Source organism: Elaeis guineensis, chromosome 16, assembly GCF_000442705.2.
Source record: "Elaeis guineensis isolate ETL-2024a chromosome 16, EG11, whole genome shotgun sequence".
Classification (NCBI taxonomy): Eukaryota; Viridiplantae; Streptophyta; class Magnoliopsida; order Arecales; family Arecaceae; genus Elaeis; species Elaeis guineensis.
The window spans coordinates 32069076-32141164 of NC_026008.2; the positions used below are offsets into that span (position 1 = coordinate 32069076).

Here is a 72089-nt window from a genome sequence, read left to right on the forward strand (position 1 = left end):
TAATATTATATAATAATAGTTTTAGAAATTATCACAAAAGGTTTGTAACATTGCAGTAGTTATACACAAATATTACTAAATACTCTTTTATTACATTGGTACATTATAATCATAACAGAAGATGATAATTTATAGCAATAGTTTTAAAAAAAATAAAACAATAAATTTATAATTCATGGTTATTTGAAAATATTATTAAAAGTTGTTATAAGCATGGATATCTCATTCTACTGATGAAATACTATATTATATCTGGCAATATATTTTAAAATAAATACTATATATATATATATTGTAGAAATCAAAATTACTACCAAAAATAGAGAAAATCAATATTCAGAAAATAATATATAATTTGCACTATCATGAAGGAAGAATCTATAATCTATTAATTAAATCAACCATATTTTATATAGTAATCTATTAAATTTAAGATTTTTTTTGTATGCGAGTGGTGCTGATAATCCATCAGAATCTCCATCATTATATGATAGGAATGGTTTCCGGGTGCACCAAAGGCATTTGATGTTTTATAGGTTAGGAGGCTGGGGGCGATGGATGTCAGAAGGTATTGAATGATAGCCTGGAGAACGTGGCCTAGTCATTCATATCCAAGGGCAAGATGCAAAAGGTTTTAATTTCTATACTCTTTGGATGGTCATGTCTTCGTATTCTGGGTTTGACAAATTCTTATTCCCTGTCTTTGTTATAGCCCAAAACCCAGCAGATCCAAAGCCCAAAACAGAAAAAAAAAAAAAAAAAAAAAAAAAAAAAAAAAAAAAAAAAAAAAAAAAAAAAAAAAAAATCGAGAAGAAAACTCTCGTTCTTCTCCAGCAAGACCAAAGCCTATTAGGAGTCCTAGGACCCCTCGAAAATCTTAGGACCCTCTATAAGAAGGTCTCCCCTCTTCTTAAAATCGATCCATCGGCCTCTTCTCCCTCGCTTTCTTTCTGATTTTCCGAAGTAGAGCCGCGGACACCGTTGTGAATCCCATTGCGATTGCCCGCCGACGAGGTCCCAGGAGGCCGAGGTAAGTCCTTCTCTTTTTCCCCTCTTCCTTCCCTTTCCTTCCATGCCCTTGTGCGTGGTGGCCGGCGACGAACGTCGTCAATTTTTGGTCGGGAAAGACCCCTGTTTTTGGGCTTATTTTTCGTGAATTTCCGGCGCCGGCGATCAAAATTGACCGCCGGCCATGTTTCCTCCGTGATCGGGGACTGGCCCCATCGGCCGCCGGCCTCCGCCGTGGCGGCCGCGGCCCAAACGGCCGATCAAGGCCGGAGGACCAAGAGTCCTCTGTTCCGGCGCGGGAAGAAGAAGAAGAAGAAAAAGAAGAAAAGGAAAAGAAAAAAAAAGAAAGAGAAGAAAAGGAAAAGAAAAAAAAGAAGAAAAGAAGAAAAGAAAAAGAAAAAGAAGAAAAAAAAAGGGACGGAGAGAGAAACTCTCTCTCTCTAGATTTTAAGATTTATGAAATTAATTAATTAATTTAAAAAAAATTAAAAAATTAATTAAATTAGCAATAAAAATAAAAAATAAATAAATATAATTAGGGTATCCATGGATTAGTTCGAAAATCCTGGATGCTGTCGACGAATTGATCCTCGTGGGAACATTAGATTTTAATAATTTAGTTATTTTTAATTCGATAAAATTTTGATTTAAAATATGATATTTGACGTATCAGGTTCAGAGAAGGATTTTCGAGATCCCTAGAATTTTTAGTTTGGATTTTCTTTTGAGGTAAGTAGTGTTTTTTTTTACTGAATTTATCTGATAAATTATGAATTAAATAAATTTATGCATGCTTGTGATTGAAATTATTTATTGAAATAATTATTGGAATTATTTATGATGAAAGTTAATTGTAGAAATTATTTATGATTGAAGTTATTTGCTGAGCAATTATTATGATGATATATGATCTCAAAGAATGTTATAATTGATTTGACTTGAATATCAAATAATTTTATTATTTTGAAAATAATAAGTGAATTGGAAGACAATATGAAATTGACAACCTGACTGTGTTGAGGACCCCGCCAACGGGGGCATATACGTTGGCAATTGACTGTCCTGAGGATTTATGTCGTCAGTAAGACCAGCGACATGTCGCCAGATAGACCAGCGACAAAACCGCCAGTTAGACCAGCGGTTCCAAAGGACTTTACTGCCAGATGATTCGCAGCCCACCGCAAGCAGATATGCGGTATTATGACCCTGCCACAGGGATAATGTGGTCATAGTCATGGTTGGTAAGAAGAATTTAAGAAATTGATGAAATTAAGAAGAAAAGCATAATTGGAAATTATGATGAATTGACTTTTATATATGATTGACAGTATGAATATGATTTTATGAAATTACATATTGATTTGTTATGCATAGTATTATTTGCCTGATTTATTCAGTTAAAGGTATACACTGCTTACTGAGCTATTTAGCTCATGATAAGTTTTATATTTTTCTTACAGATCCAAAAAATTAGCATGATGCGGGATTTCGGTTGGGAGAGCGATTAGAGATGAAGTTAACTCATTGATTTAGGATTTTTTCTCAGAATTGATTCAAGACTTTTAGTTTTATTTTTAGTGCTGACTTTGTCAGACAGTTATTTTCTTTTGAACACTGAGTTTTGATTTGTTATTTGAACTAAGGTTTGATTATTAAATATTGAAAAAATTATTTAACTAATTGTGAAGATATCATGATGAGATGCCTTGCATGCTTATGAAAAAAGTATTCTATAAGTATGCGGCGGTTGCCATGACCCTCGATTCAAATCTCGGGTCGGGAGCGTGACAATTAATATGGTATCAGAGCATAAGTAGATAGATAGAGACATGTAGAATAAAATGAGCGAGTGATGGGTAGACATTAGGAAATTGAAAGGTTAGTCATGATGATTATGATTTGACTTGTCACAAGTTATAACCTTATTAAGGATAAGTTATTACCTCAAATCTAACATAGGTCAATATGCCTCTACGACGAGCGAGGAATACTCAAGGAGCGGTAGGAGGGACATCAAATCCACTTGGCGATAATACTCCCCAATTAAACAGCGGCACAACTCAGCAGGAGGGAATCCATGATCCTACCGGAAATACTCCGACAGTACAGGAGGAGCCGAACATGACTCAACTAATGCAAACTCTGATCGGAGTAGTTCAAACACAGCAACAGTTACTTCAACAACAACATGCACAGCCACGTCAGCAATTTTCACCAATACCTGGACATGGAGAACATCCGATGCAGAGAAACAATATCGTCGAATTTAAGAAGCTAGCTCCTCCAGCTTTCGAAGGGACCATCGAGCCACTAGAAGCAGATAACTGGATTATGGAAATGGAGAAGGCCTTCGCCGTGCAAGAATGCCACGATGAAAAGAAGATCCGCTATACAGAATATCTGCTACAAGGCGAGGCTTACAACTGGTGGCGTATACTGGAATAAAAATATGAGCACGATGGGATTCCACTCACTTGGGAGAGATTTCGAGATGAATTCTTTGACAAGTATTTCCCCCGAAGTGTCAGAATACAGAAAGAACAGGAGTTCATTCACCTGAGACAGGGTAACAGATCCATTGCAGAATATGAAGCCAAATTCACGGAGTTAGCCAAGTTTGTTCCGAGACTAGTTGAGATTGAGCAAGACAAGGTACATAAATTTGAAATGGGACTGAAGACAGAAATCAGAAAACAGATTGTACCCTATGAGCTAACTACCTATGCCTCAGTTGTGAACAAAGCTCTAATAATTGAGAGAGAAGTTAATGAAGCTCATGCGGAGCGTGAACGGAATCAGAAGAAGAGAAATAGATTTAGTGGAACTCAAGGACGAAATCAGAACAATAAGGTTCCAGCAAAGAAGCCAGCAACTGATAAGAATCGTGAGAATGAGACAGCTAAATGTTCGAGATGTGGCCGAAGAGAGCATGAGACTTCTAATTGCCCATGGAATACTGGTTCGTGTTTTAGATGTGGCCAGAAAAGATACAAGATTGCAGATTGCCCGCAGATGGACGAAAATAGACCAACACAAGCAAAGGACGGAGGTCAAAGGCCGAAAACTCAAGGAAGAATCTATGCACTCACACAACAGGATGCTCAGGCCTCCAATGCTGTGGTGACAGGTACCATTCCTGTATCTGGTATTCATGCTTCAGTTTTATTTGATTCTGGTGCTACACACTCCTTTATATCCACTACTTTTATTAGACAGCATGATATAGGTTGTGAACCCATGAAAATCAAATTATATGTTGAGACACCAGTAGGTGGTATTTTGAGTACTGAAAGTGTATGCAAGTTCTGTAGTATCAAGATAGGAGAAAGATAATTACCGACAGATTTGGTGGTCCTGGATATGCATGATTTCGATGTCATTCTAAGAATGGATTGGCTGGCTACTTATCATGCCTCTGTGGATTGCCATGGAAAGAGAGTGAACTTTCACATATCGGAAGAATTAACTTTTAGTTTTGATGGAAGTACAGGAACCACCCCTCCACGTATTATTTCACTTGTACAAGCTAGACAGATGATAAGAAAGGGATGTAGAGGTTACCTAGTATCAATAAAGAATAAAGAACATGATGAATTGAAGTTACAGGATATTCCTATCGTAAATGAATTTTCAGATGTATTCATTGATGATTTAGTCGGACTACCACCAGATAGAGAAATTGAATTTACTATTGAGTTGGCACCCAATACCAATCCGATTTCTAAAGCTCCTTACAGAATAGCCCCTATGGAGTTAAAGGAGTTAAAAGATCAATTACAGGATTTATTGGATAAAGGTTTTATAAGGCCTAGTGTATCTCCTTGGGGAGCTCCAGTCTTATTTGTGAAGAAGAAAGATGGTAGTATGAGACTCTGTATCGACTATAGAGAGTTGAATAAAAATACTATCAGAAATAAGTATCCTCTACCTCGAATTGATGATTTGTTTGATCAGCTACAAGGTGCACAAGTCTTTTCTAAAATTGATCTTCGTTCAGGGTATCATCAGTTAAAAATTAAAACAGAGGACATACCAAAGACGGCATTTAGAACTCGTTATGGACATTATGAATTTTTAGTGATGCCTTTTGGGTTAACCAATGCTCCAGCAGCCTTTATGGATTTAATGAACAGAATATTCAGATCTTATCTTGATAAATTTGTTGTCGTATTTATTGACGATATCTTGATATATTCAAGAAGTAAATTGGAGCATGAAGAACATTTACGGTGTGTACTACAAATATTGAGGAAAGAAAAACTTTATGCCAAATTTAAGAAGTGTGAATTTTGGTTGGACAAAATAGCCTTTTTAGGACACATCGTATCTAAGGATGGAATTTCTGTGGATCCAGCAAAAGTGGAAGCTGTGATGCAGTGGAACAGACCTACAAATATTTCTGAGATTCAAAGTTTTCTGGGAATGGCAGGATATTACAGACGATTTGTAGAAGGATTTTCCCGCATAGCTGCACCTTTGACTCGTCTTACTCAAAAAGGGGTTAAATTCCAGTGGTCTGAAGATTGTGAACAGAGTTTCCAAGAGTTAAAACAACGATTAGTGTCAGCCCCTATCCTTACTATACCAATAGGAGATGAAGGTTTCACAATATATAGTGATGCATCTAAAAAGGGACTCGGATGTGTATTGATGCAACATGGTAAGGTTGTAGCCTATCCCTCAAGACAATTGAAACCATATGAACAAAATTATCCGACACATGATTTGGAATTAACTGCAGTAATTTTTGCTCTAAAAATTTGGAGACATCACTTATACGATGCGCAGTGTAAAGTGTTTACAGATCATAAGAGTTTGAAGTACATTTTTACACAGAAAGAATTAAACATGAGACAGAGAAGGTGGTTAGAACTATTAAAGGATTATGATTTAACAATCCATTATCATCCGGGAAAAGCTAATGTTGTTGCTGATGCCCTTAGTAGGAAATCTGTGAGAAATTTAGCGGTTTTAATCACACACCAAAGTCAATTATTAAAGGATATAAAAAAATTAGAATTAGACATCCGAATATATGACTCAACAGTACGGTTAGCCAACATGAGATTCAGCCAACACTCATTGAAAGAATTTCAGTTGCCCAGAATGATGATCCACAACTAATAAAAATAAGAAATTCAGTGGAAGCTGGTGTTCAATCTGAATTCAAGATACATGAAGATGGTTCGTTAAGATTCGAAAATAGAATTTGCGTACCCAATGATTCAGCACTCAAGCATGAAATACTTCAGGAGGCACATCAGACCGGTTATACAGTTCATCCGAGAGGTACTAAGATGTATAGAGACTTAAAAGAAATGTACTGGTGGAATAATATGAAGAGAGAGATCGCTCAATTCGTGGCTCAATGTTTGGTGTGTCAACAAGTTAAAGCTGAACATCAGAGACCGGCAGGACTACTTCAATCTCTTGATATTCCAGTTTGAAAGTGGGAACATATCACTATGGATTTTGTAACTAGACTACCGAAGACTCCCAGTAAAAATGATGCAGCCTGGGTGATTGTGGACCGATTGACAAAGTCTGCACACTTTCTTCCAATTAGAGTTGGATTTACCTTGGAAAGACTAGCAAAGTTATATATGAAAGAAATTATAAGATTACATGAAATTCCAGTGACCATCGTATCGGATCGAGACACCAGATTTGTATCACAGTTTTGGAAGAGCTTACACAAGGCATTAGGAACAAAATTGAACTTCAGTACAGCTTTTCATCCACAGACTGATGGTCAGTCAGAGAGAACTATTCAGATCTTAGAAGATATGTTGAGAACCTGTATTTTGGATATGAAGAGTTCATGGGATGAGCATTTACCTTTGATTGAGTTCGCTTACAATAACAGTTATCAAGCTAGCATTGGTATGGCACCTTACGAAGCTTTATATGGTAGGAGATGTCGATCACCGATTCACTAGGATGATGTTGGTGAGCGAAGAATATTGGGTCTCGAACTTGTTCAACAAGCAGTCGAGAAGATTCAATTAATTAAAGAACGACTTCGGACAGCACAAAGCAGACAGAAAAGTTATGCAGATAACAGGAGACGAAAATTAGAATTTCAAGTCGGTGACCATGTGTTTCTCAAAGTACCTCCTTCAAAAAGGAATCTCAAGATTTGGCATTCGTGGCAAATTGAATCCTAGATATGTGGATCCGTTTGAGATTTTGGAAAGAATTGGTGAGGTGGCTTATCGACTTGCCTTACCTCCTTCACTCGCAGGAGTACATAATGTTTTTCATGTTTCTATATTAAAGAAATATTTACCAGATCAAGTCACATCGTGGAACTTGAACCAGTACAAGCCAGAAAAGATCTATCATATGAAGAATATCCTATACGGATTGTAGACCGTAAAGAACAGGTGCTGAGACGTCGCAACATTTTTTATGTCAAGGTACAGTGGAGTCGACATTCAGAAAGAGAAGCTACTTGGGAACTAGAGGAAGAAATGAAGCAAAAATATCCCCAGCTCTTCGAGACTACAGGTATGAAAAATTTTGAGGATGAAATTTATTTTTAGGAGTGGAGAATGTTATAGCCCAAAATCCAGCAGACCCAAAGCCCAAAACAGAAAAAAAAAAAAAAAAAAAAAAAAAAACAGAGTAAAACCGGGAAGAAGACTCCCGGTAGGAGTCTTCTTCTCCGACGAGACCAAAGCCTATTAGGAGTCCTAGGACCCCTCGAAAATCTTAGGACCCTCTATAAGAAGGTCTCCCCTCTTCTTAAAATCGATCCATCGGCCTTTTCTCCCTCACTTTCTCTCTGATTTTCCGAAGTAGAGCCGCGGACACCGTTGTGAATCCCGTCGCGATTGCCTGCCGACGAGATCCCAGGAGGCCGAGGTAAGTCCTTCTCTTTTTCCCCTCTTCCTTCCCTTTCCTTCCATGCCCTTGTGCGTGGTGGCCGGCGACGAGCGTCGTCGATTTTTGGTCGGGAAAGACCCCTATTTTTGGGCTTATTTTTCGTGAATTTTCGGCGCCGGCGATCAAAATTGACCGCCGGCCATGTTTCCTCCGTGACCGGGGGAGTGGCCCCGTTAGCCGCCGGCCTCCGCCGTGGCGGCCACGGCCCGAACGACCGATCAAGGCCGGAGGACCAAGAGTCCTCTGTTCCAGCGCGGGAAGAAGAAGAAGAAGAAAAAGAAGAAAAGGAAAAGAAAAAAAAAGAAGAAAAAGAAGAAAAGGAAAAGAAAAAAAAAGAAGAAAAAGAAGAAAAGGAAAAGAAAAAGAAGAAAAAAAAAGGGGCAGAGAGAGAAACTCTCTCTCTCTCTCTAGATTTTAGGATTTATGAAATTAATTAATTAATTTAAAAAAAAATAAAAAATTAATTAAATTAGCAATAAAAATAAAAAATAAATAAATATAATTAGGGTATCCATGGATTAGTTCGAAAACCCTGGATGCTGTCGACGAATTGATCCTCGTGGGGACATTAGATTTTAATAATTTAGTTATTTTTAATTCGATGAATTTTGGATTTAAAATATGATATTTGACGTATCAGGTTTAGAGAAGGGTTTTCGAGATCCCTAGAATTTTTAGTTTGGACTTTCTTTTGAGGTAAGTAGTGTTTTCTTTTACTGAATTTATCTGATAAATTATGAATTAAATAAATTTATGCATGCTTGTGATTGAAATTATTTATTGAAATAATTGTTGAAATTATTTATGATGAAAGTTAATTGTAGAAAATTATTTATGATTGAAGTTATTTGCTGAGCAATTATTATGATGATATATGATCTCAAAGAACGTTATAATTGATTTGACTTGAATATCAAATAATTTTATTATTTTGAAAATAATAAGTGAATTGGAAGACAATATGAAATTGACAACCTGACTGTATTGAGGACCCCGCCAAGGGGGGTATATACGTTGGCAATTGACTGTCCTGAGGATTTATATCGTCAGTAAGACCAGCGACATGTCGTCAGATAGACCAGTGACAAAACCGTCAGTTAGACCAGCGGTTCCAAAGGACTTTGCTGCCAGATGATTCGCAGCCCACCGCAAGCAGATACGCGGTATTATGACCCTGCCACAGGGATAATGTGGTCATAGTCATGGTTGGTAAGAAGAATTTAAGAAATTGATGAAATTAAGAAGAAAAGCATAATTGGAAATTATGATGAATTGACTTTTATATATGATTGACAGTATGAATATGATTTTATGAAATTACATATTGATTTGTTATGCATAGTATTATTTGCCTGATTTATTCAGTTAAAGGTATACATTGCTTACTGGACTATTTAGCTCATGATAAGTTTTATGTTTTTCTTACAGATCCAAAAAATTAGCATGATGCGGGATTTTGGTTGGGAGAGCGATTAGAGATGGAGTTAACTCATTGATTTAGGATTTTTTCTCAGAATTGATTCAAGACTTTTTGTTTTATTTTTAGTGCTGACTTTGTCAGACAGTTATTTTCTTTTGAACACTGAGTTTTGATTTGTTATTTGAACTAAGGTTTGATTATTAAATATTGAAAAAATTATTTAACTAATTGTGAAGATATCATGATGAGATGCCTTGCATGCTTATGGAAAAAGTATTCTATAAGTATGCGGCGGTTGCCATGACCCTCGATTCAAATCTTGGGTCGGGGGCGTGACAGTCTTTTTGCAGCGTGAAATGATTCAGGATTTGAACAACTCTAAATTCAAATCCCAGGTGCAGAGCTATCAAGTAAGAAGAATCTTTGCTTTTTGCTTGTGCCTTCTTCATATAAGCAATACTTTTAGCCTTATATAAATTGAACTTGTTCTAGATCATCACCATGTCAATTTTTAGTTTTGCAATCATCATTTCTTGTTTTGAGGAAAAGGAAGTAAATATTGCAGAATCCCTTGTACATCTACTGCCAACATGATACTTTATGAGTTATCAAAGATACTATAATGTAAATGAAAGAAGAATAGAAGCATCCCATGATTGACAGATCTGTTTTTAAATCTTATACTGATGAGTGCAAAAAATACTTAATTAGTTTAGACTTAGTATTTCATGTCCATTATAGAGATTGATTTAGGATTTGTTATTGTTAGGATAAACCGACTGACCTCCGCACACCGATCAATCTCCGACACAGTCCAACCGACACTCGACTCTGGCCTACTAAACAGAGACAACTCCGAAAGCGACTACTGATCGAGTATCGACTAAATAGGCCGATGCTACCCTCAACCGACCAACCGAACATCCCTCACCGACTCCAGATCGGTAAGTAGCCGATGTTCGTATTCTACAGATAACAGACTACTTCGACCGTCCGTATTTCAAAGTTACTAATCGACGGTCGACCCCCGACGCATAGTCGGCCAACTCATTCAAATATATCATAACCGTCATGGACGGTTACTCCACTGATATCGCAGCGTAATCCGTAGGGATTAATAACCCACTACGAGATTACCACCCTGTGATTCTACGCCACCAAATGCGAGACCATACCCGATGGTTACGACCATCTACTCTATAAAAAGGGGTAAGGCAACAGCTTCGGTAAGCCACTTTTACGCTGTGCTCTGCCACCATGTTCATTCTAGTTGCTGTTGCCCAGTCTCTCTCTCTGACTTAAACATCAGAGGGTCCCTGCCGGAGATAACTCTGGTCAGCATGGACTTCATTTTGCAGATGCTCGTTTTCGATGACAGGCGATGAGGAAGTTGACCGCAACAGATTGGCGGGCCAGGTATGGGAGAAAGACAACTCGCAATGATGAAATCAGAGCTCAACGATCAACAGCGATCGAATCAGCGAAACACTCTTTCTGTCGAGAAGAGGCTCCTCCCCTCTCTCTGGTAGCAGAGCCCAGTTCTCCATGTCCCGTGGTCACCACGGATATCCAGATTACTGCGATAATGCAGCAAATGAACGTTCTCACGGAGGCGGTCAGAAACCTCCAGCAGCAGCAGACCTAGCCACCACAGCCGCCGGCAGAGCAATCGGTGGCGCATTCAGTGCCATCCAGGCACAATCACCACCATCCGCGGTGATCTCTGTCTCCTTCACCAGAGTGACCGTCTCGACTCTCTCATCGGGACGAGCAGCGGCATTCGCGGCGTTCTCGATGCACCACCTACCATTCACGGTGCCCCTCTCCTTCCCAATTGGATCAGGCCAGGAAAGAAAAATGACCACGAACACCGTTTGCCTCTCCCTCTAATTTATCGAGAGGTTCAACCCCTAGAGTCTCCCACCACCAGCGGCTCGATGACTACAAACGTAAGTTCGAGAAAATCGACTGCCGACTCACCCAGCTTCAGATGGATGGTCAAAAGTCTTCGAATGACTTCAACTTCCATACCACCCAACCTCTCTCCCGACTTATCTTGGATGAACCGATCCCGAGTCGGTTCAAGATGCCGCACGTGGAGCCCTACGATGGTTCCACCGACCCAATTGACCATCTTGAGAGCTACAAGGCTCTGATGACAATCCAGGAGGCAACCGATGCCCTCCTATGCATCGGCTTCCCGGCCACACTTCGAAAAGCTGCTCGGGTCTGGTACTCCGAACTTCGCTCGGGAAGCATCACTCCTTCGGACAGCTGGAGCATTCTTTCGTGGCCCATTTCAGCACCAGTCGGAGGCCCCCATGAATCTCGGATAGTCTCTTCTCTATCAAACAAGGAGAGACCGAAACACTTCGAGATTTCATGGCCCAATTCAATGCGGCCACACTTGAGATCAGGGACCTCAATGAAGACATGTCCATATCGATCATGAAAAGAAGTCTGAGGAGGTCTCGATTCTTGTATTCACTAGACAAGACTCTCTCTCGAACATATGCAAAACTTCTAGAGCGTGCATACAAATATATGCACACAGACAAAGGAGCTTCTGACTGACGCCAGACAGAAGGCAAAAGTCAAAAACAGAAGAAACAGAAGAAAGAAGAAGCTTTGACTGAATTAAGTCGATCACCTACCGATGAATGAGCTTTGCCTCGACGACGGAGTCTGAGGCCGAATTATGACAGGTATGACTTCTACACTCCTCTCTCTACTCTCCGTGTGCAGATCTTTATGGAGATCGAAGGGGCAGAATATCTACGGCACCCTCCATCGATGAAAATGAGGAACCACGATCGAAGAAAGTATTGTTGGTTTCACCGTAACCACGGCCACGATACCAAACAATACATCCAGCTCAGTGATGAAATAGAGGTCTTGATACGATGAGGCTACCTCAAAAAATATCAGAGGGATCCGCTGACTCAATCTCCAGCCGACTGAGAAAACTGTAAATAATCAACCGACTGTGGGAGTCATCAATATGATCTCCGGATGATTGAACTAAGGGATAACCCCCAAAGAAGAGTCGACGAAACGACAACAACTCAATGTAATAACTTTTCAGGAAGAAGATGTTCGGAGAATTCAAACTCCTCACGACGATGCTGTTGTTGTTTCGATAATTAGCTAATAAAAGCATGACGGATGTTTTATTCTACTCGACTTCCTTCCGAATGCAACTACTCGAAGAATCAACTACTTTAGTGTCGACTATATTTTGGTCCTCTTGTAAAAACTTACATCCCGACTGTGATTTTAAAGCGACATCAAGTATGCAAGCAAAATGTAAAAGCCAGAGGATCGACTATCTCGACATCGAATATACTTCGGCTTTCACTGTAAAAGTCAGAAGATCGATCATTTGGACATCGAATATACTTCAGCTTTTACTGTAAAGTCAGAGGATCGACTATCTCAACACCGACTACATTCTGGTTCTCTTGCAGAACCGACTTATCGACTTCAACTAGAGGCCAGTGCCGGCGATGCAGACTTTCTCTACAAAAGCCGTGCTGCCCTCATAGTCAGCTCTCCATTAAAGCAGTTGGCTAATTTGCCGACTAAGTGTCAACTAAGAAAGGCAAAATGCCAAAACGACTAAGATCGGATTGAAATCATACCGACATGGCCACGGTCAGTCGAGGGGTATTCGGCTTGCCACTGTTTATTAGACAACGCGACGTATAAGTCCGACCAAGATTCGGATGATGGATATTTGACTTACCATCATTATCCTAACTAAATACATCGGACATCGCTCAACTAGCAGATCCTATGAAGTCTGCATAATAGTCGGGTCAATGAGCTACATCCAGAGATCGTTCTACAAACAACACGGTGTATAAGCCCGATCAAGGACTGGACAATGGATATTCGACTCACCATCGTTATCCTAACTAAATACGTCGAATGCCACATGACTAGCGGGTTCTGCAGAATCTATGAAAGTCGGGTCTGCAATCTACATTCGGAGAATGCTCACAAAGCAGACACTACAAATTCGACGACATAGAAAAGCATTTCAGAAAAAAGTACTTTCATTATCAAAATGAAGGATTACAAAATTAGACTGAAGTTTGATTGAACATCTTTTTTTATAAAAAAAAAAAATCAAAAGCACCGACTAATCTTCATCACCGCCCTTTGTTCCACTGAAGAATCAACAGGCCCACCTTGGATCAACTTCTCCAACAAACTACACCTTCCAGCTCGGAGATTATATGACTCAAGTTAGGCCGCGAAGATGATTGACCGATCACATTGTCCGACCAATCCCATCAACAGCTTGATCCACTTCTACAAGATCGCACCCTCCTCATTGGAGCCCGATCGACAACTGTACCCTCCTCGTCGAAGCCCGGGCGACGACTGCATATTCCTCGAAAGAGGAGCTAGGGGCGGGCTTCAGATTTTCATCCATCGATGAAGATGACCTTGATCGCGCAGCTATGACGAGGATGCAGGATACACGATAACAGGTCGTTGACCCCACCATCAGCACCAGAAGTGAAAAGCTGACATCGGCTCGAAGCACGATACTGCTTCCAAAACCGACCAAGGGACGGACCCAATAACGAAAAACTTTCAGGCCTGATAGGGAGTCATTGGCCGGAATCTCTGACCAACCACCCCCTACAAGAACCTCATCCATCAAGAAAACTATTCAAGGACTCGAGACTAAGAAGCAACAAGGGATAGTTTTCGCATGAGGGCAGCTCTCTGACAGAGTTCTCCCACCAGAAAAGATAATGAGAGATGGATACCTGGTTGACAGCGGCCTCTTTATATAGAGGAATGCTTGACGGCCTAGATGAAAGCGATCAGATCGAGACCACGTCGGATGACGACATGTGGAAGCATCTGGATCCATCATCGATCCGACGGTTCGATGCACTTGCACCAGATTGAACCACATCACCTCCATCCGTGTGAACAACTCCGATCCAATGACGTCCCGACACGTGGCAAAAATCTACAAGCCAGAGTTAAATCGATGATGCCGGCTCATCTTCCGCAAACGATGCCTGACACTAGATCTTCCTGCTGATATGACAGCTCAAAGATAATAAAATGGTTGATCGGCCGTACTCCAAAGAATGTGGCGACAGAGTCAGGATTCGACATGACACATAACAACTTCTTTCGTCCAAAGCAACTGACCACGTGGCTACGCACGCAGCAACTCACCATTAGACTCAGGAGTGGGGGGTAAACTGTTGGGATAAACCGACTGACCTCCGTACACCGACCAATCTCCGGTGCAGTCAACCGACACCCAACTCTGGTCTACTAAACAGAGACGATCCTGAAAGCGACTACCGATCGAGTATCGACTAAATAGGCTGATGCTACCCTAAATCGATCAATCGAACACTCCTCACTGACTCCAGATCGGCAAGTGGTCGATGTTCGGACTCTACAGACAGCAGACTACTTCGACCGTCGGTATTTCAGAGTTACTAACAGACAGTCAACCCCTGACGCATAATCGGCTGACTCATTCAAATATATCATAACCATTATGGACAATTACTCCACTGATATCACAACGTAATCCATGGAGATTAATAATCCATTACGAGATTACTGCCCTATGATTCTACGCCACCAAATGTGGGACCATACCCGATGATTACGACCATCTACTCTATAAAAAGGGGGTAAGGCAACAGCTTCGGTAAGCTACTTTTACGCTGTGCTCTGCCACCATTTTCATTCTAGTTGCTGCTGCCCAGTCTCTCTCTTTGACTTAAGCATCGGAGGATCTCCATCGGAGACAACTTCGATCAGCATGAATTTTATTTTGTAGGTGCTTGTTCCTGGCGACGGGCAACGAAGGAGTTGGCCACAACAGTTATTGTATGGTCTGAAGGATAACAAGTTTTGTTTACTTGATGGACTTCCATAGGCTAAAAACATGGAATGACAAAGGAAATATTGAGGCTAAGACTATAGTTAATAAAAATGTATTCAATATTACTATCAACTCTTTAAATAATATCTGCAAAGGATTCTCCATTCTGTTCTATGCCACTGTTAACCGCTTCCCATCTCTTTCCTTTCTTCCTTAGGGCTGACTCGAATGTCAGCTGCTGGAATTCTTTGGAAGAGTGACGGAACAGCATTGGGGTTTCACACAAGGTCAATACCCCTAGCGAGTTTGGACTTTCATTGCAAATATCTTTCAGTATTTCAGATTTTGAATGATGCCCGATTCCAACCACGTCAATACTCAATCAGAATCTTGCGGCAATAGTATTGATAGGCACAAATGCCCACAGCCTTTTATCATCAGACTTAACTTCATTTTTTGGATTTTTTTTCTTCCCGTCGAAGCATTCAGAGGCCATCATATCAGCCATTACTTAGGTTTTTAATAATAGTCTGGAGAATGTGACACATCTATGTCCCAGGGGGAGATGCAAAAGGTTTTGATTTTTGTGCTTTTCGGGTGGTGTTGGGATAATTCAATCTGCTTCTCTGATTCATAGTCGGTCAATCGAATATCTGTCGATTATAAATGATAAACCATCAAAGCTACATCTCAGAAAGAGTTCCACCTCAATTACAACACATCATCCGATTTTCAATCGGTCTGATGGCACAGACCACCGACTATCAATCAGTAAGCCGACCAACAGTCAACTATTCTCAACTTCTCTGACAAATACAATTCAACCATGACAATTTAATCAACTTTATGATCGATGACCATCGACATATTAGAATTACCAATCGATGGTCATTCGGATTTCTACAGTTGTCGATATATAGTCGACACACTCAGGCTACCGATATAGAGTCGATATATCAGAAACTGCCAGCACAGAAAGTGCATAATGAGCACATATCATGATCAGTAATGGGTATAACAATCTATCCCACGATCACATAGTGCCGAAATAAGTGGAACCCACGTGTCTAACCGTTACAAATGGTTACCAACAACTCATCTATAAAAAGAAGATAAATGAACAACATTGATAAGATACTTCTGAGCTAATATTCTGTCTCTCTGAAAACTTATCTGTTATTCATCACTTCTCACTGATTTAAGTATCGGAGGGTCCCCACCAGACACAATTTCGATCAATGTGGATTTTTTTTGCAGGTGTTCTTTTTCAATAACAGGTGCAACAGAGGATTGATCGCAACAGATGGTAATATCTTCATGTTATGGATTTGGCAAATTCTTATTCAATTTTAGGTTGATTATCTTTTTGTAGAGTGAAATTCTTATCCGAGGTGGAGAACTCTCGAGTAGGAAGAACCTTTACTTTTTGGCTTGTACTTTCTCAAATAAGCAATATTTTTATGTTTATATAAATTAAATCTATTCTAGATCGTTATCATATCAATTTTGAGTTTCACAATCATCATTTTTTTTTTGAGAAAAAGTAAGCAAATATTGCAGAACCCTTTATGTTATGGTTCTAATAATATGGAGGACACCAATAGTTCCACATCGGTTGTGAGTCAAAGAAGACTCGTGCTTATAAGGAGAAAAAAATCTTTCCCATGTGAGGCATCTTTTAATAGGCAAAACTGTGAGGCCCATAGATCAGAACGGACAATACCTCACGTGACGGACCGAGTCCTTATCCGCAACAATGACGCGCCACGTAGGGATCGATGTCCGTCTCGATTTTTTGGGACTGAGGTCCGCCTCGGCTGACTGTGGGACTCCTCGGACTATACACAACGGAGTTTTCCTTGACTGGAGGGCTCTATTGTGGTTCTAATAATGTGTAGGGTATCAATAATCCCACATCGGTTGTGAGTCAAAGAAAATTCGCACTTATAAGGAGAGAAAAATTCTTCTCACGTGAGGCATCTTTTAAAAGATAAAATCATGAGGCCCATAAATTAGAACGGACAATACCTCACGTGATGGATTGAGTCTTTGTGTGTGAGACTTTATATATCTACTACCTAAATGACACTCTACCGGTTATCAGCAATGTTATAATGTAAATAAAAGAAGAATGGAAGCATCAGGTGATTGATAGCTCTATTTTAAGTCATATATTGATGAGTGCAAGCAACACATGACTAGTTTCACTACAAGCAATACAGGAACTAGCGATGCATTTTTAACAGTGGATACAAAAACTTGCTATTGTAAAGCTCTATAGCTAGCGGTCAGTTCAAACCGTTGGGAAAATCTATATTATTCCAATAGTTTATGTAATCTACTGAGATAAGTCCATGTTATGTCAGTGATTTTCCAAGTCTACTTGTAAAGCCATATTTTTTCTATGGTCAGGTCAAACCATTGGGAAAGATCTATGTTATTCATTCTAATTCATGTTATCCCAATGATTTTCTAAAATCTGCTGAGAAAAGTCCATATTATTCACTTCAGCCTTATTTTTCCCAATGGTCAGGTCAAGACTGTTGGAAAGATGGTGGCTTAAGTCCATATTATCCCAACCATTTTGCTAATGCACCGAAAAAAGTCTTATTTTCGCTGAAGTCAGATGAAACCGTTGGGGTCCATGTTATTCCAAGTAAAAGTTCTATTTTTTCTCAACAGCCAGATCAAACCACTGGGAAAAGGGGACGTTTTTCCAGCAATATTTCAAATTTGCTACGAATCCACCTAAAATGATTTAATGCTCACTAGTAAACCTATCTGGCTCCCCCCATCTCCCTCGTAATCTGGCACCGAAGACTCGCGCACCACCCCCACCCCGGGGCATTATAAAAAATTAGAGAATTAGCAGCATATTTTTACTAGCGGATAATGCTGCTATAAGATACGTTAAGCAGCATTTGTACAAAAGCACTGGGGTTGTATGCTAGTCTTTATATTTTATCCATTGGTCAGTTCAGATTGCTTAGAAAGTTCTAGTTACACCAGCAATTTTCTTAATACGCTGGGAAAAGCAGTAGATTTTCACCAGCAGATGTAAAAAATACTACTATAAGACACAGTTTGGAGTATTTGTATAAAAGCGTGGGTAGTATATTAGTGCAGTCAGATCAAACCGCTAGAAAAAGCCCATGTTATTCCAACAGTTTACTAATCCGCTGGGGCAAGTCATGTTATTGCAATGATTCTTCTAATCCGTAGGGAAAAGTATTATTTTTCTCAGTAGTCGGATCAAATTGCTGGAGAAAGTCCATATTTTTTTAGTAATTTTGCTAATCTGCTGGTGATTTGATCTGGAAGAAGGATTATTCTAGTAAATATAAGGATAAATTATAAAAATACATCCTTAACTTTCGTTTAATTTCACTTACATCTCTTGTACTTTGAAAAATATCAAACTGATCTTTCTAGTTATCTATATGTTCTAATATAGTCCTATCATTCACTTATTAGCAAACAGCATGTTATTTCAGTAGATGAAAATGCCCCTAACTCATATAAGAAGAGGATGAGGAGAAAGAGATGAAGAGGAAGAGGAGGGAGAAGAAGGGGTTGTCAGCGAAGAAGGAGGGAGCCGTCATGGAGGGGGAGGATAGGATTGCAGATGTCGATATAGAGGGGGAGGGTAGGATTGCAGATGTCGATATGGAGGGGGATGGCGATATCAAAGGCCTTATGGGAGGAATTGGAGGAGAGAGGATAAGGAGGAAAATGATGTAGAGTTGCCAATGAGAAAGGGGCGGAGTTGGAGAGAGCCATCGTAGAGAGGGAGGGTGGGGTCGTAGAGGTCGGTAAGGAGAGGATGGTTGTATCGAAGATCTTATGGGTGAGATTAAAATTTAGCCCTTGCAAGTTTGTTAGTAAAATGAAATGGACATAAACCAAACCTCCCAAAAAAGAGGGAAAAATAAGAAAGAACATGAGTTGCTTTGCTTCTATTTAACATATATCAGCGAATCAAAGTGTTACCTGGACAACAGCCTCAGTTCGAGACAGCGAGAACTTTTTTATTTTCTATGAGTTTAATTTGAAGGTGGGAGCTAAAATAATAATCCATTTCCCACTAGGTTTCATTTATAGAGTATGGTGACAGAATGTTAAGAGAAAATTTTACCTGTCATTGGATAGAAAAATCAGTATCATCATTTACACTTGAAAATATAAATTTTATCAGCAAAATAAGTTCTTAAAGATTAAGACAGCACAACAGTTTAAATCCAATCCATTATTTACACTACAAAGGCAAGCCTCAGATATGCCAAAATTATGGTAACGTATATGGTATATTGCTTTTTTAGTGCTAACCAACTTTCTGTGTTGTTAACCTAGGTCCGATACTCTCACGTAATCTACAGAAACAATTTTAACAAAAAAGATGCATACCACGTTGACATGAACTTGAGCAGATCATTGGTGCAAATCAACAACTTATTAAGAGAACAAATATATTGTCTTTGGACAGCACTACTTCTTTGCACACCTGCCTACACTTGGCCAACCTCCCTGAAGCATGAGCCTTGATCATATCACGACATATTTCATATGTGGGCATAAACTCAGCATCTTTTAATCTCGAAAAATATCGTACAACCCTTGCAAAATCATTTAAAGCAATCCAATTCCTCCATTTCATATGTGGGCGCGAACCCAGCCTCTTTTAATCTCGAAAAGTAACGTACAATCCTTGCAAAATCATTTTAAAGCAATTCAATTCCTCCATTTCCCAAACCAAAGTCAATGCTTCCTTGTACTTTTTATCGCAATATGCTTCCTTGTACTTTTTATCGCAATACCGGCTAATGGATCACTGTGGTCTATATTACCACGATGGGACTTTTTTTTTTTTATTTGAGGGGGGGGCATGCCTTCATTATTTCAATCCATACAACCCCTCCAATATACTCAGCTATGAAAAAGACTATCCAATCGATCATTCTATTAGTCTCATGATAGACATATCTGATCTCGATCGAAGAGCATCCCCAAATAAGATATCAAGTATCACTGAAGAGGAGATGGGCAGCATCGATCCTCTACTACTTCTGCAGCCAATTAATAACTATAGTTGAATCATCATCTACAACCAGCCTCTCTGTCTGTAGCTGAATCATCCTTTACAACCAGCCTCTCCATCTGTTGCTGAATCATCTTCTACAATTAGCCTTTTCATCTGTAGCCGCATCCTCACAAATGATATATCAGTCCAAGCAGCTCGCAACTCCACTGCAGGGATGGTGCTATTAAAAAGGTGACACCCACCGGCTATCACTAGTCTAAAATCTGGATCACGAATGACGAAGCCCATATCATCTCTAGAGCCTCTTACACTGCCTTCAAAGATTGAAGAAGATATGTTTTTTTCCTCTCTATCCTTCCTTTTGCTTCTTGTCCGAACTTGATTAAGATACCTTCTCAATTAAGATGAAGATTTGAACCCCAAATCTTTTGATAACCTACCTGAAACATTAACTGATAATCTGTGGTTGACATTTTTTAAATCTTATATATAAATAACCAACCCAAAACCAGCCATTGTCTAAGCTTTCCTATTCGGCCGTTTGGAGTCTCCCACTCGATTGAGATTGGAAAAAATAGAGGAAAAATCAAGAAAACCATAGGAAAATCAAGAAAAATGAAAAAAAAGGGGGAAAATGTTGAAAGGTAAGATATTTTTGAAGGATGTCGCATATCCAAGACATGCATGCAGAAATTAGAGTATTTAGATCTTTAACCTTTAAAAATCATAAATGCAGTGGAATAAAATCTGATCTAGATTAAATCTTTTAATCTATCTAACATGCATAATGTAGATCTAATCTACATGCAACAGGATCAATCACATATTTTTAAGATATTGAAAAATCATATTTAAATAAAAATAGAAAAATCGAAGATCCGATCTCTATACTTTCGTGCGGGTCGATGATCTCCATGGTTGATGATTGTAGTAATCTGATGAGGTCCTCGATGAGCTACATACTTGTCCGATCTCTACAGATATCCACACAAAGTCTTTAATTTGATCAGAGATCTGTTTGCTTCATCGGGGTGCAATGCCCTTGCAGAAGCCACCTTTTGATGGTTGATGATGTTGATCTCCATCATGTTTCTTCAGACTCTCTCAGAGAAGATGGAGTAGAGGAGGAAGAGAAAGAAAAGAAGAAGCTCTTTCTTTATTTTTCTCTCTTCCTGAAACAACCCATGGCTGGAACTGCAGCTCCATCCTATGGAACCTATGCCATAACGTGACAAACCCTAGAGATATATCCCCTAGAGGAGATACCTCTCCGCTATCTCATGCCACAAAAGACCCAACACCCCATATAATTTTTTCCACCAGATTTCATGGTGAAATCTGATTTCTTATCTCTTATCACATGCATAAAATCCTCCTTAAGATGGCATTTAAATAGGGCTAGGGATAAGAGCTTGGATCGCATTGAAAGTTTCCTTTTTAGATAGAGTCTTGGGGGCGTCCAACTCTTGGATGCCTTCCTCCCTTTTTTGTGCATGTAATAGAGATGGGGTGGCCTATTTTGCATGAACTCCTTCATGCAAATAAGAGGAGCGCGCGTGAGAAGGGTTGGCGTGTATATGGGTGGTGGTTAGAGAGAAAAGGGATTGTTAATCTAATCCTAACTAATTTTTGATCCCAATTCTAACTAACTTAAGAATTAGTTATAACCAATTAACTAATTAGGTCTGAATTCAATTAGATCCTAATTCAATTAAAAAATTAATTGAATCAAGTCCTTATCAAACTAGAGATTGATTTCTTAGATATAAGATTATCTCATAATCCAATAGGACTTGATCCAATCAAAATCAAATTAAATCAAATTGAATCCAATTCAATTAGATTTAATTCTAACTCTATTGCTTAATTAAATTGAGTCAAATTGTAATCCTATTGCAAATTTATCTTCCTATTAATTACGTTATCTCATAACCCAATTTGGGTTTGATCAAATCGAACCCAAACCAGTCCTAATTGAATCTAATTCAATTAGACTTGATCCTAGCCTCAATGCTTAATCAAATTGAGCCAATTAGAAATTTAATTACTAATTAATTCTCCTACAACTTACTAACTCTTAGCGAATTGCTTTATTGTAACTCTTGGACTGGATTAATCATCAATCACATTGATGATTAGATCCAAAAGCGATTTATAATCACCAATCAACTATTTGATCGGACAAAAATCTTTTTTGTGTATGATCTCATATATTCTATTCTACTTGATAGTGAGATATACTATCATCTCTATCATAATATCATCGAAACTCTTTTCAATAGGTTGAAATGATTCTAATTTTGCCCATCAAATGCCATCGATCATTAAGACGACACTTGACGAGTCTCACAATCCATCAGAGATACCCAGCAGTATGTAGTGGCAACCCAGCAGAACACACTATAATAAAAATAAATTTTTGTGATAAATTTATTTGCGACAGAAATATTTTCATCATCAATAAGGATATTTATGATGAAAAATTATTTTTATCATTAATAATAAAATATTTATGATAAAAATTATTTTTCATCGTAAAAATCTCCATATTTATGATGAAAAAATTTTTATCATAAATACCTATTATTTATGATAAAAATAATCATCATAAATAATAAAATATTTATTTTAATTTTATATTTTTAAATATTCATGATGAAAATATTTTCATCATAAATAATGTTAGTATTTGCGATGAAAACTAATTTTCTATCATAAATAAATATTATTTATGATGAAAAATTTTCATCACTAATATTTAAAAAAAATAAAAAATTTAAAAATTATATTATTTATGATAAAAATATTACATCGTAAATAATGAGTATTAGCAATGAAAACTAAACTTCCATCATAAATACCAGATTATTTATGATGAATAATTTTCATCACTAATATTTAAAAAAAATAAAAAAAATTTAAAAATTTAAAAATTATAGATTATTTGTAATGAAGATATTACATCGTCAAAACCCGAGTATTTGTGACAAACAAAAATTTTTCATCATAAATACTAAATTATTTATGATGAAAATATTTTATTGCTAATATATAAAAAAAATTAAAATATATTCAAAATTCAAAAATTATACATTATTAATAATTAAAATATTACATCATAAAAATATGATTATTTATGATGCAAAAGTATTTTTCATCATCAATAATCTAATATTTACGATGAAAAATTTTCGTCACTAATATTTAAAAGAAAATAAAAACTTTAAAAATTATAGATTAATTACGATGAAGATATTATGTCACAAATACTTGAGTATTTATGATGAAAAAAAAAATTATCATAAATATCAAATTATTTATAATAAAAATATTTCATCGCTAATGCATGAAAAAAATCGAAACATATTCAAAATTCAAAAACTGTACATTATTAGCGACAAAAATATTACGTCACAAAAACTTGATTATTTGCGATGCAAAAGCATTTTTGTTGCCAATAATCCAATATTTATGATGAAAAAATTTTATCACTAATATTTGAAAGAAAATAAAAAATTAAAAAAATTAAAAATTATAGATTATTTACGATGAAGATATTACGTCATAAATACTTGAGTATTTACGATAAAAAAAAAACTTTTCATCGTAAATACTAAATTATTTATGATAAAAATATTTCATCCCTAATACTTAAAAAGATCGAAATATATTCAAAATTCAAAAATCATAGATAATTAGTGACTAAAATATTACATTACAAAAAATTGATTATTTGCGACGCAAAAGCATTTCCGTCGTCAATAATCCAATATTTACAACGAAAAAGTTTTGTTGCTAATATTTGAAAGAAAATAAAAATTTAAAAGTTATAAATTATTTATGACTAAGATATTATGTCGCAAATACTTGAGTATTTATGATGAAAAAAAATTTTTCATCGTAAATATCAAATTATTTATGATGAAAATATTTCATCCCTAGTACATAAAAAATCGATACATATTAAAAATTTAAAAACTACAGATTATTAGCAACTAAAATATTATGTCATAAAAATTTTACTATTTGTGATGCAAAGGTATTTTCATGGCTAATATTTGAAAGAAAATAAAAAATTTAAAAATTATGAATTATTTGTGATAAAAATATTATGTCACAAATACTTGAGTATTGACGATGAAAAATGACTTGTCGTCGTAAATACCTGAATATTTATGATGAAAACTTTTTATCGCTAATAGATGAAAAATATTAAAAAAATTTAAAAATTCATAAACTATAGATTATTAGCGATGAAAATATTATGTCGCAAATACTTAAGTATTTATGATAAAAATCTATTTTTCATCGTAAATATCAAATTATTTACGATAAAAATATTTCATTCCTAATACATGAAAAAAATCGATATATATTAAAAATTCAAAAATTGTAGATTATTAGAGACTAAAATATTACGTCGCAAATAAAGCAATGCAAAGGCATTTTCGTCACTAATATTTGAAAAGAAATAAAAAATTTTAAAAATTTAAAAATTATAGATTATTTATGATGAAAATATTACGTCATAAATACTTAAGTATTGATGATGAAAAATAATTTTTTATCGCAAATACCTGAATATTTATGATGAAAATTTTTCATCACTAATAGATAAAAAATATCAAAAAATTTTAAAAATTCATAAATTACAGATTATTAGTAATAAAAATATTACATCGTAAATACTTGAGTATTTATGATGAAAATAGATTTTTATCACAAATAATCTACTATTTACGATCAAAAATTTTCATCTCTAATATTTAAAAAAAATAAAAAAATTTAAAAAATTATAAATTATAAATTATTTATGATGAAAATATTACATCATAAATAATCTAATATTTGTGATAAGAAATAGCTTTTCATCGCAAATACCTAATTATTTATGACGAAAATTTTTCATCGCTAATAGATGAAAAAATTAAAAAATTTTAAAAATTCAAAAACTGTAGATTATTAGCGATGAAAAAAAATTTTATTGTAAATAGTTAATTATTTATGATGAAAATATTTTCGTTGCCAATATTTTTAAAAAAATAAAAAATTTAAAAAATATAAAAATTATAGATTATTTACAATAAAAATATTGTATTGTAAATAACTTAGTATTTACGATGAAAATATATTTTTCATAATAAATAGTCTATTATTTATAATGAAAAAAATTAAAAATTGATCATTATTTGTGATAATACTTTTTATCTCTAAGTCTCTCTAAATCTGTCTCATTACTCAATTTTGCATAGGTTGTTGGTTCTATGGACTGATCAAAGGTCATAAAATACAAAAACCTTGTATCAGCTCAAAAACATCGAAAGAAGATGATACTGGATCTTTATATGTTAAAACATGATCCACAAAAAGATTATTCACATGATACTTGATTTTTATAAAGAACAAAACTTTATGAACTTCCAATTGTATAAAAAATAAAATTTTATCAACTGTTCGATAGACTAAATTGTGTCATATACTTCTAAACTGTATACAGAAGGCCTTTGCTGGGTCCTTCAGTATTATTTTTCAAGAGTGCATTCATGATTTTAATTGGTATGCGATGATTATTTATCGTAGATACTCTCAAACTAGCTGAACTCTTATTATTGCTATCTAGTTTAAAATTTATCCTATGATTGATATACTCTTGAGCAAATATTATCCTTTCTACTATGCTCTTTTTGCGTCGGATCTCAAGGGTCTTAGCTACTCGCAGATTAAATTTGAGTTCGGATGTCTATTCAAACCTTTCGATCAACTCATGGTACTGTTGCCACCAAAAAAAAAATTAATTAGTTAATTTTTTTTAATTATAAATTATGTTTGATTGTTAGTTAACATCTGCAATGTATCAGTAGGAAAATGCTTCTCATCCGATGGTACATGATTACGTAATTTTTTTATGTACATAATTTTTTTATGTACATAATTTTTTTAAAAAAATTATAAATTAATTATTTATATAATTTTTTTATTAATATTTTATTTTTTTATCATGAATATTTTTTTAATATCATTTTTTGTTGTTAAATTTTTTGGATAGAAAACTTTCTTAGTGAGAAAAAACTAAAATTAATTTTTTATAAAATTATTATTGGAGAATCCTTTTTACAGAAATTATTTCCGACGAAAACTATATTTACGTTGCTAATAAGATTAGTAACGACTAAAATTTAGTTTTCATCACAAATAATTTTTTTACAAAATATTTTAAGATGAAAAATTCTTTTAGTGTGGATTTTTTTTTGGTAGAATTATTGACGATGAAATTTTAATTTTTGTTGCTAATAAGATTATTGACGAAGAATCTTTTTCATCGCAAATAATTTTTTTATTTTTTGATTGAATTATTAGCGATGAAAATTATTTTTCATTGCTAATAAGATAATCAATAATGAAATATTTTATTTTCATCATAAATAATTTTTTAAAAAATAAAAATAATTTTTTTTATGAGAATTATTAGCAACAAAAATTATTTTTTTATTGCTAATAACCTAATTTACGATGCAAAGCTTTTCATCGTAAATATTTTTTTTTGTGGGAAAACTTTTTTAGCAGGAAAATGGGGTAATTTTTTTTTGGCAAAAATTATTAACGATGAAAATTATTTTCCATCATTAATAGTCTTATTAACGATAAAAAAAAATTTCATCACAAATTATTTTTTTGGTGTGAAAATTTTTTTATCAAAGAATTTTTTTTTGATTTATTAGTGACAAAAATTGATTATTAGTGATAAAAATTTACGTCGCTAATAGTCCACATCATATCAAATCCCATCGCGAAACCCATTTTCTTCCCCTCCCCCCGTTTCGCATGAAACCTGTTCCCCCTGCCCCCTCTCTACTCCCCCCCTCTCCCAGCCGTCGCGTCCCGCCGCCGCATCCACTGCAGTCCGTCGTCGTCCGTCGTCGGAGGTAAGGATTTGCTTTTTTTTTTTGGTGTTTCCTCGAGCCACCGAGGGGCCAGCGCGATGGGGCCGGGCCGACGGGGATGGGGCCAGGCAGGGCCAACGGCGAGTGTGATCGACCCGGTGGTAAAGATTTTTTTTTGGTATTTTCTCGAGCCACCGGGGGGCCAGCGAGGATGGGGCCGGGCCGGCAGCGACTGTGATCGGGCCAGCGATAAGGATTTTTTTTCTTTGGTATTTTCTCGGGCCACTGGGGGTTGGCAGGGATGGGGCTGAGCCGGGCCGACGGAGATGGGCCGGGCCGACGGTGATTGTGACTGGGGTCACCGAGAGGCCGGCGGCCTCGACGACTGTAAGGATTTGTTTTTTTTTTTGGCATTTTCTCGGGCCACCGAGAGGCCGACGGGGATGGGGTCTGGCCGGCGATGACTGTGATCGGGCCGGCGAGGATGGGGTCTGGGGCTGGGGAGGGTGTCGGCAGTGGGGAGGAAGGGAAGAGAGAAAAGAGGGGGGCAAAAGAAAAAAAGAAAAGAAAAGAAAGGAAAAAAAAGGAGAAAAAAGAAAAAAAAAAGAAAAAAAAGAAAAAGAGAAGTCTAGGCTGGGGAGGGGAGGGGCGACCGACGGCGACGGAGATGGAGACGGGGCCGGGGCCGAGGAGGGTGTCGACCGATGGAGACAAGGTCGGGGAGGGGGCGATCGGGGGAGATGGGGCCGCGGCAGGTGTCGGTCGGTGGAGACGGGGTCGAGGAGGGGGCGATCGGTGGGCGGGGGAGACAAGGCCGGGGTGGGGGCCTGTCGGCGGTCGAAGGAGATAGGCCGAGGACAGGGCCGCTAGCGGTCAAGAGAGACGGGGTCGGGGAGGGTGTCGGCCGACAGAGACGGAGCCGGGGAGGGGGCGACCGAGGAAGATGGGACCGGAGAGGGTGTCGGCCGACGGAGATGGGCCCGGGGAGGGGGCGACCGGAGGAGACAGGGTTGGGGAGGGGGCGACCAAGGGAGACAGGGCCAGGGAGGGTGTCGGCCGATAAAGACGGGGCCGAAAAAATTATTTGATTAATTATATTTGTTGCATAAATTTTTTAGTATTACTGCTGAGATTATTTAATTATTTGATTAATTATTTTTTCACTAGCACAATGCACATTGCTGTTACTTATTATAATTTAATTATTTTATGTACTATTTTATATACTTTTATTTATTATAATTAAATATAAAAAATATTTTTATTTTAAAAAAATTCTATTAAAATTTTTGATGAAAAAATTTGAATGCGGAGTTATTCTTTTGTAATAATGGTATGCGATATAATTGTATTCATTAGAATATAATTTATTTTTTATTATTATTATTTAATATTATATTTATTTATATATCAATTATTGTAGATATGGCAACAGGAGACAGACGACGACGTTCGCATTCACAGTCTACCCTGGAGATTGAGGCACCTTCACCGTTCTCCGTTGCCGCACCGGCTCCATTATCATAGGATCCTGTACCGACAGGTCCCAATGAAGCGGGTCTGAGTGAGACGGATTTGAGTGATATTATTATATTTTTTATATAATAAAATTTGATTCTTTTATTTGGATAGCTATCATACTAATGATTTATTTATTATTGTTTCATGTTAGTCTTCATCTGTAGTGAGGCGAGGTCCATCGAAGAATCTCGCTCTAGAGAGTTGGAGATGCGAGCACCCGAGATAGCATCTCCATATCAAGATACCAGCCAGCTACACCAGACCTATTAGGGGATGGTGCGAGCCGTGGTAGACTAAGCTAGGCATCATATGCCGTAGCTATGCCCCTGTGATGCTTTTCAATTGATGTCACATTCTATCGGCTCAGAAAAAGATTTTATACACCCACTTACAAATAAAATAAATTATATTATAAATATTTAATTTACACAGTATTCTTCTAATATTTATTATTAGCAGGGTGTATTCGACCTCATTGATTTTGAGGAGGATCATGTGAGGCAAGCCGTGGACACTCATTTATCGTTGCATTTCAAGGATTATCGCCATCATATGCATCAGTATTGGTACCATGTGGTGCAGGATCATAGGGAGGAGACAGCACGGTAGCAGCCCTATGACAGCATCACTATGGATGACTGGACTGTCATATGCCAGTATTACGAAGATTCGGCATATCATATTACACATCCAAACTTTTTTTAGAGTTTAATGATTGAATCATTTATTCTTAAATTAAATTTGTTATCTACTAATTTAACTGGTAACTGTACAGAGAAGATGTACCCAGAATGTCACAAATTAGGTGAGACAGACCGTACCGTATTGTGGGGGTTCGAGGTTGTTCACGCATCACATGGAGCACATGGTAGGTAATTTTTAATTTTTAATTAGAATATAATTCTCTAGTTATTTAAAAAAATTTTAATTAATTCTCAAATTACAAAGAGATACTGAGAGTGGCGAGCTTCCTGGTAGGATCGATATCTACCAGCGGACCCACCAGCGACGGTCAAAGGAGTGGATGACGGAGAGCCAGGAGCTCTTTGTAAATTTTTTTAATTATTTTTTCATTCACAGTTTGATTTTTATTACAAAATTAAAATAGCTATAACTTTAATTTTCAAGACCGTATGATAGACATGAGATCCCAGCCTATCTCTGAGGACTCGACTGCATCCACAAATGATGAGATCTGTAATTAGGTGCTTGGTACGAGATCTTGTTGTATTAGGAGTCTAAGGTATGGGATCACTGCTCCCTCATCCTCATGCTCATGTAGGACTGACATCCATTCTGCGTGTGAGGCTCAGCTGATGGAGGTGCAGAGACAGATTATCGAGGATCGACAGCAGGCTGTCGTGGATCGACAGCAGGCTGAGCAGCAAGCTCAGGAGTTAGTTGCACGCGTCGATGAGTATTAGCAGCTCCAAATTCAGATGATGGAGCGGATGGCGCAGATGGAGCAGACGATACAGCTGATGAGGCAGCAGCAGACCGGTTTCAGCTCTTTTGAGCGCTCCCCTTCCCCAGCTCATTCTCCACATGCTGACACTTGACGACTTCTTCATGTATTTTTTTATTTTTATTTCAAATCTCTTATAATTTTAATTTAATATAATAAAATAATAAAATTTATTTATCTATTTATTATGTAAATTTTTTATTTTAATTTTTTTTAATTTATAAAAAATATTATAGATATAAATTAAAAATATATATTCATAAATTATTTTTTAAAAAAATATGTTTAAATTATTAGTGATGGAATTATTTTTGATAAAATATTGATCATCAAAAATATTTTAGTATGATAATTTAATTTTTAAATAAATATAAAATTATTAAAATTTTATATATAATTAATAGCGATAAAAAATTTTTATCGTAAATAATTATTAGCGATAAAAATTTTTATCAAAAATTATCATATTTACAACGTAAGTTTTTCATCACTAATATTATTTAAATTTAATTTTTAAAAAATTTATTATTAAATTAATAGCGACAAAAAATTTTCATTACAAAAAAAATTATTTGCGACGTAAAAATATTCATCGCTAAAATTTTTTAAATATTTTATTTTAAAAAAAAATTAATTAAATTAATAATGATGAAAAAAATTTTATCGCTATTAATTTTTTATTTATTTGCGATGTTATAATTCATCACAAATATTTTTTTTATGATTACAATATTTCATCGATAAATTTTTAATGATGAAAATTATTTATCATAAATAAATATTATTAGCGATAAAATATTTTTTTTTCATCGTAAAATATTATCAACGATGTGATTTTTTATGACGAATAATTAGCAATGAAAATTTTGTCGCAAATAACTTATTTTATTGTAGTGACGGAATATTGAACTTTTAGGTGCAGTTACAGTGTGATTCAGTTCTTCTATTGTGAGTTCCAACAAAATGAAGGTTATAGATAACTCATCAAATCTCATCACTTATTATATGTAATATTCAATAGACTCGAGTTCACAAATGAAACTTTATAAAAACTTCTTTCCATCATTCACTCTACCATAGCCATGATCTTTTGAACTCAATTTCATGAATAACATAGGACTACTTTTTTTCTATCAAGATCGATAGATCCCATCTAGGTGCGCATTCTACTCCTACAGTGAACTTAATGTAGCCAACATCCACTACAAGGACCTATATAGCTAGGAATCATGTTTAAGTGTAGTCAAACTATAGCAATTTCACTGTGAGCAGTCGAGACACCACAGGTCTGAGGACTACTTACACTATTGTAGCATCGAGTATGCCACTGACAAGTAGATAGGCATCCATATGACTACTCATATTAGTCAAGTTTGATATCATTATTCTCTAACAATTACCTATACTCTCGCTTCGATATCCTCATACTGTAGACTCGAGACTCGTCTATCTAAAGAAAAGCGATTCGTGCATCAATCTAACCGAATCAATCACCGTCCTCATGATGATCTATCAATCAGGAGCATTTAAGAATTAATTACCAATGACACATATCCCAAATTCTCAACTCTTGAGAATATGTGTCATCATCCTATTAATTTTTTGGATGATTCATGAACACATGACTCAATATGAATGAAAATTAATTCGATTTATTTTATTCAATTACAAAACTATACCACTAGAAAGGTTACATATGTCGGCCAACTTGATTTTTAGGACATACATCTAACAATTTTCCCACATAGATTGATCATTATTCTCTTTTTTGGAGATCCATGGGGAAGGAGAGCATCTGAAGGAGATCGAAGGGCTTCCTTAGTTTTGATTAGAATTTTTTTCTCCAGCATTTGCGATTTTGTGGGAGTTGTGGTGGTGTGAGTTGGTCCCTTGAGGTCTTGAATGATCAATCTTGGATGAAGCATGATATTTTGTGAGATTTGATGATTTTTGATCGAAAGGATTCTTCTTTGGCTCCAAAAATTTCATTTTATGGAGTTCATGATAATATGAATATGATACCAAATCCATGATGTGAGGCTCTCATTAGGCTAAATTCCACCTTCCTGAACAGTCATGTGGATGCATGAACAAGGCCTTTCTCATACTATTCAACTCCAAGGGCCAAATATGTGACATGGTAGCTTGCACCGGCCACCACAGAATGAGAGAGACCAAGAGCCCTGATTTCGGTGCAAACTTTCAGCATGGCAGGTTTTATACTGAATTGTGATTAGAAGGTGATTGTAGAGAAGAATTTTTAAGTCAATTACAATTTTGGATTCTGTTTCTTCGTATCTTCGTGGTCTGAACTTGGCTTAAATTGCAAAACTTATTTATTGGAGGTAATGTGTCATCCAAATCGAAAACATAAACAATCCGGATGACTTCAGACCTTATCGATCCTAGATACCAGCTTCACCTTCCGACCGAATCTCCTTAAGTAGTGTTATAAACCGAAAAGCCTCTTGATTTCAGCCATCGATCCTAATGTTGACCGTCAATCCCAGCTACCATCATCAAAAAAATATTCCTGCCAACCACACCGCTAGCCGATCCAAAGTCCTCCAATCGAACTCAGACCGATTTAGAAATCTTACGCCTCTTTTCAAATTTAAACAACCGCGACACGATAGTTGGCTCTGAAGCAAATATGACAGTCATAACTGTCGTCTTTCGAGATTCTCAACACCAAATCTCATCTTGTTACATCTGGACTGATCGGGATAGATCAAAAATATCACTCTCTAAATGACCTTCACCTCTATCTATAAATAGAGATGTCAAAGGGACACTCAAAATACGTGCATTCCTTTTTCACGCGCTCCTTCTCATCTATTCCAGAGATCTGATTTGAGCATCGAAAGATCCCCATCGGAGCCAACTCCGATCAAGACTTATTTTGCAGGTCTCGCTGTACTCACGGATCCTACTCAACCCCAGCTACCTCAATCAGGGTCAGAGATCTGCTGCAACATTATTTATTTCATTTATTGAAGGGTTTCCTTTTATTGAATCATTTTATTTTCTAACTATGTTAAGGAAAGAAAAAGCAAGACAAATGCTCAAGAAGTTTATCAGGAGATGAAAATAGTGACCGTGATAAAACACTTGTGCCTCATCCCGAGGGTCTATTTGGTTGGAATATGTTAGATTACGTGGTATTTCAACAATTTTTAAAAATTATTTATCTAAAAAAATAATTACAAAAAAAATAATTTTTACTATATTTGGTTGATGAAAAATTACTCCAAAAAATAACACTAGAAAAAGATTACTACATTTGGAGGTAATCCATAATCCTATATAAAAATATGATAAAATTTACAAATATATCTTTCAACATAAAATATTTTTTTTAATATTAAGATAACATTGTCATCTCCATCAGTTTTAATATAATAACTATAATCACATAGTCATTTGCATAATGCGATCTCTATCTTAATTTTTTTGTAAAAGCTCTTTATTAAATAAATTTAAAAAAATATCAAAATAAATTTAATGATTATATATACAGCTTTATTGAAGATATTTTTTTCGAATATGGATTACCATCACTAGAAAATTTACCAAATACTAACCCTCATGGTATTTGTTTTATCTTCTCTATCTGAAAAATAAATATGGGACCTATCAAATTTTTTATCATCTCTTTCTTCCATTTTGCATACCAAATATGGTAATCTGACATAAGATTCATTTTTTCATACCAAATTACTCTTTACCAAATGGGCCCTGAGAGTAAGAGAAGAAATCAGGTAGGTTAGATCAAGTTGGAGGTTAATCCTAGGCCTTCAAATCTCTACACAACCCAACTGATCAACCCTTAGCCCGATTTCCTCAACCAAAATCCAACTCGATCTTAAGTTAATGAGCTCAAATTCAAAATCAAGTGGTTTCAATTGGATCGGATCGGGTTGATTGGATTGTTCAGCCAATTCACATGTAAATGTATGAACAACATATGAATAATTCCTTCAACAAAAAAAAAAAAAAAAAGCCCTATGGCAACATATGAGTATCATATGGTATTGTAACTGCGGTGATAGAGGGGATTTATGGACAATAGGCCGATCTAAAGACCTATTTTTGTGGCCTAGTTACCATATCCCATTCATAAGGGGAGAAGAGATATTCATATAAAGCATAATAATATAAAATGTCATATTATTTCTTTCATTTGGTGTTGGGTTTATGTGGTGGTAGCGCTTTAGCAAGCAGCTTGAGCCTCATGAGCCTTGGATGTGGTTTGCTGCTTTAATCAACTAGCAGTCTGTTCGGTGTATCTAGAAACTCAGGGGAAAAAAATCAGACGATTTCATCTGGCGGGCTGGATGCAAGCTAGAAAATTTTGAAGGAAATGAAATGCTTCCAGACCTTCAAAAATAGAGCTAAAATCGGTCCGGTCAGTTTGAATTTAAATAATTTTTTTCAAATCAAACTGACATTTCAGTTTAAAAAATTTCTAAAATTGGATATTTTCTCAGTTTGGCTTGCATCGATTCGATTGTTCATAAAATTTTTCTAAGTATTTGAATGGTTTCAATAGATTTTTGGGTTTAAATTAATCAATTTAATTTTTATTTTTTGTTCTTTTATTCTGATCCATAATTAAATCAAATTTGATCCATATTGAATTAAAATAAGATTAAATCAATATTTTATTTTTTAATTCATATTAAATACAAAGTTGAATAAATAAAAAAATTTAAATAAATAATTTAATTGGAAGCCTATTTAATGGTAAAATAATACAATCAAAATTTAAATTATAATGATGCCACGGTAAGCAATAATACTATTGTGATTACTTTCCTTAGAAGAGGAAGGGTAACGGGAATGAGAGATTTAAGATACTCCAAGGAAGTAAAATATATAACATAAATATATACATAAATATATAAAATTATATTATTTTAATTTTGACTTACCGATTCGGTTCGATTTCAACCGATCATATAAATTAGTAAATCAATAACCAAATTAATGTTTAAATTTTTCTATTTTATTTAATTGAATTGAACTAATTAAACTATCAAACCACACCATATTTGATTCAATTTGAGTCCAGTTGGATGGTTTAGACAATTCGAACAAAATTTTTTACACCCCACTCAAAAATAATAAAAAATAAAAAAAATTCAAACCATCACCCTTACCCACCACCCACTTACTAAACAGATCTAACCTTTACACTCCTTTTTTGCTCAAACCCATTATCCAGTTGTGGACAGACCTAACATTTGTCCCCTTGTTTTTTGTGGGATATATTGGCCGCCTCAAAACTTGCCATTGCATTTGTCAGCCTAAGCCTTTACAATTATACCAAGGATGACCCCAAATGTGATATTGCTTACCAATTGTTTCTTGCAAAAGGCCCTTCCAGCAGACGTTAAGTTATAAACTTTTGACTATTGTAATAAAAAAAAGGGACACTTATTTTTCCTCCCTCTCATGCTAAACCTGCAAAACCTCATGACATACACATGTTAAACCTCCTTGGAACAAATGATGCAAAATGACATGCAATGATTAATATAAAAAAGAGCCATCCATCACCCATACTGCATGACAAATAAACATAGTTTCAGCATAAAGATCCGATACTAGTAGAGCAGGACTTGATCACCTGAGATGAAGCAATGGTTAGTTCCTCTATCAAAATCTGCCCTTAGTTGAAGCAGCTTGCCATCACATTTTAATAGCAGATTCAGAAGTTTGAACCATGTGCTCGAGACTTAGTTCTTCAGAAGTACTGTTACCTCAAAACATGCTTTAAATAAAAAGCCATGATTGATTTAGACAAGACAGGCTATCATCTGTTGCAACTTACAACAATGAGAATTCAACTAAAATCTCCTACTGATAGAAAATTAAGAAATGGAGTCATCAGAAGCTGATGGTTGGGTTGTCTATTCCTTTAAAACCCACCACCAACCTCCGCTTTGCTGATTTGGTCCGATAACACCATACTTCAAATGCCTCACTCAGATCAGGATATTTCAGCTGCTCAGGCCTCTGCATCCATTCCATGAGTATGTCTGCCTGATCATTTGATGGCAATGCAAGCACCAGTGAGGTGATAGCCCCTTCTATATTCTGGCACAGATCGCTGTCCATCTTGAAAGGAAATGCTTCATCATCGGCACTCTTTGAATCCAACAAGGGCTTCAACTTCCTAATATAAGGTAGCCATGTCTTGAGGAATTGGACTCTCGATGGTGCTGGAAGAACCACATTCCCATACCCGATGGCATCCAGAGCCTTCCCTGTCACTTCTATCAGCTTTGCTTTGATAGCCCACAAGCCAGAGCTGTACTTCTCATCTTGAACCACTGCAAGCACATGATCAGATATGCAAGCCCAGCCAGAAACGAAATCCTTCATCATTTCCATTTTTGGTAGTATGTTACAGATCCACTCGAGGTCCGACAGGCTCTGCAAGAGTCTCTGCTCCGCCGCTTCTGGCGACTGATCAAACTCAGAGGGCAGCAAACTTAGTCTCTTCTCAAAATTAGTGAACATCTTCGCAAGGCCTGACCTTGCTTCGTATTTCACATCATCATCCACTGCTATCAATGGAGTTTCTTCATCCTCTAGAAGCATGTAGTCTACTTGCTCCTGAGCAGAAGTCTTCAGCTCATCTGCCAATGGAGGAAATGAATTTTCAATGGTTGTAGCGAAGCGAATTGCAGAGATGAAAACATTCTTTGTGGCACTGGTGTCAACAGGTTGGACCCGTGCCAGTATGGGCATGGCTTCTGGACCTAAGTTTGGAATGACTTTTAAAATTTCCTCCTCTTCCTTTTCATCCCATGGCACAGCCTCCAAGTACTGGATGCAGCTCTTGGTGATTGTTTCACATTGAAGAGCAATGGAAGCTCGGAGAACACCAAGGGAGGATTTTACAGAATCCCATGAGTCTGAAACTGTCTCTTCAGAGAGGTAGATTAGCTTCAAGAGCTTAACATAATGATCAAACTCAGATCCTGGACAGTGCACTTCAATGCAGTTATTAGATTCAGGACTTGGATAAGTAGGATGTTTAGAAAGCCAGTGTGCAAAGAACTTGCTCTTTTTCATTAAAATGAATGAGTGGCAGTGGAACCACTCTGGCCTCCCATCTCTGCTTCTCAAGCGAACAGTGACATCACTTGTGGTTTGATCACCAAACTCGCATGTCCCAGCTGCACCGGCTTGGTCCATGTGGTCATGTAAAGTCTAATGAGATTCATACTTCATATAAACGATAAAAAGCCCCCAGATAGATCTGGAAAGAAGATGGTGACTTCAGCTATGAAATTTTAATAAGTTTTAATGTGGCACAGCAGGAAAAATTGTATGAACTAAAATATAATAACCCGGATCCCCACAATACTCGTACAATAAAATCATTCAACGTGTCCTAACATAAAGTTTTGACTACCTTTATCTCTTCTGTTCTTTATTTGACAAAGCTTGTGGTGCAATGCCTCAATATAACTTAGTAGTTTTTCAGCTTGCAACATATATCAAACTTTCTGGAAGCTTCATCCTAGAAAAGGTAATGTTGCATTTTGAAATAACAATTCAGAAAGACATGCTACTGGAAAATCTATAATTCATCATGAAATTATTCTTAAAACCACAATTTATTAGGAAGAAGTGCATCACACTTGGTTGATAGACCCAAAAAGGAGCTACCCTTCATACAAGAGAGGGCATATGAGCACTTCACACAGTATTATTATTGAACATCTCTCCAGGATTACAATATATCCCTCTCTATACCACCTCTAGCTACAGCATCAACCTATTCATCATACATTTCAAAAATATAGTACCTCATGCACCCTCACCTCTTATATACAGTTAAGGCTAGCAAGGATTAAAGAGGATTTGGTACCTAAGTCCATTAAAAAATTATGTCAAAATCTCCAATTACCACTACATTGGAGTAAATTGCCAAACATCTTTAGCAGAATCTTTCCATAATAGATAACAACCTATACAAATCTAAGCACCTATTATTTAATTATAATAACATTTCCACTAGGAAAAACATTAGGAACCAAGACGATATGATTTCAAACTTGTTTCCAGAAAGGCTTTGGGTAGGTTTCTGACATCCTGTAATTAGATTGATTAGGTTTTTGATCGAACACATCCAAAAATATAATAGAGGCCCATACACTTGGGGAGAACAATACCTTGTAATTGTTTATACACGGTAATTAAAAAAAGAGAGGCCAAATATGATAATTGGCTTACTTGTCTAATCATTTCTCTAATAACTTAAAGCTCAAGCTCATTCTGAACAGATTAATGTTTCTAGATTTTAGGGCTGGGCAATAACAAAGGGCCAAATTTCTGAGCTTGGAGTTCAACTACACAGGCATGGTCATTATTGCTGCTTTGGCTAGTGCAGCCCATTGACACCTTTACTCTCATTACCTTCCCCACCTATTTATCTTGCATTTTCCATAGTGCAAGATCCCTTCAAATGCTGCTACTCAGAATGACTCCAAGAAAGAGCTATGAAAGCTGACAATAAAGACCATACACAAAAACAAATATTTTTTATCTCAGTGTTTGTGTCACTAGAGAATAGAGTTGGAAACAGGCTTGGACTGGTTCAGAGCCTTTCAGGGTGGGCTGCTCTTGAACCAGGCTTAAACAAACCTTCCTAAAATTCAGGCCATACAGAGGCTGAGCGGAATTCATGTCAGACTTCAAATAGCCTCTGTTAGGCTTGAAGACAGAACTCGCAGACATATACCAATTCCGGGCAATTCATTCCTTTATGATGGATTCTAGGATTGTAAATCCAATTTCAACCTCCATTAACAAATAGAGAACCCAGTCACTCTCTCATCTCCCAATCTCCTCCCCTTCCCTCCATACCACATACTGACTGCTCTCATTGTGAGTCCACCGTTCCAATTGCCAAGCACCACCCACTGCTTTACCATCACAAGGCTGCTCCACCCCTCTCATCCCATCTCTCCACACTCATGAACTTCTCTCTCATCCACCTCTGTCCTCCCCTTCCTCCAATCTTCAATTTCCCCTCTTCCCTTATCCCCCAAAAAATTCTCTTCGCTGCTCTCCTGTCCCTTCTACATGGGTCCTTGCCTCCTTTATTCCTCATCTAGTCCTCTACGCCTCTTTGTGCTCTCCGACCATTGAGCCTCCATCACTAGTTCATCTCATTGATATCAAACTCTATGTTGTGCCATTGTTGCAACTTTGCAGCCTAACTCTTTGTCACTCTGCCCATCCCCAAGCTTTGGGCTGAGTTGAAGCTGGGATTGAGCCTCTAGCTTTTGGGCTTGAACCAGACTCAAAACTGGCCTCCACATTTTCATTTGGACCCCAGCCAAGATTTAATACAACTATAATAAGTCAGATAGAGCCAAGGCTAGAAGGGGCAAGTCTTGAGCCCAACCTGTTTCCAGTCCTACAAGTGAAGAGAAGCCAATCAAGGTACCGCAAGGACATTAGCTGGATCATTTGGCTTGGTATGGTTGCATAGATTAGTGAAACAAAGGATAAAAGAATGAAAAATAATATAGAAAAGAGGGGAAAGGATATAAGCTACTTGGATGTGTGGACAGCACCTCCACTTGGGTGCTAAGTTGGATGGTTGACAATATAGAAAAGGAAAGGGAAAGAGAGGAAGAAGAGGAAAATGCAACCCATGATTTTACGATGAACTTGGTAAGTGGATTTGATAAATATCTCCACATACACATATATATGAGTATAATACATCTACAGACATATCCAATGCACATGTATATATACATATATACATAGATACATATATATACAGATACACATGCATATATTATATATATGTGTGTGGATGTATGCATGCATGCATATACATGTATATATATATAATCTAAATAAGAATATTTACATTGAAGTGTTAGGTGTGTCTTAGCACCATATTACAGAAAATGTTTTGGAGACAACTATCACCTTTCTTATTGGAGCTTAAAGATTTAGCAATGACTGGATATAATACAATTCATAAACTCTTAATATTTGAGAAATAACATAGTGTTTCGATGCCACTATTGTAATCTTCCCACTAAAATTAAAAAAAAAATAATGTTCTTGAATCGACTTTTATTCTAATGGAATTTGAATTTTGAGAAAATGAAGTCAGCGTTTCAAAAGGGGGCTATGGTACACATGCAGTCAAGGGACCAAACAGCACATATGCATCATACAGGCCGAGTATCCTGGTGCATATGCAATTCGTATTTTTAATATTTTAAACAGATAAAATATATTAATATAACAATAGCAACAACTATAGCATAATTTATATGTTGATATTATTAAAATATTCATGCATCCACCTCACCTGAAACCAATACCTAACATAATCATCTGCTTGAACCTGCCCCATTCACATGGGCCTCCATAAGAGTGGACTGCATGTGGTCGGAGAATGCTGAAGGGGTTATATTCGCAATCAAATAAAAATTAGGCCGCAGAAGCCATTGCATGATGCTAATTTTGTCAAGATGCATTGAGATAGTGCTAAGTAAACCTTCTCTTCAGCCCATATGCGGTTCAAATGCATATGGTGGCTGCATACAGGGAAAGTAATGTGGGCAAGGGAGTCCCAAAAATTTGGTCTTAACTTGAAATAACGATAAAATCTCTCAACTGGAAATATGGGCTCTTTTTAAGCAGAGACTAAAGTATTGCTATAAGTGTTGTCTATGGTTTCCAAACATGGACATCATTTACTTCATCAAATAAACAATAATACATCTTCTAGCCAATCATTACAACTCATATCAGAATGGAAGGATGTTCGGTCCCATTGTGTTTGAAATCTCATGGACTGCTGCTCACTTCATTCTCATAATACCAATTTCTTTCTCAAATGGCTCTTCATTCCCATATAGAAGTGCACATGACGTAAGAAGGCAAAGGAGACAAAAAGGAAGAGGAACTTGGATTGATTTTTTCATTCAAAAGACGAAGAGGGAGAAGGAGATTGATGGAAGGTCGCTATATTTCTAATTCTTTTTGCTCATTTAATTATAATTAATGTTTACTAGTTGATTGTTGCTCTCATCAAACAACTTCAAGACACTAAAAATGGCTTGAAGAAAATTATATTTATGCATTTTATGGAGGATAAGTTTTACCCTTCCTGAAGCAAAATCCTGGCTCTGCCATTGGATAAGATGAGGCATTCGGATTCTCAAATATGTGAGTCATACAGTGCAAAAATTTAAAGCATAAGGCATTAGTCTTCTACAGCGAAATATGATCCTAACTAAGCCTTTGAAAGAAGTTATCAAAACACATTCCTAAAAAAACCAATGCTTCTAACTTCTAAGAATGTGTATTGTATCATTTGAAAAAAAAAACATCAGCCAAAATTCAATAATGGTTCCTGTGTCTGGGGTTATCAGCAGACCCTGATGCATCACCAAGGGCATTTGGGTTATGATTTCAGGCGCTCAAGAAATAGATGCACTAGTGATCCATCAAAAGATTCATTATTAGCGAAAAAAAGGAAAAAAAAAAAATCAAACATTAGATCTAATATAATAAAAGAACCACATACGACAATTTCTTAGGAAAGATCCATAGATCGTAATAAGCTATAAAGGACATGTAATGGTGACATGAGTGACAAGTTAGCACAATATAATGCCTATATAAGGTGCTTTCAGTCAGAAGTATGTCACCCACCACGTATTATGTGTAGGCTCCAGTTATAGTGCACCAATCTTAGAAGCATGCACCATAGCATCTGTACAAGCATATTCCCCTATCACTTTAACATTTAAAGTAGAAATATTTACACATCTTACAACTCAAGATAAACATGACAATTTCAGTGAAACAATCAGCAATCACAAGCAATATTAATAAAATAGATAATTTTGATGGGCAGTGTAGTAGTAAAAAGAAACATAAACAGAAAACTGATGAATATGGCATTATAAAAATAAAAATAAAAAAAGAGCATGGACATATTATTCGGTAAATACAAAAAATTGAAGAGTTTGTCTGCCAAAACTGTTGTTAAAAGAAAGTTACAAATGGTCTGAGCAATCTTACAAGAATAAGGGTGAAATGGGTTAAATTGGGTGGGGTTAGTGACCTATATCAAATCTATGGGCCTCTGTTATCCTATGTTTGGTTAGGATCATGAGAGGGAGGATGGATGCGGTTGGAAGGATGGACGGCCTTCATCCATCGTTTGATTCAAAAAATTTTAGGGAGGATGGATGAAAGGGATGGATTACCCATCCATCCTGACCCACCAATTTGCATCCTCCCAATTTGAAAAGATGCAAGGAAGAATAGATAGTGCATGTGAGGGTTGGATTTCCGCATAGATAATATTACCCCTCATTAATTTTTTTTGACAAAACTATAACACTTATTCACTTTTTCATTCATTTTATTTATTTTTTTTATTTTATCTATACAATTAACCCTATACTATTAAATTTTATTCTTGATTATTTTAATTTTAGTACATAATTATAAGTAAACAATTAGAATTTTCTTCTATTTTTCTATTTATATTTACTAATTTTTAGTTAATCATTTGTATGAAATTAATTAATTACTTAAATTAAATTATAAATTAATTACTTATTTATTAATATATATAAATAAATAAATTCATTTATAATTAATTTACAAAGTTGCTTATTTAATTAAATTAAAATTATTTATTTATATAATTTTTATATGATCACAAATTATAAAAATTATAAGTTTATACGTTGTGTTACTTCTTTGGTATAAATAAGTATTATTTAAATTGATAATAATAATATTTTTTTATCAAATGGTAGTTTAGTAAACATATCACACAAATGTCATCCACGTTTAATTTCTGAGCTTTCTATCTTTCAGGTAGAAAAAACAAGGATTGAAGTACCAAGGATCAAAAACATACTGACCAAGAGTGGGTTCGGTATTGCGCTAAAATGTGGATCATATGGATCAAAGCTACCGATGGAAATGCATAGATACACCCTAAATACTCTCGGCATGGAATTTTCTTTTGACCTCCAAACTTTAGTTTTGGGTTTCTTATCTAGTTTCTTATCCACATGTTATGTCTTGCAAGGAAGAAGGTGTGAGTATTCAGTTAACTACCCTAGTTTGATCCCCTCTTTAAGCTGAAGCTAGAAACATGTATAATTATCACATAAATAATATATTAAACCACATATATAACATACAGTTGTTAAGATCGGCATTTGAAAAGCAATTAGAATACTAGAAATCATAATACAAAGGAGGTATACTGACAATTACAACTAACAGACTGATGCATGCTAAAGAAGTCTAAAACTTCTACAGATTTTTATAGATGGGATAGAAGTGTAAGTATAACTATCTAAAACTTTAGATTTTTTTCAACACGATAATTTTTTAATATATTTAAAAACAATAATTAAAAAATATTGCTGCTAAAATTCAAAAAACTAATACAATATTTTATTGCAAATAAAATACACTAACCCAGAACATGGTTTCTAATTAGCTATTGCATCACGTATAATGTTTTGAACTTATAATAACTTAAAGCTTTCATAAATGATTAATTAAGAAATCCATTTTAATAGCTAATAGTCATAAAATTTATTTTTAATTGAGGGTGACCAGCTCTATATATACATCACATAGAACAATCAACCAAACATTAGTATTTTTTTTGCCAAGTAGTTTCAAATTTTTACGCCTTCAGGCCTAGGCTCAGAGGAACTGAGTGCACCTAAATCAACCCTATTATTTGTAAAAAAATTGGTAGGATGTGCATATCACAAGTGCAAATTTACTACCAACATTTAATCAAAATTTCGTATTTTTATTAAGCAAAAAAGAAAAATGGGTCCTGTAGGATCTAGATTAAAACATTATGTATATCATATCCAAAAAACAAGCCAAACAAATACTCTTTGATCAGATTAGCTTTGGATTAAATTGAACTTTAGGTGTAGGACGTGGGATTACCCCCAAAATCCACATACTAGAGCTTTGATTCATGTTCTAGAGAATGAATCCAAGCCCAATTGTATCTCCCCTTGATTTAGCAACTTCCCGAGGATCTTCCCTGGATTTTTGAAAAAAGTAAAAGGAGGAAATTACATAGCTTGAGTCCTCTGATTTTTAAGCCCAATATCCTTGATTTTTGATGAAAAACACCTAGATCCCAAGCCTCTCACCTTGCTTTTGCTCCCTCACTGTTGTTGCTAGTCAAAGATGATGAGAATGAAGGAAAAAGAAGGCTCGAAAGGAGGTAACTGGTGGTATCACTTGGTCTCACTCTTCTTGAACCAGCCAGTTTGTAGTGAACCAAAGTTGATATACCCCAACCGCTCAACCACAGAGCAGTTCAGTCGGTTCAAGGTGTGGTCACCCCCCAAACAACAGCTATGCAAACTGAGACACCCTTGATTCAGTATGAACCAAGTGATTCATGCATCCTGAGAAAAAACTGCAAATATTCGGACTGTTCATTTTAGGCTTTTTTGGGCTTTTTTGGATTGCATCTTGGGCATTAACTAAGAATTATTTATGTTTCTATAATCATAAATTATGATAATTAAACTAAGACCAAACATTAGAAAAAAGCATAAGCATTGAAAGCTAAAAGAATGATCTGTCTAACCATCAGGCAGCAAAATCATGAAGACGTGAGGTCAGCTTTATTCCAAGCAGCCAAGTTATCCATAAGAGTTAATAGGAGCCATAACCACCCAAATAGCCATTGCCAAGAAGAGACCACAACCCGTTGGACCATTCAACAGCTTGGAAGAGCCTTACAGACCAAAGCATTCCTTATCTTAAGATAAATCTTCAAGAACTTTATTAGATCCCACCCACCTTCTACAGGGTCTCATTTGAAGCCCTGAAGTAGATAAGGTTGCTAAAGATAAAGAGTAGCAAAACCCAGGGGTAAGGTGAGAGGGGGCAGCATGGCCAAGGGAGAGGTGAAAGAGAGAGCAGGTGGCAGTGGGAAGAGAAGGGGAGGTGGAGGGGAGAGTACTGGTGGGAAGAGAGAGGAAGGTGAAGATAAAGAGGGTGGTTGTAGTCAATGGAGAGGTGAGATGCGAAGAGGTGAGATGAGGAGATCTTGGTGGTCAATTGAGAGGAGTCTAGATAAGGAGACTAGTGCTACAATGGTGGAAAGGTGCAGCTGGGTACGGTCCTGCACTATGTTGTTGGGAAAGGGGAGCTGGTGGTGTCGGAGACCAGAGGGACAGAGAGAGGAGGGAAAGAGATTGGACTTGAGAGCATCCAACAGGGTCTAGTAGTTTGAAAACTAGGTCATGGTGCCCATCTCTTCCCAGCTAAAATCTCTAGCTATTGATCAATATCCAGTGGCTTGTATAAGCTTACTATTCAAATTTCATTATATATCTAATATATACTTAATTTTCTAGGTATAGTCCTCCAACTCAAAACATCAAGGGCCTTTGATCTAAACCTGAAAAATTGCTAACAGGTCAGGGTTAGCTGATCCACATGACCCACTAACCCAATAAGTGGTTCTGGGCAAGTTAGGTTCAAGTTGGGTGGGCCAGACAAATGAGTCCTGGTCAAAATTGATATCCCTACAAATGAAGACGAAGATGTTGTAATTGGATCTTCTTCAAAAGCTCACTGCGGATCAAATATCTTGAGCATTTCTATTTCAAAGTTTCTCAATGTTATGAAGTCAAATAACATTCAAACATGATAAAAAAATTTGAAACTATGGTCATTCAGTTTAGTCACTATGTGGATGAAGTTACACAGTCCAAAAATCATGTTGGTTAAAGACATGAACAATTATGCTGCCTAAATAATTACGTATGGACCATGTCCTATATCCAAGTGTAGTCAAACCCTTAAAGTAGATGGTGGTAGTTGAAGAGCCAACTTGCCAGATGAAGATCATCTTGGTGTAATGACACCACAATTCCAAACTAAAATTGTAAAATTCTACATCGAGACCATGTGGTGTCTGTGTTGCTTAACCACTCTTGTCAACATTGGAAAATCCATGTTGACATGCATAGGCAAGTCACACATGCATCATATACTTTATCAGATTTTGGACTTCTGCCTTGCCCGTATTAAAAGATTGGCTAAGAGATATACTTCAAACAACAAATTTGAAATGGCTCCAGACAAACCAAAACATAACAAGAAATAGCCTTTTTGATTGATCTTATTTTTAACTCTTTTAAGGTTAAAGGGATCAAGAATATAATATCATGTCATATATATTTTGTCCTTACTCCTTAAGCTAATTATCAATTTCTAGTAAGAAGCATATTTTTTTGATTAAAGCAATACTGGTAAGCCAAACACTGCCATTGTTTTAGCATTCTCGAAGGGTTTGACAGAAAACACATAATTTACCATGTTACTGTTTTCTCTAATATTTATTGATGTAAATGCCCTTAAGTTGTAATTAAGAATAGCAAATGAACAACCTAATACTTCATGATGCATATCTGTGACCATTTTAATGGGCTCTAAGGCTTTGCAAAGTTACTAGTCTACCTCCCCTTCCAAAAATGCTTATGATTGCTTTTAGTGCATTAAATCAAGAGTTACATTGATATGGTGATATGAGTTGATCCATCACTAATAAGTTAGCATTAACATCAATAATGCGCTTGTCAATTGCATGTGAGACAAAAACAAAAAAAAACAAAAAACAAAACAAAACAAAAAACATAATAACTATTGCCTTTTGACCTTTTCTACTTTACAAAATAAAACTCAACCTACTACACAGTTAAAGTAAAGCTTTCCTATTTTCCCCTGTATCTTGTTTCCTTGCTCTTCTCATACCGGATACTTAGCATGCATCCCTATCCAAATCTACTATCCATGTTTATGCAACATTGATATGTGCAATTCCAGTTAGCTCTGACTTCTGAGGAAAGCTAGCATTTGGAAGAAAAGCCAATGGGATGTGAGTTTATAAAACTCATTTTTCCATATAGAATCTCTTGCATTATATAGTAAATCTCCCTCATCACATGCAATAAAACTATGATCATAGCTGTCCTCATTCCAACTCTACATTCCGACATGCAGCAGATATTATCTGTAAAAGCATTTCTTGATATGCTTGTTAAACCTCTTAAACTAAATTTATATGATGCCTTAATATTCCATAACCCTGCATCCCTGTGAATAAACATCTTAAATTACTTGCTCAACAATATCAAGGTTCCCCTAAGAATTTCAAGCGAAAAAACCAGCAAACAATCCACAATCAATCAATCAGAACCAAATTCCTCATTTCAATCGTGTACATTACTGCCACTACAGGACTCCACCGTACGACCTCTCTCCGAAACTTCAGTCCCAATCATTTACTTCGTTTTACCTTTCTTTGAAACACAATGTTCTCTCAAATCCAAAAACATTCAAACCTTTCATACCACTTACCCAAATAAAAACCACAAATTCAGAGTCGCCTCCAGAAACAACTATGGCACGTCATATCAACAAAAAATAGCACCAATCGCCCAATACAATCATCAAAATCACAACTTTTTAACTACCCAAATATCTATAACCCAAAATTCCCTTTTTACCAACATTACTGGCACAAAAACCGAAGAAATAAAACAACCCATGTCGAGTTATCGTCTAAAACAAAAGATTTTTATAATAGGGGAACAGAAAGAACATTCTAGGAAACAAATCGATCAACAAAAACAAAAAGAGGACAAGAGAATTCATACCACAGAAAGATTTGCTCCTCATTCCAAAGAAATCGATCGACCGAGCAAAAGAAAGAGGAAAAACGAGGCGCCTTTTCCTTCTTCCGCCTCCTCACCCCAACTCACTGAGCCACGGAGAACAAAGGGAAAGAGGAACAAGAGCGCGCGCACATACACAGAGAGAAAGAGAGAGAGATCTCAGACCGTCAAAATTTAGTCGTTTTCTTCTCCTCTCTACGTCAATTTCTCTGGATTATCGTCAGAACCCCTAACAAATGATTGGTGGAACGAAAAGGCTCGCAGCTACTTCAATCACGCGAAGTTGCAGTTTCACTTGTGCCCCGTCGATGAACGTAGCTTAACTGAGGTCACCTAATAAAGACAATATTATAGCAAAGATCCATTTTTTTGTCGGTAAAAAATATATGTGAAAATTTATATTTTTTTTATATAAATATTTTTAAATAATATCTAAATAAAATAATTATTTATATTTTTTTATATATGAGACCATCATTTTGAAGTCTGTTATCCATAATTTTTTGTATTACTATTTTTCTGAATGAATAATTAAAAATTTATTTATATTTTTTATAATATTTTTTATATTTTTTAAATTTAAAAAAATAGATAATTAAATCACTTGACATTGAATAATAGAAGCATCGAAAATAAAAATGAGATATCTTAAGAATAAAATTAAATACATATTTTATTGACTAATAAAAAAATAATTAAATCATCTTTATATAAATAATTTTTTTTATTTTATAAATAAATATTTTTTATTAAAAAATAATTTATTTATTTTAAAAAATATAAAAATATAAATAAATTAATTAATAAAAAATAATTAATTTATTTATAATATTTATCTATCAAAGAATAGAACCTAATGAATTTATCTTAATTTTGATCAATCGGCGGAGATCCAGCGAGGAACGCGTGAGAGAGTTGGTTTGATCAGTATTGTCACTGTTGTCCTCTTCTTTGGGTGAAGAGTTGCTTGTACATTGAATGGAAGTGTTGGAAATGTATCGGATGCGTGGTGGCCGAACTGGGATGGGGGTTTGTGCATGGGAGACAGGTGTGCAGGAGTGGAATTGGGGGTCGTTTGGGTTGTGGTTCATCAAATAGGGGGAGGAAGTCGTTATTGCCTTTGATATTTTAATTCAACCTGATTATTTTTTTTTTCAAAATTGGTACACCTTGGCCTACCAGAGGAGAAATTATACCCTATGGACACGTTTGGTTTGCACGAAGAAGATTGAGGAAAGTGTACTCTCAAAAAAAAAATGAAGAAGACTCACGTTTAGTTGAAGTTTCTAAAGAAAAGAAAAAAATATATATATATTTTTATAGAAGTCAAATTTTTAAATTTCATGAGAAAGAGATATGAAAAAGTCTAACTCCCACCGGCTAAAAATTGAGATAATTTTTTTTTCCTTGTGTGCTTTTAAATTTTTAGATATGATGGTAAGATTTTTTCCCTCAGCCAAGAGCATAATAGGTTTTTTTACATAACTTTTTCGAATAGATTTTCAACCAAAGTCATTTTGCCATGTATTATTTTCCATGACCAATTAAATAAGCAAAAATACTTTTTTCAAGCATTATATATATAGGCTGATCAGCTTTCTAAGGAAAAAAATTCTGCCCACGAATCAAATAAATCCAATAATGCATGCACCACATAGTCATACATACCTCCAATCACAATCACTTATTTTTATAGATCTGATCTATCAGACACTCATTTCGATATATTGCTATGGAAACCAATGATTATGATCAGCAGTGTACATGGTCATATGGTATGTGCAATGTCGGATAAACTTTCTTACAGAAGCGTGGTTACCATCCAAAAATATTTCAGGATGGCAGAATGTCAAGGCAGGTTTTTCACGAGGCTTCTGAAGTATTTTGGATGAATAGGAGATGGAAGAGAAATATTGTAGAATATGTTAGGTGGATGTCTGGCTAAAATACCTTCTTCTAGAATCTTTTCGATACCGTGCGATGCAGCAAGAAGAAAGAAGAAATAAAACAGAAAATAATCAAATACGTGAATCAGCCAAAAAAAAGCTCGCCTCTATGGGGCATACAAACTTTACTATGAAAAAAGAAATATTACAAAAAGAGATCTCACACTCAACCCTCGTAGACCCAATTTCTCCCTCACAGGAAGTTCTCCCTCACAAAAGCTTCCTCTCTAGGAAAACCCCCCTGAACCCCTGAAGCGATCACTGTCCGCTGTCTAGGAGCTTCCCTTCTCCTTCTCCTCTCAGTACGGCGTCTGCTTTCTCGCTGGTTCAGGTTTTCTGCAGCTAATGAAGCTGCGCGCGACACACCACGTCACCACGTCCCATTGTTCTCGCATCAGGCCTTTTAAAGGCTTAAAAACCAATTAGAACATGATTAGGAATCCTAATCAGGCCCAAACAAAGCCCATGGACCCTTGGATATCGACCGCAATCTCCCCACACCATCCGATCGCGCATCAGTCTATGAAATAGTCTGTGGACCACGAGAATACCCAAAAACTATCATCGATCCACGGTGGACTGCGAGAAACCGAGGGGAAATGCCCCCTCGGTTTACAGAGCAGGGCATGCACCGCCTGGTCCATGGTGGACCGGGCTACGAGCTCCCAGGCACGGGCTCGCATGGGCCTGGGCCGCGCCCGCACGTGTGATTGGGCATGGGCCGCGCTCGCGTGCTGGGCCGTGCCCTACGCACCCAGGCCGCACACCGCCGCACGCGACCGCACTGCCGCTGCTCCGCCAGCCCGCCGCCGGCCATCGGTGGTCCTCCGTCGCTCCGAACTTCATGCCATCTTCAATCGATCGTATCTTGACCATTTGGACTCCGTTTGGGGTGATCTTGAGCTTGTTGGACTTCATTTTTCATCGTAGACCTCGCTATGGGCTTAATATGGATCAAATCTCAAGACATCAAATCCTAACAATCTCCATCTCAACTCAATATTCGGCTTCCTTCTAACTCTGAGAGCTTTTGAATCTCCTCGCCTCCATGTCTTGGGACAATTGCCTACTGATCATGGATGGACAAACATGGGAGTCGAGCCAGGCCACTCGATCCCATCTCCATCGTATGCTATGCACTTCCTGATCTGAGACCTACTCGAGGTATCATCCTGCAGTAATAGAAATCTCACCTTGCGATATCGCCTTTCATGCTCTCGAATCTCCTGTCTTGTGCCCGATCCACCTCCATCTGGAGCTCCACCTCGCTCTGGACTCCTCCTAACTCCTGAAGCTCCATCTCGCACTAGGCTTCCTGTCAGGTAATAATATCCTCTCCTCCTTTTCTTCTCCTCTAGAACAATCCTATCACCGTGAAGCACCTTCAGGATTTCTCCAATTTGCTCAGTAAGATAAGATTCCATATGAAATCGGATATGTATCGGATCTCTCCCAATCTCCTCACTATACTATCATGTGTCCTCCAGCTGACCGTCCCAATGCCTCTGATCAGACAGCTTGATCCATCCGACAGATAAACAGTGCCCTCACTGCTCTCCAGAGAGTCAAACTATTCCTCTCTATAACATATATGATAGGTACATACAGAATTTAAAATTCACTACTGGAAAGAAGTAGATACCTCTTAGATATCTCCAGAACATCTCCCCCTGAATCGCTACAGGTCATTGCTACAGCAACCATCGTCCGATCTCTGAGTTGAGGGCAATCTCTGGCTAGATGCCCCAACTCTTCATATTGGTAACATCTTGTTTTGCTCAAGTTCCTCCTAGACTTGAACGGCCCTCATCACAATCTCCTGTCGCTCCGTCTACCGCCTCCTGCTCCTCTAGAAATCACCAAAGCTAAGCTACCGCCACTTGAGCTCGAAGTCAGATTCTCCCTCCTGAGAATCTCATTCTAGAGTATCGCCATGGTGACCTAATCCATCTTGATGGTGCTCTTCCCTACTAGAAGAGCAGTCACTAAGGACTCATACGAAGGGAGAACGACGCTAGCAAAACCAGTGCCCTGATCTTCTCCTCAACATTCTTATCAATGCTGAGAAAATCGGAGAGAATCTTCTGAAAGTGGCTAAGATGCTTCTGCACACTCTGTCCCTCAGTCATCCACAACTGATAGAACTGCCTCCAGAGGAAAAGAGTATTGGTGAGAGATTTTACTATGTACAACTCCTCGAGCTTTGATCACAGCACCGTCAAAAAAATCTCGCTAAGCATATAGATCACCACTTCATCTGCTAGATACATGCGGATGATACTCACCGCCTGCATCTGAAGTCGTCTCCAATCCTGCACCTTCATGGTGGTCGGCTTCTCCTCATATAAGAGAGCATCAATCAGTCCTTGTTGGATAAGCACGTCCTTCACTCTTGCCTGCCACAAGAAGAAATTACTCTTTCTATCAAACTTTTTGATCTCCATCTTGATTGATTATGTCTTCTCCATCTTCAATCTTGCTCACCACCGCTGCCATCTGCGTCTTTATACCATCTCATTCTGATACCATTTGTTGGATGGATGTCTAGCCAGGACACCATCTCCCAGGACCTTTTCGATACCGTGCGATGCAGCAGGAAGAAAGAAGAAATAAAACAGAAAACAATCAAATACGTGGATCAGTCAAAAAAGGGCTCGCCTCCATGGGACATGCAAACTTTATTATGAAAAAAAAAATATTACAAAAGGAGATCACATCCTCAACCCTCTTATACCCAATTTCTCCCTCACAGAAAATTCTCTCTCACAAAAACTTTCTCTAGAAAGACCCTCCTAAACCTCTGAAGCGATCACTGTCCGCTGTCTAGGAGCTTCCCTGCTCTTTCTCCTCTCGGTATGGCATCTACTTTCTCGCTGGTTCGGGTTTTCCGTGGCTAATGAAGCTGCGCACGACACACCACGCCATCACGTCCCATTGTTCTCGCATCAGGTCTTTTAAAGGCTTAAAAACCAATTAGAACATGATTAGGACTCATAATCAGGCCCAAACAAAGTCCATAGATCTTTGGATCTCAACCGTAATCTTTTCATGCCGTCCGATCACGCATCGATCTATGAAATAGTCCGTGAATCATGAGAATATCTAGAAATGATCATCGATCTATGGTGGACCGTAAGAAACCGAAGGAAAACACCCCCTCGGTCCACAGACCAGGCCATGCACCGCTCGGTCCCTGGTGGATCGGGCTACGGACTCCCAAACGCGAGCTCGCATGGGCCTGGGCCGCACCCGCATGCTAGGCCACGCACCGCTGCCGCTCCGCCGACCCACCGCCAGCGATCCTCTGCCGCTTCGGACTTCATGCGGTCCTCTGCTGCTCCAGACTTCGTACCAACTTCAATCGATCGTATCTCAACTATCCGGACTCCGTTTGGGATGATCTTGAATTCGTTGGATTTTATTTTTCATCGCAGACCTCACTGTAGGCTCAATGTAGATCGAATCTCAAGACGTCAAATCTTAACTGGGTGTGCATATTATAATAAGAGTTTAGATGATATTTTTGTGATTATGGCGAAGCCAGCTGAACCAAAAGCAGATTGTAGTATTGTTTGTTCTCCCTCCTGCCATGTGCATCTCTTGTGAAAGTACCGAGTGATACTGCACTGAGTAGCCTTGTCCTTGAACTCGGCAGACATTTGAAAATGTTTAAAATCCAGAGACCTTCATTCAAGAAAGAACAAAGAAATTCAAAAAAAAAAAAAAATCTGAGTCCTTGTGATCATGTATAGGTGTCACCGAAAACTCTAACTCGTTTCCCTCTTAATTGTGTGCTGATGATTGTTTAATAATCTCCGGCTCGCATTTGCAATAAGGTTTGAAAGCCAATTAAATCAAATTGACGTTGTTGCGGCAAAATTTTGACCCAGATCAGGATGGCTAGAGTCAAATAGGATCCGTCAGTACAGCGAAACCTGCAAAATAAATCTAATCAGAGTTAGCTCCAGTGGAGACTCTCTGATACTCAAATCAGATCTCTGAAATAGATGAGAATGAGCATGTGGAAGAGAGAATATGCCTACCTCAAAAATTCTTTTGAGGCCTCTATTTATAAGTAGAGGTGAAGGCCATTTGAAGGGAGATATTTTTGATTGATCCCAACCTGTTCGGATGTAACAAAGCGAAGGGGTCGGAAATCTTGGAAGATGACATTTATAACTATCTTATCTATTTCAAAGCCGATTGTCATGCCCCAGTTGTTCAAATTTGAAAAGAGATGCAAAATTCTTAAATTGGATTGAGTTTAGTTGGAGGACTTTGGATTAGTTAGTGACGTGGCTGGCGGGAATGCCTTTGTGATGCTAATAGCTGGGATCGGCGGCTAAGATTAGGATTGATGGCCGAAGTTAGGAGGCTTTTCAGTGGAAGATACTGCTTGGGGAGGTTCGGCCGGATGGTGAGACTGATAGCTGGGATCGATAAGACCCAAAGTCATTATTCATGTTTTCAACTTGGATGACATATTACCCCCAATACATGCCCCCTATTTTCGAGTTCAAATCAAAGTTGGTTCGGACAAAGAAAATACATTGAGTTAAAACTGTCGAAGATATAAAACGCATGCCTTCAGTTGAAACGACGCTATTTCTATTTAACAATGACGACAACAACAACAACAACAATAACAACATAAGAACAGCTCTTGTAGATTGCTTGCAGATAATGTTGTATCAGGGAACAATGGTTCACATAACTGAAGAAAGATAACAAGAACTCGGTACAGACAACGTATGTGTTGCCACATCCATAATTAAGGATTGTTAGAACTCAATCTTTAAAAATAAAATAAGTCTACATAATGCAATCAGCAGCAATATTAGTTCAATTCCAGTAAAGCTTATCACTGACAATTTTCTTGTAGCTTTTGAAATTATCCACTAACACAATATTCTTGTAGCCTTTGGATGTATCCACCATCTCAAGACTAGGTGCCATTGAAAAAAAGAGCAATTGAATCTTAAACAGACATGAGCAAGACTCGTGATAGAGTTGAGTGGCCTTTTCAGAACAAATGATGCTCAGAGTGGGCTTTAGCGAATGATCGGTGTCTCTTATCTTGATTTCTGTCTATTCAATTTCTTATTCTTTATAGGTAAATGGAGAACAAAAAGGCCTTTTTGACTGATCTAAAAATTATTAGGATTTGACACCTCAAAATTTGATCCACATTGAGCCCACAGCGAGGTTCAGGATGACGAACGGAGTCCAACGAGCTCAAGATCACCCCAAACGAAGATCAGATGGTGAAAATACGCTCGATATAAAATGGCACAGAAATCGAAGCGATAGAGGTCGGCAACAGGCCGGCAGAGACCACGGTGGTGCAACCGCACGCGGCAGCGCATGGCCTGACCGTGAGCGCGTGGATGCGCTGGACCGTGTGATAAGTCTCACATGGTCCACACGTAGTGCATGGACTGGTGGTCCACGGGGTCCACGTGAACCGAGAGGGTATTTCTTCTTGGTTTCTCACGGTCCACCATAGACCGGCAGTCGTTTTTCCTCGATTTCTAATGGTCTACAGGAGTTTTTCGTGGACCATGTCGCGATCTGATGGTTTGGAGCAGTGCCGGTCGTGATCTGAGGGTTCAAAAAAATTTTGGATGCTGTGAGGAGTCTATACTCCTATTCTTTCATGGATTTAAGGCTTTAAAAAGCCATGTTCATGGAACAGAGATGTGCGTGAGTGGTTTTATTCGGCGGAAGACTCAAAGCAACGGAAGCAAGGCACCGACAGGAGCAGGAGGTCTTCAGGCAGATTATCGGACAGCAGACAACGGTCACTTCAGGAGTTCAGGAGGATCTTTCTAAAGAGAGAGCTTTTGTGAGGGAGAACATTTTGTGAGGGAGAGATTGGATGTACGAGAATTGAGGGTGTGATATCTTCTTGTAACTTTTATCTTTTTTCATAGTGAAGCTTGCATTCCCTGTGGAGACGAGCTGTGATAGCCCGGCCTGGCCCGAATAAGAATCCCAGCCCAGCCAAGCCCAAACAAAAAAAAAAAAGGAGAAAAAACAGAGGATATCGGGAGGAAGAAGACTCCCGTTGAGAGTCTTCTTCCCACCGTAAAAAAGAGAGGGAAATCCGAGTAAAAAAATGGATTCTTCCTCTATAAAACCCAAGCCCCTCGCCTCTTCCTTCGTGAATCACCCTAAAATCTCTCTTTCTCCCGATTTTTCTTGTTTCCTTATTCTCGGATTGAAGGTTTTTGCCGATGATTTAGTGACCCAAAAACACCACAAAGAGCAAGGTAATGAATCAAAGACTCCTCTCTTCAATTTCTTTTGATTATAAATCAGGATTTCTACCGATTTATTGCTGTTTTTTTTTAGAAAAATTTCGAGATTTTGAGACTCCTGTTTTGGCCGTCCGTGTGTGTGTGTTTTCTGACGCTGCCCATCGCCGGCGAACACCCGAACATGGAGCTGCGGTTGGGCCGCCCTGGGTTGAACCCCCACTCGCCATTCCAGTGAGACCTCCATGAGATTGGGACGAAGAAGAACGGGGAGACCACCGTCCCCTGTTCTGTTTCAACGAAAGAAGAAGAAGAAGGAAAAGAAAAGAAAAAGAAAAAAAATAAAATAATAAAATAATAATATAATAATAAGAAATAGGATTTTCTCTCCTCTCTCTTTCGTGAAGAAAAAAAAAAGAGAGAAAAGAAAAGAAAAGAAAAATTATTAAATTAATTAATAAATAATGATATAAATAATAAAATATGAGAAAGAGAGTTTCTCTCTCTTCCCTCTCTCTCTTCAGCTTGAACTAGTATTTTTTCTCTCTAGAATTGGATTTTCTCTCTCTACTTTCTCTCTCTAGAATCCTCCCTCTAGATTATTTCTCTCTCCTAAGATTTTTAGAATTTTGAGAAGAATGATGATGAATTTAAATGATCCTCGTGATGAATTTTTGATCTGTGATCATCGGACGGTACACCGAATCCACTTTGATCGGATCAGATATTTTTAGATTTTATTTCTCATGATTTTATTAAATTGTCCACATGATAATTTCAGCATGATTTAATCTGATCGATTAAATTTGTTGAATCATATTGTCTGAAGAATTCAAGATGAGTTTTCTCTCTCTAGAGTTTTCTCTCTCTAAAATTTTCTCTCTCTAAAATATTCTCTCTCTTGATTGATTCTCTCTCTAAAAAGTTAGTGAATGAAGAAATTTTTTTTAATAGTCCTGATCTGATTCTAATGAAGAACCCTGATCCATGATTGTCAGACAACGTACTGGCACCCACCTTAATCAGACCATGAATCTTTATATTTGATCATCCATGATTTCGATCTAGCCATGACTTGATTTGATCATGTTGATTTTACCAATCGAGATATTGGACCAATTGTAATGTTGGATTGTGTCACCTGATCAATTCGAATTGTACCTCATGAATTCTCTCTCCTCTGATTTTCTTTCTCTACTTGATTTTATGAAATCAATGAAGAAACCTCGATCCTATCACTTCGAATCCGATTTGATCTGATAGTCAAAACCTTGGATCGTTTAGGTCCTAATTAGATTTTGATTAGATGAAATTAGATGATCGGATCCAGTCTAAACCGTTGAAATATGGTATTCATATTCTTTCTAATTATTGAAATTAATTCTGTATAGGATTGTGGATGTTTGACTATGGGATATCACGATACGATCTATGAACAGAATTTTTAGAAAAAAATTTATAGAATTATGTGAATTTATTGGAATGCGTTCGAGGTAAGTAATGTTTCACTTTTTCTAGATTTATCGATAAATTATAATGTATTTTTTTGACATGATTTGTGAAACGATGCATGAATTGGATGAATGGTATTTTGTTATGAAAATATCTTATTTGAAATGTTATGATGAAGCATAATTGAACATATTGATTTCATAATGCATTATATTGATTGATTTCGATACTACATGATTATATGTTTTATTATCGAAATTAGAATATGAAATATGATTTATAAAGAATTATGATATAAGAAACATTATGAATTGACAATCTGACTATGTAAAGGACCCCGCCAATAGGGGCATATACATTGGCAATTGATTGTTCTGAGGATTTATGTCGCCAGCGAGACCAATGACATGTCGCCAGAGAGACCAGCGACAAACCGCCAGTGAGACCAGCGGTTCTAAAGGACATGGCTGCCAGATGATTCGCAGCCTACCGCAAGCAGATACGCGGTATTATGACCCTGCCACAGGAAAAATGTGGTCATAGCTCATGGTTGACGAAAAAAATTTAAGAACGAAAGAAATTGAAATTTGAAAAGAAACTTGAATTTTCGAAAAAGAAATGAAATTGGCATAAATTATGTTGCATAATTGAAATTGATTTCGAATTGATGAACTATATATACTTATTTTCTATAAATGATTATTTACTTAAATACCTGATGAAATCTATTGAAAAGTGATCGTTACTTACTGGGCTGTCTAGCTCATTACCTCTTATTTTACTATTTTTACAGATGTTGGGGAATTAAGATGATACAAGATATGAATGGAAGAGTGATCAGAAGCAGAATCTCTATACTTTTATTTTCGATTGAAAGTCTTATTGAATTTGATGTAAGGACTATGAATCATTGTTGAATTTATTGAGATATTAAAAAAAAAAAATTTAGGTCGTTATATTTTGGATTTAAATTATTGACTAGTTATTCCGCTGTTGTTTTAGGATAGCATGATAAGATGCCTTGCATGCTTATGGAAAGAGTTTTTTATGAGTATGCGGCGGTTGCCATGACCCTCGATTCACAATCTCGGGTCGGGGGTGTGACAATTAATATGGTATCAGAGCATAAGTGGATGAATTATAAAATATATAATCAGATATAGAATGGGTGTAAGTGGATAGACACTAGGAACATTATAGTGTAGATCTTTGATGATTGTAGTGGGAGAAATATTTAAAAATTTTGATTAAACATTGAGATTATGTATGAAAGGATCACAAGAGATTATGATATATGGAGTTTGAAATATGATGGATAATCTATAAATCATGATATGATTAGTTGATCTTGATCGAAAGTAATCACAAAAGGATTGACCTAAAATTTTATTGTGTATTATGGTTATTAATTGATCATTGGTTATTCAAGTGAATCATAAGTTCAAATTCGATGTGAGAATAATACTATGATATTACTTCTAGTTGAGAAGTTGACTATTATTGGCAAGATAAAGATTTGACGATAAAATATTGTTTCAAGATGGACTAAGAAAAATCTTTTATGATGCTTGATTGGAATATTTATCGAAATTAAATTTGGTATGTGGATTATATATAAAATGACATAATAGGATGAATGCATATTTGAGGATATTGCAAAGAAACATATTGATGAAATCGATTATGAGGTTGTAGAATATTCATCGTACTGGAATCTTGAATCATCCTTAGATCTAGATAATGGATCTTATTATGTCTCTTGGAAAGTACATGATGTGTATGAAATTTCAATTTAAAGATTTCGTATCTAAGTTGATCAAGAGATTTTTTGATATTATTGTTGAGGTTATTAATGAAAAATTGATATCTTTAGATTAAGATAAAAGATCTGATTTATATTTATTTCAGATTAAGGGATCCATGTGAATTTATAATTTAGAAATTTTGGATTTAGGAATTGATACGGAGTTCCTTTGCTTTTGTTAACGAGGTCCCTAATTGAATCTATTATTAAATGGAGATTTGATTTTTTTTGAAGCTTGTATGATTATTATGAAAGGATATTTGATAGATATTGAAGATTCTGATGATAGAAATTTTAGAAAAAAAAAATAATAATGATGATTTGAAATTCTTATATATTCTGATTATGTTCAAATTTGATGGAGCATCGAAGGATTTTCTCGTTGATTTGACTTATAAAGATTTGATTTGAAAATATCGAATTGAATTGATATGAGAATTAAGATTGGATTCATATTGATTATAGTAAATCTATATGATGGTTTAAATATGATATTGGACTCAAGGGTTAATCAAGATTATTGTACACCAGTAAAAGTATGAATAAGAATCGAAAGTTAATCTTTGATTTCAATTGAAATTTAAAATTTTAGATCTTTTCTATTGATAAGATAAAGAAATAATTTGATCAAACTTTTTTTTTTGATGAACCTAAGAAATTTTGATTATTAGATTAGAGTGCGCAGCGGAAGCATAGTAATCTGAATTTCTTTGAGTAAGTCAGGAATGTTGACCCTTTGAGTTAAAGAATTATGATAGATGATATGGTTTGATACAAAAAATTTATCGATATTAGAAAGAATAATATTTTAAAATTTTAAATTATTTTAGATATTCTAATGTGATTTTTAAAAGTAGTGCTTCCACCTACTATGCTACAAAAATATTTAGCATCCTAATTTTAGGATGAGTGGACCTTTGATTTTTGATTTTAGATTTAGGATATCCTAAAATTAAATTTTATAATTCTCTATTTATTAGGAAGAATTTGAGATCGTTTATCGAATGATGATTTTGATCTTAGATTATTATACTCAAATATTTATCTCCAGGGTATAATGAAATTTGAAGTTAGAACTCTTTTGATCATTATTATTTCTCTGACTGAATAGAAAAGATTGAGATTATCTATTGATATTGATGATTTTTCTACAAAAGATAGATTGGAGTTATTTATAATTTAATTTGATAATGAATCGATTAATTAAGAGTAGTGAATGTTTAGATAAAGAAATTGATATACTTACTTAGAATAGAGACATTGATTTTGATTATAAGAAAAATATAGTTTTGATTTAGATCAATTTTTGAGTTATTGATTTTTATTATGGAATGACTCAATGATAAAATTTGCTTCAAGAATTAGAATATTTAAAAGTTTGAGGGTTTGAGTAAGAAAATTTCGATGACTAGAAATAGTGATATTAATTTCAATCAACAATGGTGATATTGATCTTTATGAAATGACTTAATGATAAAGTTGTATCGAGAATTAAAATATCAAAAGTTCGAGAATGAGATTAAAATGATAAATCTTCAACCTTTGAAAGTACGAATAAAAGAAAATATTTTTGAATTTTGATTGATTGGGATGTCATCATATGATATATAGAAGTATATTTTCCTATCTTATGATGGGTTGAAATTAAGAGTGGTTAATATTTTAAAAAAAATGATGATGATGAATGAAGTTCTTATGCAAGAATAGAGATATTGATTTTCTTCTAGCTACAAGGGATAGATTTGATTTTAATTTGAGTCATGAGATATTGAACATTAATTTTTATAGAGAAATGAGATCATAATTTCAAAATCTTGAAACATTGAATGAGACATTGATCTTGATAAATAAGAAAATGAATGGTTCCGTTTTAGATAGATATTTGATGTATTGACTTTTTTCCTTATGAAATAATTTAAGAATGAATTTATATCAAGAATTAGAATATTGAAATATTTGTGGATGAGATTCAAGTAAGAAAATATGAAGACTCGAGCAAGAAAAATTTTGAGAACGAAATTTCTTTTAGAGGGGAAGAATGTGATAGCCCGGCCCGATCCGAATAAGAATCCCAGCCCAGCCAAGCCCAAACAAAAAAAAAAAAAAGAAAAAATAGAGGATATCGGGAGGAAGAAGACTCCCGTTGAGAGTCTTCTTCCCACCGTGAAAAAGAGAGGGGAATCCGAGTAAAAAAATGGATTCTTCCTCTATAAAACTCAAGCCCCTCACCTCCTCCTTCGTGAATCACCCTAAAATCTCTCTTTCTCCCGATTTTTCTTGTTTTCTTGTTCTTGGATTGAAGGTTTTTGCCGGCGATTTAGTGGCCCAAAAACACCACAAAGAGCAAGGTAATGAATCAAAGACTCCTCTCTTCAATTCCTTTTGATTATAAATCAGGATTTCTACCAATTTATTGCTGTTTTTTTTGAGAAAAATTTCGAGATTTTGAAACCCCTGTTTTGGCCGTCCGTGTGTGTGTGTTTTCCGACGCCGTCCATCACCGACGAACATCCGAACATGGAGCCGCGGTTGGGCCGCCCTGGGTTGAACCTTCACTCGCCATTCCAGTGAGACCTCCATGAGATTGGGACGGAGAAGAACGGGGAGACCACAGTCCCTTGTTCTGTTTCAACGAAAGAAGAAGAAGAAGGAAAAAAAAAGAAAAAGAAAAGAAAAAAAAGAAAAAGAAAAGAAAAAAAAAGAAAAAAAAAGAAAAAAATAATAATAATATAATAATAATAAATAGGATTTTCTCTCCTCTCTCTTTCGTGAAGAAAAAGAAAAAAAAAGAAAGAAGAGAGAAAAGAAAAGAAAAAAAATTTTATTAAATTAATTAATAAATAATGATATAAATAATAAAATATGAGAAAGAGATTTTCTCTCTCTTCAGCTTGAACTAGTATTTTCTCTCTCTAGAATTGAATTTTTTCTCTCTACTTTCTCTCTCTAGAATCCTTCCTCTAGATTATTTCTCTCTCCTAAGATTTCTAGAATTTTGAGAAGAATGATGATGAATTTAAATGATCCTCATGATGGATTTTTAATCTGTGATCGTCGGACGATACACCGACATCCACTTTGATCAGTTCAGATATTTTTAGATTTTATTTCTCATGATTTTATTAAATTGTCCACATGATAATTTCAGCATGATTTAATCTGATCGATTGAATTTGTTGAATCATATTGTCTGAAGAATTCAAGATGAGTTTTCTCTCTCTAGAGTTTTCTCTCTCTAGAATTTTCTCTCTCTAAAATATTCTCTCTCTTGATTGATTCTCTCTCTAAAAAGTTAGTGAATGAAAAAAAAAATTTTAATAGTCTTGATCTGATTCTAATGAAGAACCCTGATCCATGATTGTCAGACAGCGTACTGGCACCCACCTTAATCAGACCATGAATCTTTATATTTGATCATCCATGATTTCGATCTAGCCATGACTTGATTTGATCATGTTGATTTTATCAATCGAGATATTGGACCAATCGTAATGTTGGATTGTGTCGCCTGATCAATTCGAATTGTACCTCATAAATTCTCTCTCCTCTGATTTTCTCTCTCTACTTGATTTTATGAAATCAATGAAGAAACCTCGGTCCTATCACTTCAAATCTGATTTGATCTGATAGTCAAAACCTTGGATCGTTTAGGTCCTAATTAGATTTTGATTAGATGAAATTAGATGATCAGACCCAGTCTAAACCGTTGAAATATGGTATTCGTATTCTTTCTAATTATTGAAATTGATTCTGTATAGGATTGTGGATATTTGACTATGGGATATCACGATACGATCTACGAACAGAATTTTTGGAAGAAAATTTATAGAATTATGTGGATTTATTGGAATGCATTCGAGGTAAGTAATGTTTCACTTTTTCTAGATTTATCGATAAATTATAATATATTTTTCTGACATGATTTGTGAAACGATGCATGAATTGGATGAATGGTATTTTGTTATGAAAATATCTTATTTGAAATGTTATGATGAAGCATGATTGAACATATTAATTTCATGATGCATTATATTGATTGATTTCGATACTACATGATTATATGTTTTATTATCGAAATTAAAATATGAAATATGATTTATGAAGAATTATGATATAAGAAACATTATGAATTGACAACCTGACTATGTAAAGGACCCCGCCAATGGGAGCATATACGTTGGCAATTGATTGTCCTGAGGGTTTATGTTGCCAGTGAGACCAGCGACATGTCGCCAGAGAGACCAGCAACAAACCGCCAGTGAGACCAGTGGTTCCAAAGGATAGGCTGTCAGATGATTCGCAGCCTACCGCAAGCAGATACGCGGCATTATGACCCTGCCACAGAGAAAATATGATCATAGCTCATGGTTGACGAAAAAAATTTAAGAACGAAAAAAATTGAAATCTGAAAAAAAAAATTTGAATTTTCGAAAAAAAAATGAAATTGACATGAATTATGTTGCATAATTGAAATTGATTTCGAATTGATGAACTATATATGCTTATTTTCTATAAATGATTATTTACTTAAATGCCTGATGAAATCTGTTGAAAAGTGATCATTGCTTACTTGACTGTCTAGCTCATTACCTCTTATTTTACTGTTTTTATAGATGTTGAAAAATTAAGATGATACAAGATATGAATGGAAGAGTGATCAGAAGCAGAATCTCTATACTTTTATTTTTGGTTGAAAGTCTTATTGAATTTGATGTAAGGACTATGAATCATTGTTGAATTTATTGAGATATTAAAGAAAAAAAATTTAGATCGTTATGTTTTGGATTTAAATTATTGACTAGTTATTCTGCTGTTGTTTTAGGATAGCATGATAAGATGCCTTGCATGCTTATGGAAAGAGTTTTCTATGAGTATGCGGCGGTTGTCATGACCCTCGATTCACAATCTCGAATTGGAGGCGTGACACGAGCCTTTTTGGCTGATCCACGTATTTTATTGTTTCTGTTTTATTTTTTTTCTCCTACTGCGACGTGCGGTATCGAAAAGGTCCTGTGGAGGTAGTGTCCTGATCAGACATCCCCAACAAGTGGTATCAGAGCGAGACAATACCAGAACACAGATTGCGATGGTGGTGAGTAAGATTGAAGATGGAGAGGACAGAATCAATCAAGATGGAGATCAACAGATTTGATGAAAAGAGTACTTTCTCCTTATGGCAGACAAAGGTGAACGACGTGCTCATCCAACAAAGGTTGATCGATGCTCTCTTATGTGAGAAAAAGCCGACCACCATGGAGGTACAGGATTAGAGGTGACTCCAAATGCAGGCGGTGAGTACCATTCGCATGTACCTAGCGGATGAGGTGGTGATCCATGTGCTTAGCAAAACTTCTTCGATGGTGCTGTGGCCGAAGCTCGAGGAGTTGTACATGGTGAAGTCTCTCACCAACACCCTTTTTCTCTTGAAGTAATTTTACCAGCTGCGGATGACTGAAGGACAGAGCATGCAGAAGCATCTCAGCCACTTTCAGAAGATCCTCACCGACCTTCTCAACATTGGCGAGAAAATTAAGGAGAAGACCAGGGCGCTGGTCTTACTAGCATCGCTTCCTCCTTCATATGAGTCCTTGGTGACTGCTCTTCTAGTAGAAAAGAGTACCATCAAGATGGACGAGATCACCGCAGCGATTCTTCAGAACAAGATTCTCAAGAGGGAGAACCCAGCTTCGAGCTCAGGGGGAAGCTCAGCTTTAGTGGTTTCTGGAGGAGTAGGAAGTGGTAGACGGAGCGATAGGAGATCGCGATGAGGATGATTCAAGTCCAGGACAAGGAACTTGAGCAAGATCAGATGTTATCGGTGTGACGAGTTGGGGCATCTAACTAGAGATTGCTCTCAACTCAGGGATCGGACGATGGCTACTGCAGCGACGGTCAGTAGCGAGTCAGAGGGTGATGTCCTGAAAATATCTGACGAGATATCTATTCTTTCTAGCAGTGAATTTTAGATTCTGCATGTACCTATCATATATATTGCAGAGATGAGCAGTTTGACTCTCTGGAGAACAGTGAAGACACTGTTTATTTGTCGGATGGATCGAGCTGTACGATCAGAGGCATCAGGACGGTCAGCTGGAGGACACATGATGGTGTAGTGAGAAGATTGGGGGAGATCCGATATATACTCGATTTCAGACGGAATCTTATATCACTAAGCAGACTGGATTCGAGAGGCTACAGGATGATAGCTGGTAGAGAAATCTTGAAGATGTTGCGCAGCAATAGGATTATTCTGAAGGAAAAGAAAAGAACGAGAGGACATTACTACTTAGCGGAGAGCCCAGTGCGAGGTGGAGCTTTAGGAGCCAGAAGAAGCTCAGAGTGAGGTAGAGCTCTAGGTGGAGGTGGATCAGGCATGAGATGCGAGATTCGAAAAGATGAAAGACAATATCGCAAGGTGAGATTGCTATTACCTAGGATGATATCCCATACAGATCTCAGGACAGGAGGAGCACAGCATATGACGAAGATGGGATTGAGCGGCCTTGCTCAACTTCCATGTCTGTCCATCTATGATCAGCAGACGATTGCCCAGGGCATGGGGGCGAGGAGATCCAGAAGCTCTCAGATTTAGGAGGAAACCGAATATCAAATCGAGGTGAAGATTGTGAAGATTTGATGTCTCAAAATTCGATCCACACTAAGCCCACAGTGAGGTCTGGGATGACGAATGTAGTCCAACGAGCCCAAGATCATCTCAAATGGAGATCTGATGGTGGAGATACGCTCGATAGAAGATGGCACAAAAATTGGAGCAGCAGAGGCCGGTGGCAGCTGGCGGAGACTGCAGCAATGCAACCGCACACGACAGCATGCAGTCTGATCGTGAGTGTGCGGACGTGCAGGCGCGTGCGGAGCACGGCCCAGGCCCACGCGGGCGTGGCCCGCGCGATGCGGTCCATGCGTAGCGCATGGACCGACGGTCCACAGGGACCCACGTGGATGGAGAGGGCATTTCCTCTTGATTTCTCGCGGTCCATCATAGATCGACAGTCGTTTTCCCTCGATTTCTCGTGATCTACCGAAGTTTTTCATAAACCATGTCACGATCCGACGGTCTGAAGCAGTGCCGGTCGTGATCTAAGGGTTCAGAAAGATTTTGGGTGCTGTGAGGAGTCCATACTCCTATTTTTTCATAGATTTAAGGCTTTAAAAAGCCTTGTTCATGGAATAGAGATGTGCGTGAGCGATTTTGTTCGGCAGAAGACTCAAAGCAACGGAAGCGAGGCACCGATAAGAGCAGGGAGACTTCAGGCAAATTGTCGGATAGCGGACAGCAGTTGCTTTAAAGGTTCAGAAAGATCTTTCTAAAAAAAGAGCTTTTGTGAAGGAGAGCTTCTTGTGAGGGAGAGATTGGGTATATAAAGATTGAGGGTGTGATCTCCTTTTGTAATTTTTATCTTTTCTCATAGTGAAGCTTGCATGTCCCATGGAGGTGAGCTTTTTTTGACTGATCCATGTATTTGATTATTTCTATTTTATTTCTTCTTTCTTCCTGCTGTGACGCGCGGTATCAAAAAAATTCTATGTAGGTGGTATCCTAACCAGACATCCCAACAAAGATCTCCATCAAGGAGACACTTTATACCCTTACCTTCTAATTGTTGTGGAAGTGTTGTCCTCTATTCTTAAAAAAGCTGAGCATCAAAATCTATAAATGGAGTAGCAAGTTGCAGAAGAGGACCAAGAATCACTCACTTGTTACTTGCCAATGACAATCTTCTTTTTGCAAATGCCGCCAGAGAATCAATAGCAGTGAGTGCAGCTGGCAAATATAGATTTATCATAACAAATGTAGTGTGGTACCTGAAGATAGTGCTGTGCTTTGGATGCTGGAATGTGGATTCCATCTTGAAAAAACATGCACTGGTAATTGGATGTGTATATTACCTATGCCCCTCAGTGACCACCTATAACATTGCCATCTACCAGTCAACCAATACCACCTTCCATAAAGAATCACCAAATACTCAAATTTTTGCCCACACTAACATCATTCTTTAATAACAAATAGCTCTTACAATATACAATTTAAGCTCTCTTGAGATGTCCATCATCAGACGTTTGATCGTGGTGCATGAGAAAGAAAAGGAAACAGGAATTTCTCTCCTGCAATTGATGCTTTCTTTTAGAGTCACTAAGACAACGAAAATGAGGTTAAGGATTATTGCTGTGGTTGAGAATCTGAACAAGAAAAAACACTCAAGTCTTAATTTTTCATTAAAGCGTTTAATAAATTAATAAAAAAAATGTATACTGTTGCGATTGAGAGTTCCAGGAAAGAAACACAGAAAGCTTATACGTTAGTCTTAATTTTTCAGTCTTTTGGTATAAAAAAAATTCATTCCTTGATTAAACTTTCACCAATATTTAACAGGAAAAATTCACTGCCATGTGTATTGCACATGACAAGATCTAGTCTGGCAAATGGTAAGATTATTGAGGAAGCCTTTATAACTGCAATCTACCCACCGAAGAGCATGACTTCACTATTCCGACTGGTTACAGACCAGTCCCTCGACTGAATAGGTGTGTCCCAGTTATGCTTTTTGGATTTCCTTTTTTACCTTTGTCTACAGGTGTTCCTATGGAGAAATCTTTCACACTATCTCCGAAGCATAAACTTTTTGTGCGATTCACTTCTAAATTTGAATGTTATTATTGAGAAAGTCATTTGATCAAAGAAGCAGAGCAAGAAACACCCCTTTCTACTTTCTTCAAATTATCCTTACGTCCACATTCATTAGCATATTGGAGATGAGTGAAAGGCTCTTGACTTATGTGAAACACAAAGTCACCAGCAGCCCCTCCTCTACCATAACATGTAATCATCTCAAAAATTCCATAACCAAAGTGGTGAGATGACATTACTATGTTTCAGCTCCTTTCTCTGCCAAAGAAACCGACTTTAGGAACATCATTTTTATTGGAGAATCAGCCATCATGCTATGGTTCCTCATCTATCACATGTATCTATTTCTAAAAGCCATTCATTACATCCACAGCCATAATTTTATCCTATTCAACTCCATCACAAGTCTTCTCCAGAATTTTCCTTAATTTTGATTTTAAAGCATGCCATGACTATTTGGTTTCTGTAAATCCATAAGCTGTCCAAAATTATTAAAACTTCTTAAAATGATAGAAATCATATGAAGTTTTCATTTATACAGCGCAATCACATGTTAGCAGGTTCACAATCCTAGTTACAATATCTTATAGTGTTAAAGAATGTCAAGGTGGAAACTGGAACCCGCTAAGCACTTTCTTGATATAGATCAAAGAACTAGGTCACCAACATCAGCCGTCATAATCTGCAAAACCATTAGCATTTAGGACAATGATACATATGAAATCATTCAGTCTTAAGTTTTCAGCCACCCATGCAAAAGGCACTGACACTTTCTACTAAGTTAGACCAACCTCAGGTTTCCTATTAATGCTAATTGGCTTTTATTTATTTCAAAGGATCATATCACTTCAATTTTGGACTGAAGTTTCTTTGTCCCCCAAATAAACTACCTATTAAGTTATTTAAATACATGGAGTTCATTAAAAGGAAAGATTATTGAAAGGCTACAATAAAATTTCACAAAGCATACCATAAATCAATTCAATTTCCATTCTGCCTTCTGGAAAGAACCTTTCCGCTTAACTCAAAATCAATGCAAAGACTTAGTTTGAATATCTAGAGATCTGTTCAGATTATGATATAAAAAGATGTTATATTTGAAGCTTCTGATTTAAAATAACCATCAAGTCCATAATTAAATACACTTTCAAAATATGCATATCATAAATCAACATCCAATTTTATTCAAGTACCAAGGTTAAATAACTTGAAGAACATATGCAGGAGGAGGGAGAGAGTGCCACAAAAATATATTGCAGTCTCTTGAGTTTGCTCCAATGAAGTAAGAGCTAATAGCTTATGAGCATTACACTAAAATTTTTTAAGCAATATATCTTGAAGGAACCTTTCGATTTTATTTAATATTTGAACAAAAGTTAGAGAGTACTTTATCCAGTAAGATTCTTGATAATTGCTAAAAGGTACTAGACACACTTAACTAACGCTAGACTGGTTACTGTCATCATGACATGGGCAATCAAGCATCACAAAACTGGTGCTTTTGAACCATAAAATTAAAGGTATCTTGGAGTAGAAAGAGTATTTCTAGCAAAAATCAGGGTACCCAAGAAATAAACGATTTATGATCATTTCAACGGGATTCTACACAATGGATTTTAATTTTTGGATATATCTCCAACAGGTTTAATTGTTACTGGATTGTAAAAGAGGCGATATACACTTAAATAATGATAAGAACCATAAAACAATGAGTGTGAAATGACTAAATGATGAGATACATGATGTCAATCAAGAACTCCACATAGAAGTCTTGTAGAAACAGTTTATAAGCAGCGGTTAAGAGTACAGAAGGGAAGTGGTCATAGATATTTGTGGCGCTGATTGAGGATGAGGACATGCAACTGTTTAAATATTTACCCTGTAATAACAATTAAGTGAGGTATATTATATTCAATGTATACATGCTGCTTAATTATTATTATAGGCTAAGAAGAAGATGCCAACCCCCAAAAAAAAGGGAAAAAAACCTACCCAATGGAAAGGCATCCAGACAATAAACCAGCAAAATATCAACAAAAAATGAACTAAAATGGACAAATAAAAAATACATACCAAAAAAACCATAACCAAAATACATGAGGAGACAAATAACCAATCTCTTAAATAAATAGTAAAAATAGATTAAATAACAGATTGCAAAGAAAGTTCATACTAAGGCCTGTCCTCAGTCATAGACAAGCGACAATGCAGAACCATATAAGATACTATATCAACAACCTCTGCCTAAATAAAGAGACTAATAAAAAGTATTCAACAGACGCGAAGAGGATAACAACAGAGGTAATCAAACTATATAAGATACCATCACAACAACCTCTAGCTAAATAGAAAGACTGATATTGCAAATATATTAATAGGAAGCATCAAATGTTAAGACCATAACAACCTAGTAAAGCAAAGTTAATAAACTAGGTCTTGTAGAAAACATTTCCCAAGCTTATAGCTAACACATGCATTTGCAACACAATAAAGTAACTGAGCATCAATATACGAACGATGACACAATATGCTAATGAGTTACATGGATTTTCGATTTAATAGCTTTTCCATTTTGTACATGCATTATTATGCAGAAATGGACATAAGAATCAGTTTTGCATAGTCATGCATGTCTTTTATTTGGCAAGATGGATAGAGAGAGAGAGAGAGATGGAATATATAGAAAAGAAAATGTCAATTCTTTCGTAGTTTATCAAGTTTTTATTTTCTGAATTAACAATATTAAAATATTATATTTGTTAGAATGTTTCATCTTCTACATGAAATTGATATAGTCTTTTTCTGTTGCTAAATACTAACTTATTAGTAATTTACCAATTCTTATTGTAGCCCTTTATTTCAAACATTCCAATGAGTATGACCTCTTTTATATGTGTTTGAAAGGTTGAGATGTCTCTAAAGACCTACAAAGTGCCTGCAAGTATTGTACACATCCGGCATCCCCAACCTCTTAAATCTAATGTTGAGGAATTTGATAAATACTGAAGTGCTTGATGTGCATTAATCTTCCCAATATGTGTTGAGATACATTCTTCAAGCCATATGCTAGAGCCCAAGCAACACCAACTATCATGAGAAGAGATTGAAGCAGAATCTAAACTCTTAAGGTATGTAGTAGACAACTTAAAACACAAAATCAAGGTTTCGGATTTAAGCCAGCATGACAAAATTTTGATCTCTGCTGTAAAATAACACATATCAGGAAAACTCAAGAAAATAGCTATGAACTAAATATGTAATACTCACAAGCATGCATAAATTATTCATAAAGCTTACAAATCTAATAAAGCTTTTTATTTAATACTAAGACATGATTTCCACTAATTTGAGATATGCATGACTATGATCACAATGATTCTTATTCTTCATGACAAAGTTTTTTCAGCATACGTGCCTATCTCAATGATCACTAAAGCAAATTACTGATTTTATCTATTGGTATTTGGTAATTAGAAAAGTAGACAAATTCAGGAAAGTTTAACAAGGGCATTCTTACCCCCGAAAACAGTAGCTGATTTTGGTTAAAATGCCTGTTTAAGCATTTAAATAAGATTCAAAACTGATTCAGCCATACTGTTGCTAAATAAAACATGAAATATGTTGCACAGAGACTACAAACAGAAAAGAAAAGCAAGAATGTTTTGGTGCATCCATCTTAGAAACAATGAGCATTCAGTGTTGCATTACCAATATCCACAAGTTCATTTCTTATTCACAAAAGAAATCACCAGCCATTAGTGCACAACCTGTACAGATTACATGGATGCAAGAACGCACAATTGCCAGAGACTGGAACATACAGTTTAACTGCTACGTACAAGAAGAACAAATGAATCCATCAGAAGACAAAGAAGACAGTGTCAAATGACCACATCACTCGCATGCATAAGCTTCATCAACACAGAATCAATCCATGTGGACTACCAGTTCTCCCTGACAATCTTTGATTTTTCAAATATGAACTTGCCTTCTTTGTACTTTTGTGTCTGCTCATAAGCTCTTAGATACTTCCATCCCAGCACATCATGGCACTCGCGGCAGTAAATATCAGCAACTCTATGGAGTCCTGTGATTAGCTCCCTGTCTTCCTTTGGCCCGACGACT

At 36.4% G+C, this 72089-nt stretch overlaps 2 protein-coding genes across 10 annotated transcripts in view; both read right to left on the minus strand.

The window, feature by feature from the left end:
* Positions 1-35755: 35755 nt before the first annotated feature.
* On the minus strand, positions 35756-48099 carry LOC105059310 (BTB/POZ domain-containing protein At3g05675). 8 transcript variants are annotated; one of them, XM_073249943.1, is made up of 3 exons: positions 47838-48099; positions 41809-41869; positions 35756-37286 (listed from the first exon to the last, which is right to left on the minus strand). In XM_073249943.1, exons 2-3 carry the CDS (start codon positions 41867-41869, stop codon positions 35989-35991), a joined length of 1359 nt encoding a protein of 452 aa, XP_073106044.1. In that variant the 5' UTR covers positions 47838-48099; the 3' UTR covers positions 35756-35988. The 8 variants fall into 8 exon arrangements, with proteins under 8 accessions (XP_073106044.1, XP_073106042.1, XP_073106041.1 ...); XM_073249941.1 differs by having other exon boundaries at positions 35756-37295; XM_073249940.1 differs by having other exon boundaries at positions 41809-41893.
* Positions 48100-71640: 23541 nt separating this feature from the next.
* Positions 71641-72089, minus strand: part of LOC105059309 (protein yippee-like At4g27745) — a 1300-nt gene continuing 851 nt past the window's right edge. For both annotated transcript variants that reach the window (XM_019855325.3, XM_010942558.3), the window contains exon 3: positions 71641-72089. This exon is cut by the window's right edge and continues 44 nt beyond it. In XM_019855325.3, coding sequence (XP_019710884.1) covers positions 71906-72089 — 184 coding nt within the window. In that variant the 3' untranslated portion in view covers positions 71641-71905.

Excerpts from the sequence above, each read along its gene's own strand:
- LOC105059310 (XM_073249939.1), bottom strand. The coding sequence starts at position 41,881 with ATGCTTGTACAGATGCTATGGTGCATGCTTCTAAGATTGGTGCACTAT. Across the intron at positions 37,296-41,808 it reads GAGCCTACACATAATACGTG|CCGGTGCAGCTGGGACATGC; the intron begins GTGGGTGACATA and ends ACATGGACCAAG.